The 72089-nt window shown below is 45.7% G+C and overlaps 1 protein-coding gene and 1 long non-coding RNA gene across 3 annotated transcripts; one reads left to right on the forward strand and one right to left on the reverse strand.

Annotated features, from left to right (window-relative positions):
* The first annotated feature begins 18103 nt into the window (after positions 1-18103).
* On the forward strand, positions 18104-20267 carry LOC120437047. Of its 2 annotated transcripts, XR_005610782.1 has the most exons (5): positions 18114-18233; positions 18548-18639; positions 19021-19214; positions 19303-19379; positions 19630-20267. It is a non-coding gene; the product is annotated as an uncharacterized LOC120437047 (long non-coding RNA). The 2 variants fall into 2 exon arrangements; XR_005610783.1 differs by lacking the exon at positions 18548-18639 and having other exon boundaries at positions 18104-18233.
* Positions 20268-50652: 30385 nt separating this feature from the next.
* Positions 50653-59638, reverse strand: LOC120437048 (adhesive plaque matrix protein-like). The gene is made up of 4 exons (XM_039607773.1): positions 58822-59638; positions 58220-58676; positions 51384-51542; positions 50653-51289 (listed from the first exon to the last, which is right to left on the reverse strand). The coding sequence occupies exons 1-4, from the start codon at positions 59636-59638 to the stop codon at positions 50653-50655; spliced, it is 2070 nt and encodes a 689-aa protein (XP_039463707.1).
* Positions 59639-72089: the final 12451 nt, after the last annotated feature.

A 72089-nucleotide genomic window follows, 5' to 3' on the forward strand; every position in this document is an offset into this window, starting at 1 on the left:
CACGCCGTGACATTGGCGATCGCTAATACGTCACATCACAGACACGCCCGGCGAGCGGGGATTGCTGATAACTCACGTTAGAGACGCCCTGTGATGGGGGATCACTCATACTTCACGTCAGTGAGTGGCGATTGCTGATAAGTTATGTCACAGACACGCCCAACTTTTGGCGATTGCTCATACGTCACATAACAAACACGGCCTGCGAGTGAAGATTGCTGATAAGTCACATCACAGTCACGCCCTGACATTGGCGATCGCTAATACGTCACGTCAGAGACACGCCCTGTGATCGGCGATCACTCATACTTCACGGCGAGGGAACCTCCAGGTTTCCACGCCTGTTGTGATGGATGCTTACACGCGGGTGAGATGGATATCAGAGTGCCGGAGCCCAGGAACAGGTCCAAGACCTGAAACACAAGGAGAGTGGAAAGAAAGCGTTGTGAAATCTGGAGGCAACCTACAGGTTTCCATGCCTGCTGTGATGGATGCTTACAAGCGGGTGAGATGGATATCACAGTGCAGGAGCCCAGGAACAGGTCCAAGACCTAAAACATAAGGAGAGTGGAAAGAAAGCGTTGTGAAATCTGGAGGCAACCTACAGGTTTCCATGCCTGCTGTGATGGATGCTTACAAGCGGGTGAGATGGATATCAGAGTGCAGGAGCCCAGGAACAGGTCCAAGACCTGAAACACAAGGAGATTGGAAAGAAAGCGTTGTGAAATCTGGAGGGAACCTCCACCTTTCCACGCCAGCTGTGATGGATGCTTACAAGCGCGTGAGATGGATATCAGAGTGCCGGAGCCCAGGAACAGGTCCAAGACCTGAAACACAAGGAGAGTGGAAAGAAAGTGTTGTGAAATCTGGAGGGAACCTACAGGTTTCCACGCCTGCTGTGATGCATGCTTACAAACGGGTGAGATGGATATCAGAGTGCAGGAGCCCAGGAACAGATCCAAGACCTGAAACACAAGGAGAGTGGAAAGAAAGCGTTGCGAAATCTGGAGGTAACCTACAGGTTTCCACGCCTGCTGTGATGGATGCTTACAAGCGGGTGAGATGGATATCAGAGTGCAGGAGCCCAGGAACAGGTCCAAGACCTGAAACACAAGGAGAGTGGAAAGAAAGTTGTGAAATCTGGAGGAACCTCCAGCTTTCCACGCCAGCTGTGATGGATGCTTACAAGCGGGTGAGATGGATATCAGAGTGCAGGAGCCCAGGAACAGATCCAAGACCTGAAACATAAGGAGAGTGGAAACAAAGCGCTGTGAAATCTGGAGGGAACCTACAGGTTTCCACGCCTGCTGTGATGGATGCTTACAAGCGGGTGAGATGGATATCAGAGTGCAGGAGCCCAGGAACAGGTCCAAGACCTGAAACACAAGGAGAGTGGAAAGAAAGCGTTGTGAAATCTGGAGGGAACCTCCAGCTTTCCACGCCAGCTGTGATGGATGCTTACAAGCGCGTGAGATGGATATCAGAGTGCAGGAGCCCAGGAACAGATCCAAGACCTGAAACATAAGGAGAGTGGAAAGAAAGCGTTGTGAAATCTGGAGGTAACCTACAGGTTTCCACGCCTGCTGTGATGGATGCTTACAAGCGGGTGAGATGGATATCAGAGTGCAGGAGCCCAGGAACAGATCCAAGACCTGAAACATAAGGAGAGTGGAAAGAAAGCGTTGTGAAATCTGGAGGGAACCTCCAGGTTTCCACGCCTGCTGTGATGGATGCTTACAAGCGGGTGAGATGGATATCCGAGTGCAGGACCCCAGGAACAGATCGAAGACCTGAAACACAAGGAGAGTGGAAACAAAGCGCTGTGAAATCTGGAGGGAACATCCAGGTTTCCACGCCAGCTGTGATGGATGCTTACAAGCGGGTGAGATGGATATCAGAGTGCAGGAGCCCAGGAACAGATCGAAGACTTGAAACACAAGGAGAGTGGAAAGAAAGAGTTGTGAAATCTGGAGGCAACCTACAGGTTTCCACGCCTGCTGTGGTGGATGCTTACAAGCGGGTGAGATGGATATCAGAGTGCAGGAGCCCAGGAACAGATCCAAGACCTGAAACACAAGGAGAGTGGAAAAGAAAGCGTTGCTAGAAATCTGGAGGCAACCTACAGGTTTCCACGCCTGCTGTGGTGGATGCTTACAAGCGGGTGAGATGGATATCAGAGTGCAGGAGCCCAGGAACAGATCGAAGACTTGAAACACAAGGAGAGTGGAAAGAAAGAGTTGTGAAATCTGGAGGGAACCTACAGGTTTCCACGCCTGCTGTGATGCATGCTTACAAACGGGTGAGATGGATATCAGAGTGCAGGACCCCAGGAACAGATCGAAGACTTGAAACACAAGGAGAGTGGAAAGAAAGAGTTGTGAAATCTGGAGGGAACCTACAGGTTTCCACACCTGCTGTGATGGATGCTTACAAGCGGGTGAGATGGATATCAGAGTGCAGGAGCCCAGGAACAGGTCCAAGACCTGAAACACAAGGAGATTGGAAAGAAAGCGTTGTGAAATCAGGAGGCAACCTACAGATTTCCATGCCTGCTGTGATGGATGCTTACAAGCGGGTGAGATGGATATCAGAGTGCAGGAGCCCAGGAACAGATCGAAGACCTGAAACACAAGGAGAGTGGAAAGAAAGAGTTGTGAAATCTGGAGGGAACCTACAGGTTTCCACGCCTGCTGTGATGCATGCTTACAAACGGGTGAGATGGATATCAGAGTGCAGGACCCCAGGAACAGATCGAAGACTTGAAACACAAGGAGAGTGGAAAGAAAGATTTGTGAAATCTGGAGGGAACCTACAGGTTTCCACACCTGCTGTGATGGATGCTTACAAGCAGGTGAGATGGATATCAGAGTGCAGGACCCCAGGAACAGATCGAAGACCTGAAACACAAGGAGAGTGGAAAGAAAGAGTTGTGAAATCTGGAGGGAACCTACAGGTTTCCACGCCTGCTGTGATGGATGCTTACAAGCGGGTGAGATGGATATCAGAGTGCAGGAGCCCAGGAACAGGTCCAAGACCTGAAACACAAGGAGATTGGAAAGAAAGCGTTGTGAAATCTGGAGAGAACCTCCAGGTTTCCACGCCTGCTGTGATGGATGCTTACAAGCGGGTGAGATGGATATCAGAGTGCAGGAGCCCAGGAACAGGTCCAAGACCTGAAACATAAGGAGAGTGGAAAGAAAGTGCTGTGAAATCTGGAGGGAACCTCCAGGTTTCCACGCCTGCTGTGATGGATGCTTACAAGCGGGTGAGATGGATATCAGAGTGCAGGAGCCCAGGAACACATCCAAAACCTGAAACACAAGGAGAGTGGAAAGACAGTGTTGTGAAATCTGGAGACAACCTACAGGTTTCCACGCCTTCTGTGATGGATGCTTACAAGCGGGTGAGATTGATATCAGTGTGCAGGAGCCCAGGAACAGGTCCAAGACCTGAAACACAAGGAGAGTGGAAAGAAAGAGTTGTGAAATCTGGAGGGAACCTACAGGTTTCCACGCCTGCTGTGATGCATGCTTACAAACGGGTGAGATGGATATCAGAGTGCAGGAGCCCAGGAACAGATCCAAGACCTGAAACACAAGGAGATTGGAAAGAAAGCGTTGTGAAATCTGGAGGGAACCTACAGGTTTCCACGCCTGCTGTGATGCATGCTTACAAACGGGTGAGATGGATATCAGAGTGCAGGAGCCCAGGAACAGGTCCAAGACCTGAAACATAAGGAGAGTGGAAAGAAAGCGTTGTGAAATCTGGAGGGAACCTCCAGGTTTCCACGCCTGCTGTGATGGATGCTTACAAGCGGGTGAGATGGATATCAGAGTGCAGGACCCCAGGAACAGATCAAGACTTGAAACACAAGGAGAGTGGAAAGAAAGAGTTGTGAAATCTGGAGGAACCTACAGGTTTCCACGCCTGCTGTGATGCATGCTTACAAACGGGTGAGATGGATATCAGAGTGCAGGAGCCCAGGAACAGTTCCAAGACCTGAAACACAAGGAGATTGGAAAGAAAGCGTTGTGAAATCTGGAGGGAACCTCCAGGTTTCCACGCCTGCTGTGATGGATGCTTACAAGCGGGTGAGATGGATATCAGAGTGCAGGACCCCAGGAACAGATCGAAGACTTGCAACACAAGGAGAGTGGAAAGAAAGAGTTGTGAAATCTGGAGGGAACCTACAGGTTTCCACGCCTGCTGTGATGCATGCTTACAAACGGGTGAGATGGATATCAGAGTGCAGGAGCCCAGGAACAGGTCCAAGACCTGAAACACAAGGAGAGTGGAAAGAAAGATTGTGAAATCTGGAGGAACCTCCAGGTTTCCACGCCTGCTGTGTTGGATGCTTAAAAGCGGGTGAGATGGATATCAGAGTGCAGGAGCCCAGGAACAGGTCCAAGACCTGAAACACAAGGAGAGTGGAAAGAAAATGTTGTGAAATCTGGAGGGAACCTCCAGGTTTCCACGCCTGCTCTGATGGATGCTTACAAGCGGGTGAGATGGATATCCGAGTGCAGGAGCCCAGGAACAGATCCAAGACCTGAAACACAAGGAGAGTGGAAAGAAAGCGTTGTGAAATCTGGAGGAACCTCCAGGTTTCCACGCCAGCTGTGTTGGATGCTTAAAAGCGGGTGAGATGGATATCAGAGTGCAGGAGCCAAGGAATAGGTCCAAGACCTGAAACACAAGGAGATTGGAAAGAAAGTGTTGTGAAATCTGGAGGCAACCTACAGGTTTCCACGCCAGCTGTGTTGGATGCTTAAAAGCGGGTGAGATGGATATCAGAGTGCAGGAGCCAAGGAATAGGTCCAAGACCTGAACCACAAGGAGAGTGGAAAGAAAGTGTTGTGAAATCTGGAGGGAACCTACAGGTTTCCACGCCTGCTGTGATGCATGCTTACAAATGGGTGAGATGGATATCAGAGTGCAGGAGCCCAGGAACAGATCCAAGACCTGAAACACAAGGAGAGTGGAAAGAAAGTGTTGTGAAATCTGGAGGGAACCTACAGGTTTCCACGCCTGCTGTGATGCATGCTTACAAACGGGTGAGATGGATATCAGAGTGCAGGAGCCCAGGAACAGATCCAAGACCTGAAACACAAGGAGAGTGGAAAGAAAGTGTTGTGAAATCTGGAGGGAACCTCCAGGTTTCCACGCCTGCTGTGATGGATGCTTACAAGCGAGTGAGATGGATATCAGAGTGCAGGAGCCCAGGAACAGTTCCAAGACCTGAAACACAAGGAGATTGGAAAGAAAGCGTTGTGAAATCTGGAGGGAACCTCCAGGTTTCCACGCCAGCTGTGTTGGATGCTTAAAAGCGGGTGAGATGGATATCAGAGTGCAGGAGCCCAGGAACAGGTCCAAGACCTGAAACACAAGGAGAGTGGAAGCAAAGCGTTGTGAAATCTGGAGGCAACCTCCAGGTTTCCACGCCTTCTGTGATGGATGCTTACAAGCGGGTGAGATGGATATCAGAGTGCAGGAGCCCAGGAACAGGTCCAAGACCTGAAACACAAGGAGAGTGGAAAGAAAGCGTTGTGAAATCTGGAGGGAACCTACAGGTTTCCACGCCTGCTGTGATGGATGCTTACAAGCGGGTGAGATGGATATCAGAGTGCAGGAGCCCAGGAACAGATCCAAGACCTGAAACACAAGGAGAGTGGAAGGAAAGCGTTGTGAAATCTGGAGGAACCTCCAGCTTTCCACACCGGCTGTGATGGATGCTTACAAGCGGGTGAGATGGATATCAGAGTGCAGGAGCCCACGAACAGGTCCAACACTTGAAACATAAGCAGTTTGGAAAGAAAGCCTCCTGAATTCTTGAAATTTTTTAAAGATGCTTCATCTCCCAATCCAGAAGCTCTTTTAGCCCCCTGCGAATGCCCGCCATTTTTTTTTTTTTAGTTTAACTGATGAAGATTCATAAAAACGGAAAAAAAAATGCTGAGCAGGAGCTGAATAAAACTGGTCATACACTGTGCGATCTTTTCAGTCACGTTATTCAGCTTCTGCTCAAACTGCAGGATTGATTCGCAGGGGTTAGATGGCGATCACTCATACTTCACGTCGGACACACCTCGTGTGAGCAGCCATTGTTGATAAGTCACATCACAGTCACGCCCTGACATTGGCGATCTCTAATAAGTCACGTCAGAGACACACCCGGCGAGCGGCGATTGCTGAGAAGTCACGTCAGAGACACGGACTGTGATCGGCGATCACTCATACTTCACGTCGGACACACCTCGTGTGAGCAGCCATTGCTGATAAGTTATGTCACAGACACGGCTAACTACTGGCGATTGCTCATACGTCACATAACAAGCACGGCCTGCGAGTGGCGATTGCTGATAGGTCATAAAACAGTCACGCCCTGACATTGGCGATCGTTAATACGTCACGTTACAGACACGCCCGGCGAGCGGCGATTGCTGATAAGTCACGTCAGAGACACGCCCTGTGATCGGCGATCACTAATACTTCACGTCAGACACACCCCGTGTGAGCAGCCATTGTTGATAAGTTATGTCACAGACACGCCCGGTGAGCGCTGATTGCTGATAAGTCACATCACAGTCACGCCCTGACATTGGCGATCTCTAATAAGTCACGCCACAGACACGCCCGGCGAGCGGCGATTGCTGAGAAGTCACGTCAGAGACACGGCCTGTGATCGGCGATCACTCATACTTCACGTCGGACACACCTCGTGTGAGCAGCCATTGCTGATAAGTTATGTCACAGACACGCCCAACTACTGACGATTGCTCATACGTCACATAACAAGCATGGGCTGCGAGTGGCGATTGGTGATAAGTCACAAAACAGTCACGCCGTGACATTGGCGATCGCTAATACGTCACGTCACAGACACGCCCGGCGAGCGGCAATTGCTGATAAGTCACAAAACAGTCACGCCCTGACATTGGCGATCGCTAATATGTCACGTCAGAGACACACCCTGTGATCGGCGATCACTCATACTTCACGTCAGACACACCCCGTGTGAGTGGCGATTGCTGATAAGTTATGTCACAGACACGCCCAACTATTGGCGATTGCTCAGACATCACATAACAAACAATTCCTGCGAGTGGCGATTGCTGATAAGTCACAAAACAGTCACGCCCTGACACTGGCGATTGCTAATACGTCACGTCACAGACACGCCCGGTGAGCGCTGATTGCTGATAAGTCACAAAACAGTCACGCCCTGACATTGGCGATCGCTAATACGTCACGTCACAGATACCCCCGGCGAGCGGCAATTGCTGATAAGTCACGTCAGAGACACGCCCTGTGATGGGCGATCCCTCATACTTCACGTCAGACACACCCCGTGTGAGCAGCCATTGCTGATAAGTTATGTCACAGACACGCCCAACTACTGGCGATTGCTCATACGTCACATAACAAACACGGCCTGCGAGTGGCAATTGCTGATAAGTCACATCACAGTCACGCCGTGACATTGGCGATCGCTAATACGTCACGTCACAGACACGCCCGGCGAGCGGCAATTGCTGATAAGACACGTCACAGACACGCCCGGTGAGCGCTGATTGCTGATAAGTCACAAAACAGTCACGCCTGACACTGGCGATACCTAATACCTCACGTTACAGAAACGCCCGGCGAGCAGCGATTGCTGATAAGTCACGTCAGAGACACGCCCTGTGATCGGCGATCACTCATACTTCACGTCAGACACACCCCGTGTGAGCTATTTGACATCACAGCAGAGAGACGGGTTTGGTATTGATATTTGATGTCACAGCCGAGAATCTACTCTGGCATTGATATGTGACATCACAGTAGAGAGTCGAGTCTGGAATTGCTATTTGAAATCACAGGAGAATCATGATTCTGGTTTTGATATTTGACATCACAGCAGAGAGGTGAGTCTGGTATTGATATTTGACATCACGTCAGAGACACGCCCTGTGCTCGGCGATAGCTCATACTTCACGTCAGACAAACCCCGTGTGAGTGGCGATTGCTGATAAGTTATGTCACATCACAGTCACGCCCTGACATTAGCGATCTCTAATACGTCACGTCACAGACGCGCCCGGCGAGTGGCGATTGCTGATAAGTCACAAAACAGTCAACCCCTTACATTGGCGATCGCTAATACGTCACGTCACAGACACGCCCGGTGAGTGGGGATTGCTGATAAGTCACGTCAGAGACACGCCCTGTGCTCGGCGATAGCTCATACTTCACGTCGGACACACCTCGTGTGAGCAGCCATTGTTGATAAGTTATGTCACAGACACGCCCGGTGAGCGCTGATTGCTGATAAGTCACATCACAGTCACGCCCTGACATTGGCGATCTCTAATAAGTCACGTCACAGACACGCCCGTCGAGCGGCGATTGCTGAGAAGTCACGTCAGAGACACGGCCTGTGATCCGCGATCACTCATACTTCACGTCAGACACACCCCGTGTGAGCAGCCATTGCTGATAAGTTATGTCACAGACACCCCCAACTACTGGCGATTGCTCATACGTCACATAACAAGCACGCCCTGACATTGGCGATCGCTAATACGTCACGTCACACACACGCCCGGCGAGCGGGGATTGCTGATAAGTCACGCCAGAGACACGCCCTGTGATCGGCGATCACTCATACTTCACGCCGGACACACCTCGTGTGTAAGGAGATTGGAAAGAAAGCGTGAAATCTCGAGGGAACCTCCAGGTTTCCACGCCAGCTGTGTTGGATGCTTACAAGCGGGTGAGATGGATATCAGAGTGCAGGAGCCCAACAACAGATCCAAGACCTGAAACACAAGGAGATTGGAAAGAAAGCGTTGTGAAATCTGGAGGGAACCTACAGGTTTCCACGCCTGCTGTGATGCATGCTTACAAACAGGTGAGATGGATATCAGAGTGCAGGAGCCCAGGAACAGGTCCAAGACCTGAAACATAAGGAGAGTGGAAAGAAAGCGTTGGCAGAAATCTGGAGGGAACCTCCAGGTTTCCACGCCTGCTGTGATGGATGCTTACAAGCGGGTGAGATGGATATCAGAGTGCAGGACCCCAGGAACAGATCGAAGACTTGAAACACAAAGTGAGTGGAAAGAAAGAGTTGTGAAATCTGGAGGGAACCTACAGGTTTCCACGCCTGCTGTGATGCATGCTTACAAACGGGTGAGATGGATATCAGAGTGCAGGAGCCCAGGAACAGTTCCAATACCTGAAACACAAGGAGAGTGGAAAGAAAGTGTTGTGAAATCTGGAGGGAACCTCCAGGTTTCCACGCCTGCTGTGATGGATGCTTACAAGCGGGTGAGATGGATATCAGAGTGCAGGAGCCCAGGAACAGTTCCAAGACCAGAAACATAAGGAGAGTGGAAAGAAAGCGTTGTGAAATCTGGAGGTAACCTACAGGTTTCCACGCCTGCTGTGATGGATGCTTACAAGCGGGTGAGATTGATATCAGTGTGCAGGAGCCCAGGAACAGGTCCAAGACCTGAAACATAAGGAGATTGGAAAGAAAGCGTTGTGAAATCTGGAGGGAACCTCCAGGTTTCCACGCCAGCTGTGTTGGATGCTTAAAAGCGGGTGAGATGGATATCAGAGTGCAGGAGCCCAGGAACAGGTCCAAGACCAGAAACATAAGGAGAGTGGAAAGAAAGCGTTGTGAAATCTGGAGGCAACCTACAGGTTTCCACGCCTGCTGTGATGCATGCTTACAAACGGGTGAGATGGATATCAGAGTGCAGGAGCCCAGGAACAGATCCAAGACCTGAAACACAAGGAGATTGGAAAGAAAGCGCCAGTGAAATCTGGAGGGAACCTACAGGTTTCCACGCCTGCTGTGATGCATGCTTACAAGCGGGTGAGATGGATATCAGAGTGCAGGAGCCCAGGAACAGATCGAAGACTTGAAACACAAGGAGAGTGGAAAGAAAGAGTTGTGAAATCTGGAGGGAACCTACAGGTTTCCACGCCTGCTGTGATGGATGCTTACAAGCGGGTGAGATGGATATCAGAGTGCAGGACCCCAGGAACAGATCGAAGACTTGAAACACAAGGAGAGTGGAAAGAAAGAGTTGTGAAATCTGGAGGGAACCTACAGGTTTCCACGCCTGCTGTGATGCATGCTTACAAACGGGTGAGATGGATATCAGAGTGCAGGAGCCCAGGAACAGATCCAAGACCTGAAACACAAGGAGAGTGGAAAGAAAGCGTTGTGAAATCTGGAGGGAACCTCCAGGTTTCCACGCCAGCTGTGTTGGATGCTTAAAAGCGGGTGAGATGGTTATCAGAGTGCAGGAGCCAGGAACAGGTCCAAGACCTGAAACACAAGGAGAGTGGAAAGAAAGCGTTGTGAAATCTGGAGGGAACCTCCAGGTTTCCACGCCAGCTGTGTTGGATGCTTAAAAGCGGGTGAGATGGATATCAGAGTGCAGGAGCCCAGGAACAGGTCCAAGACCTGAAACACAAGGAGAGTGGAAAGAAAGCATTGACAGAAATCTGGAGGAACCTCCAGGTTTCCACGCCTGCTGTGTTGGATGCTTAAAAGCGGGTGAGATGGATATCAGAGTGCAGGAGCCCAGGAACAGGTCCAAGACCTGAAACACAAGGAGAGTGGAAAGAAAGTTGTTGTGAAATCTGGAGGAACCTCCAGGTTTCCTCGCCAGCTGTGTTGGATGCTTAAAAGCGGGTGAGATGGATATCAGAGTGCAGGAGCCAAGGAATAGGTCCAAGACCTGAAACACAAGGAGAGTGGAAAGAAAGTGTTGTGAAATCTGGAGGCAACCTACAGGTTTCCACGCCAGCTGTGTTGGATGCTTAAAAGCGGGTGAGATGGATATCAGAGTGCAGGAGCCCAGGAACAGGTCCAAGACCTGAAACACAAGGAGAGTGGAAAGAAAGTGTTGTGAAATCTGGAGGGAACCTACAGGTTTCCACGCCTGCTGTGATGGATGCTTACAAGCGGGTGAGATGGATATCCGAGTGCAGGAGCCCAGGAACAGATCCAAGACCTGAAACACAAGGAGAGTGGAAAGAAAGCGTTGTGAAATCTGGAGGGAACCTCCAGGTTTCCACGCCAGCTGTGTTGGATGCTTAAAAGCGGGTGAGATGGATATCAGAGTGCAGGAGCCAAGGAATAGGTCCAAGACCTGAAACACAAGGAGATTGGAAAGAAAGTGTTGTGAAATCTGGAGGCAACCTACAGGTTTCCACGCCAGCTGTGTTGGATGCTTAAAAGCGGGTGAGATGGATATCAGAGTGCAGGAGCCAAGGAATACGTCCAAGACCTGAAACACAAGGAGAGTGGAAAGAAAGTGTTGTGAAATCTGGAGGCAACCTACAGGTTTCAAAGCCAGCTGTGTTGGATGCTTAAAAGCGGGTGAGATGGATATCAGAGTGCAGGAGCCCAGGAACAGGTCCAAGACCTGAAACACAAGGAGAGTGGAAAGAAAGTGTTGTGAAATCTGGAGGAACCTCCAGGTTTTCACGCCAGCTGTGTTGGATGCTTAAAAGCGGGTGAGATGGATATCAGAGTGCAGGAGCCCAGGAACAGTTCCAAGACCTGAAACACAAGGAGATTGAAAGAAAGCGTTGTGAAATCTGGAGGAACCTCCAGGTTTCCACGCCAGCTGTGTTGGATGCTTAAAAGCGGGTGAGATGGATATCAGAGTGCAGGAGCCCAGGAACAGGTCCAAGACCTGAAACGCAAGGAGAGTGGAAAGAAAGTGTTAGAAATCTGGAGGAACCTCCAGGTTTCCACGCCTGCTGTGATGGATGCTTACAAGCGGGTGAGATGGATATCAGAGTGCAGGAGCCAAGGAACAGGTCCAATACCTGAAACACAAGGAGAGTGGAAGCAAAGTTGTGAAATCTGGAGGCAACCTCCAGGTTTCCACGCCTTCTGTGATGGATGCTTACAAGCGGGTGAGATGGATATCAGAGTGCAGGAGCCCAGGAACAGGTCCAAGACCTGAAACACAAGGAGAGTGGAAAGAAAGTGTTGTGAAATCTGGAGGGAACCTCCAGGCTTCCATGCCTGCTGTGATGGATGCTTACAAGCGGGTGAGATGGATATCAGAGTGCAGGAGCCAAGGAACAGGTCCAATACCTGAAACACAAGGAGAGTGGAAGCAAAGCGTTGTGAAATCTGGAGGCAACCTACAGGTTTCCACGCCTTCTGTGATGGATGCTTACAAGCGGGTGAGATGGATATCAGAGTGCAGGAGCCCAGGAACACATCCAAGACCAGAAACACAAGGAGAGTGGAAAGAAAGCGTTGTGAAATCTGGAGGCAACCTACAGGTTTCCACGCCTTCTGTGATGGATGCTTACAAGCGGGTGAGATTGATATCAGTGTGCAGGAGCCCAGGAACAGATCCAAGACCTGAAACACAAGGAGAGTGGAAAGAAAGCGTTGTGAAATCTGGAGGGAACCTCCAGCTTTCCACGCCAGCTGTGATGGATGCTTACAAGCGGGTGAGATGGATATCAGAGTGCAGGAGCCCAGGAACACATCCAAGACCTGAAACACAAGGAGAGTGGAAAGACAGTGTTGTTAAATCTGGAGGCAACCTACAGGTTTCCACGCCTGCTGTGATGGATGCTTACAAGCGGGTGAGATGGATATCAGAGTGCAGGAGCCCAGGAACAGGTCCAAGACCTGAAACATAAGGAGAGTGGAAAGAAAGCGTTGTGAAATCTGGAGGTAACCTACAGGTTTCCACGCCTGCTGTGATGGATGCTTGGCGGGTGAGATGGATATCAGAGTGCAGGAGCCCAGGAACAGGTCCAAGACCTGAAACATAAGGAGAGTGGAAAAAAAAGAGTTGTGAAATCTGGAGGGAACCTACAGGTTTCCACGCCTGCTGTGATGCATGCTTACAAGCGGGTGAGATGGATATCAGAGTGCAGGAGCCCAGGAACACATCCAAGACCTGAAACACAAGGAGAGTGGAAAGAAAGCGTTGTGAAATCTGGAGGGAACCTCCAGCTTTCCACGCCAGCTGTGATGGATGCTTACAAGCGGGTGAGATGGATATCAGAGTGCAGGAGCCCAGGAACACATCCAAGACCTGAAACACAAGGAGAGTGGAAAGACAGTGTTGTGAAATCTGGAGGCAACCTACAGGTTTCCACGCCTGCTGTGATGGATGCTTACAAGCGGGTGAGATGGATATCAGAGTGCAGGAGCCCAGGAACAGGTCCAAGACCTGAAACATAAGGAGAGTGGAAAGAAAGCGTTGTGAAATCTGGAGGTAACCTACAGGTTTCCACGCCTGCTGTGATGGATGCTTACAAGCGGGTGAGATGGATATCAGAGTGCAGGAGCCCAGGAACAGGTCCAAGACCTGAAACATAAGGAGAGTGGAAAAAAAGAGTTGTGAAATCTGGAGGGAACCTACAGGTTTCCACGCCTGCTGTGATGCATGCTACAAGCGGGTGAGATGGATATCAGAGTGCAGGAGCCCAGGAACACATCCAAGACCTGAAACACAAGGAGAGTGGAAGGAAAGCGTTGTGAAATCTGGAGGAACCTCCAGCTTTCCACACCGGCTGTGATGGATGCTTACAAGCGGGTGAGATGGATATCAGAGTGCAGGAGCCCACGAACAGGTCCAACACTTGAAACATAAGCAGTTTGGAAAGAAAGCCTCCTGAATTCTTGAAATTTTTTAAAGATGCTTCATCTCCCAACCCAGAAGCTCCTTTAGCCCCCAAGCGAATGCCCGCCATTTTTTTTTTTAGTTTAACTGATGAAGATTCATAGCCGAAAAAAATGCTGAGCAGGAGCTGAATAAAACTGGTCATACACTGTGCGATTTTTCAGTCACGTTATTCAGCTTCTGCTCAAACAGGATTGATGCAGGGGTTAGATGGATTCATACAAACGTCGGAAACACCTCGGTGTGGCAATTGCTGATAAGTTATGTGACAGCAGGATACGCTGAATAACAAACCGGTGAGCCTGGAGTGGTCATACATCACTGAAACATAAGGCGATGGAAAGAAACACGTTCTGGAGACACCTCCAGTCACAATTGCTGATTCAGACTGCGTCACAGAGTGCAGGAGCCCAGGAACATTCGCAGGTGGAACAATAAGAGCTTCACAAAACATTCACGCCCTGACACTGGGGATGGGTTAATACGTCACGTTACAGACACGCCCAGCGGCGATTGCTGATAAGTCACGCCAGAGACACGCCCTGTGATCGGCGATCACTCATACTTCACGTCAGACACACCCCGTGTGAGCTATCTGACATCACAGCAGAGAGACGGGTTTGGTATTGATATGTGACATCACAGTAGAGAGTTGAGTCTGGAATTAATTGTTGACATCACAGCAGAGAGACAAGTCTAGAATTGCTATTTGAAATCACAGCAGAATCATGATTCTGGTTTTGATATTTGACATCACAGCAGAGAGTCAAGTCTGGTAGTGACATTTGAAATAACAGTAGAAACGCGAGTCTGGCATTGATATTTGACATCACAGGAGAGAGACGAGTCTGGAATTGCTATTTGAAATCACAGCAGAGTGACGAGTCTGGTATTGATATTTGACAGCACGTCAGAGACACGCCCTGTGCTCGGCGATAGCTCATACTTCACGTCGGACACACCTCGTGTGAGCAGCCGTTGTTGATAAGTTATGTCACAGACACGCCCGGCGAGCGGCGATTGCTGAGAAGTCACGTCAGAGACACGCCCTATGATCGGCGATCACTCATACTTCACGTCGGACACACCTCGTGTGAGCAGCCGTTGTTGATAAGTTATGTCATAAACACGCCTGGTGAGCGCTGGTGGCTGATAAGTGACATCACAGTCACGCACTGACATTGGCGATCTCTAATAAGTCACGTCACAGACACGCCCGGCGAGCGGCGATTGCTGAGAAATCACGTCAGAGACACGCCCTGTGATCGGCAATCACTCATACTTCACGTCGGACACACCTCGTGTGAGCAGCGATTGCTGATAAGTTATGTCACAGACACGCCCAACTACTGGCGATTGCTCATACGTCACATGACAAGCACGGCCTGCGAGTGGCGATTGCTGATAAGTCACAAAACAGTCAAGCCCTGACATTGGCGATCGTTAATACGTCACGTCACAGACACGCCCGGCGAGCGGCGATTGCTGATAACTCAGAAAACACTCACGTCCTGACATTGGCGATACCTAATACGTCACGTCACAGACACGCCCGGCGAGCGGCAATTGCTGATAAGTCATGTCAGAGACACGCCCTGTGATGGGCGATCACTCATACTTCACGTCAGACACACCCCTTGTGAGTGGCGATTGCTGATAAGTTATGTCACAGACACGCCCAACTATTGGCGACTGCTCATACGTCATATAACAAACAATGCTTGCGAGTGGCGATTGCTGATAAGTCACAAAACAGTCACGCCCTGACACTGGCGATCGCTAATGACGATCACGTCATAGACATGCCGGCGAGACACGATTGCTTATAAGTGACAAAACAGTCACGCCCTGACATTGGCGATCGCTAATATGTCACGTCAGAGACACGCCCTGTGCTCGGCGATAGCTCATACGTCACGTCAGACACACCTCGTGTCAGCAGCCATTGCTGATAAGTTATGTCACAGACACGCCTAACTACTGGCGATTACTCATACGTCACATAACAAGCACGGCCTGCGAGTGGCGATTGCTGATAAGTCATAAAACAGTCACGCCCTGACATTGGCGATCGTTAATACTTCACGTCAGACACACCCCGTGTGAGCTATTTGACATCACAGCAGAGAGACGGGTTTGGTATTGATATGTGACATCAGAGCAGAGAGACATGTCTAGAATTGCTATTTGACATCACAGGAGAGTGACGAGTCTGGTATTGATATTTGACATCACGTCAGAGACACGCCCTGTGCTCGGCGATAGCTCATACTTCACGTCGGACACACCTCGTGTGAGCAGCCATTGTTGATAAGTTATGTCACAGACACGCCCGGTGAGCGCTGATTGCTGATAAGTCACAAAACACTCACGTCCTGATATTGGCGATACCTAATACATCACGTCAGAGACACGCCCTGTGATCGGCGATCACTCATACTTCACGTCAGACACACCCCGTGTGAGCAGCCATTGCTGATAAGTTATGTCACAGACACGCCCAACTACTGGCGATTGCTCATACGTCACATAACAAGCACGCCCTGACATTGGCGATCGCCAATACGTCACGTCACAGACACGCCCGGCGAGCGGGGATTGCTGATAAGTCACGTCAGAGACACGCCCTGTGATCGGCGATCACTCATACTTCACGTCGGACACACCCCGTGTGTAAGGAGATTGGAAAGAAAGCGTGAAATCTCGAGGGAACCTCCAACTTTCCACGCCAGCTGTGATGGATGCTTACAAGCGGGTGAGATGGATATCAGAGTGCAGGAGCCCAGGAACAGGTCCAAGACCTGAAACACAAGGAGATTGGAAAGAAAGCGCTGTGAAATCTGGAGGGAAACTCCAGGTTTCCACGCCAGCTGTGATGGATGCTTACAAGCGGGTGAGATGGATATCAGAGTGCAGGAGCCCAGGAACAGATCCAAGACCTGAAACACAAGGAGAGTGGAAAGAAAGCGCTGTGAAATCTGGAGGGAACCTACAGGTTTCCATGCCAGCTGAGATGGATGCTTACAAGCGGGTGAGATGGATATCAGAGTGCAGGAGCCCAGGAACACATCCAAGACCTGAAACACAAGGAGAGTGGAAAGAAAGCGTTGTGAAATCTGGAGGGAACCTCCAGCTTTCCACACCGGCTGTGATGGATGCTTACAAGCGGGTGAGATGGATATCAGAGTGCAGGAGCCCACGAACAGGTCCAACACTTGAAACATAAGCAGTTTGGAAAATAAGCCTCCTGAATTCTTGAAATTTTTTAAAGATGCTTCATCTCCCAACCCAGAAGCTCCTTTAGCCCCCTGCGAATGCCCGCCATTGTTTTTTTTTTTTTAGTTTAACTGATGAAGATTCATAAAAACGTAAAAAAAATGCTGAGCAGGAGCTGAATAAAACTGGTCATACACTGTGCGATCTTTTCAGTCACGTTATTCAGCTTCTGCTCAAACTGCACGATTGATTCGTAGGGGTTAGATGTTCCTAGGTAATGCTGGGCATACACTGTGCGATTTTTGGCTAATTTTTAGCCGAGTCTGTCAGTCATGCGACCGTTTTGGTGATCGGCCCGAGTTTCGCCTTCATCGTGCATCGTGTTGTATACATGGGGTAACAAGAAGCGATTAACACCTCGACCAGCTCCCGAACATCAATCGTTTGGTCATAAGAAAATCAAGCCTGTTTGAAATCCTGTCGGCCATCGTGAGGGTCACTGCAGCCTCTCACACTGCGCACGCGCAAACACAGAAATGAAGGCGAAAAGACAGAGCAGCACAGTAGTGCAGCATGTGATCTGGACACAAGCGATGAAAGCACAACTTGTAGAACTTTTGCAAGCTCTTCCGAGCCTTTTCGATGTCTCCTCACAAAATTATCACGACCACAACAACCGTGAAAATATTTGAATGGACATTGCTGCTCAATCACAGCTGCCTGATCAATATTTTTCATTAGCAATTTAGCACAGTTGATGATGGTGGTGTGTGTGTCTGTGTGAGTGAAAGACAGAGAGGGAGAGAGAGGACAGATTGATGCTTAGTGTGAGCACTCAGGTCGCATCAGAGCATCGGGCCGTATAGTGTGAGACCCTGCATCGTGACCTACGAACTTCTAACCCCTGCGAGTCAATCGTACAGTTTGAGCAGGCGCTGAATAACGCCACTGAAAAAAATCGCACAGCGTATGCCCAAGGCTCCGCCGATGCTGATGGAAATGGAGAAAACGTTAAGAAACGCAAAGCGAGAGGAACAGACTAACACAAACTAATGCTGTTTTTGACTTCTATTTATGCCCTCAGTAGGCGTGACCTAACGGCCGCACTTCAAAGCACGACCGAACTTCAAAGCACTCAGCCTTTTGACGCGTCATGTAATCTTCGTTCTAATGGTGCAACTCCTCCCACTCATTCATAATCCGACCTCCGCGTTTGCACTCGCTGCCTACAAGAGCTCCCAAATTTGAACATCACTGATGTTCATCGGATTTACAGAGTGACGACAACCCCCGTCAGCATGTTAGATAAAGGATTTAAGTTATATGCTGCATCATATATACACAACTACGAAGGTAAGAAAACGTAAATTAACCGACAAAGAAATGTTAGCTAACGTGAAATGCAAACACTACGTTACTCCGCTATGTGTTTCATTTGATGTCAATTCTCTACATTACATGTTTCCTTAAACGGTGTTTATAGTTGAGGTTTAACTAATGTCACTTTTGTTGTTAGACACTTTTATAATAGCGTTAGGTAGTTGGCTAACTAAGCAGGTAGTTAACTACCCAATGCTACTCTTGCTACGTGTAAAGTATATATGTTTAAGACGTGTTGACATGAGTAGTACAGAAATAATGCTAATGGTTCTTGTATCTTTATTCAGTGTCCAAAAAACACAGGTTGACAGGGGAGGTCGGTGTGAGAGCCCTGTGCTACAGGTCAATGAGGAAGAGTGAGGCACCACACAGACTAAGTGTAGGCAGGAAGCTGTGTAAAGTTATTAATCCCTGTTCAGTGGGGTTCAGTTCATTTAAGCATTAGTTAAGTTCATTCCTGAAGGCCCATCAACTTGAATGTTTTCCTTGTCCCCTGCTTTATCACACCTAATTTGACTAGTCAGATGTGTTTGGGTGATCAGAAACAAATTTACACCAAGTTAATACTGCAAATATACACAATCTAAGTTATTACAGTTATCAAGGATGGTTAAATTGTTTTAATAGGGAGAGAAGGAAACACTAAGCATTCAAGAGGGTAAGCCTGTAGGGGTCAGTAACCATAACACTGAACTATGTTCCTGTTCGGCTCTTCCATGAAGATGATGTTACATTTTTAATTTTAGTTCTTTCTTCTTAGATTAAGCTTCTGGATTCATCGCCGGTGGTACTGACACATAGCCAGTGCTCCTGTGTGGCAGGTGCTGTTATGTGCAATCACACAGTGGCACGGCTCTTCCAAACAGCACACTACTCACAACTCAGAGTGCCGGTTGTCCCCCTGTGCATAGCTGCACCGAATCTGAACAGCAATGGCACAAGCCACGGACAGTGGTAATTTAAATAACGTTAAAGTTTTTGAATTACACCATGTTTACATATGAACAGCAACACCATCCATAGTAAATGTGTCTTCTGTTAGGGTGTGAAGCCAGGACCTATCAACTCTATGATCTTCACTAAGCCGGTACCAAATAGGATGGCCCAGACTGGAGTACGGTAATTAGATTTGTAAAATTTGGTTTCCTGTGTTACAAATGCATGTTGCTATTTGTTCATACATGCATGTGTCAGAATAGGTATTAATTTACATACAACATTACACTTTCTGAAGACGGCTAACTCAGTCATGTACATATATACATCCCAGTCTCTAACTTATGCACCACTGTTTCACACTTTTTAGTTTAGTTGTTGTTCAGTATAATAACCTTCTTCCTTACATTATTGTCATTGATGTTTTCTGTAGGAGTGGATTCTACAGAGGCATTGTGGGTCCATTACCAGATCCCTGACCTGACAAGCCCCTTGTGGAAAGTGCCTTTGGGCTGGTGCAGGAGGGCAGTGTTCTGTCATGTCAGCAGCCGGTTTTGACAACCCGGTACATCAAACTACACCGTGATGCACCACCAACACCGCACTTGCCTCTGGAGTATGGGTATGACATCAAGGAAACCCTGCTCGCTCAGACAGCCTGTGATATTTTCTCAAACCGCTGCGCTGAACAAGTTTCCAAAGAACATGCTGTGTGACACAATAAATATCCTTTAACCTGTTAACCTGTGGCTTCTGGAAGAAACTCGGGTGAGTCAGTCACTGCAAAGACATTTGTATCATCAAGTGTTTGTCAAATGAAAATGATATGTTTTTCTACACTTAGGATAATTTTCTATGTTGCAGTGCAGTAAAGTGCACGTTTCTTCTGTGTTCAATCATACATGTTCTAATTGTTATAAACTGAAAAAATCTTTTCTTACTTAACTGCTTGATTCTTAACTTGTTTAACTGAAACATGATGAAATGTCATAGTATTATTATTTTTTTTTTAATGTCCTTGGCAGTGCATGTGTCCGCATTGTAACTTACTAATAAAAAGTCCTGTGTGTACTTTGGTGTGTGTTTTATGTTATTTTATTGCAAATAAATAATAGTCATTTTATTTTACAGTTACACACAATCTTATATCTCTGGCATGGCATGGCAAGGCAATATCGGGTACATGCAATTCGAAACTTGACATTCCAGAGCAAAGCATGAAGCACACAGCACATGGTCAACGTGACTCATATGGAGACTGACAACATTACAAGGAATAAAGGAAAATTGAGGACTTAGCCACAGAAAAGACTTTTTTCCTTTTTTTGTTACAATAATTCGAAAAGGTCAACTATGATTTTTAAATTAATATCATAGGTGTGAGTTTAGAGTTCAGATTTTTTCTGCACATTCTTTCTTTTTGTATTTAATTATGATGGTAAATACATTTTGCAACATATCTGCCTGCACTTGCTCTTAAAGTAGGAACAGTTCCTCTTTCCAGCTGTATTTTTAATACTGATGAGTTTACTTTAATTGTTAGCCTATTGGTCAAAATGTATTGTTCTTCTGATTCATGTGTAATGCTTTACTCAAATAATACATCCACATTTCAGCACGTAAGCAGCTGTTTGTCTCAGTATTACCTGATAACATACTGAGGCCTGCTGATCACAAAGTATGTGGGAAATAAAAGCATGTTAGGAAGAGACTAGGGCCATTTTCAGTTCGCGCCTGCTTTTCTCCAACGCCTTGGCTCAAAGAATGTGCTGATGCTGAAGTTGACCTCGACCTTGTGAGCCAATTTTTGTTTCATGTCCCACTTCACATGCTGCAGATGCTCCTGCAGCTCAGTCTTCTCATTGTTTGCAGGGATAACCATTTCATTTGAGGAAGAGGAGCAGGAATGTAGTCCAAAGACAAATGGATGTGGAGAGGAACACTGGGACTTTCTCCTTCTATCTCTGTTTTTTCAGTTGCTAGTTTCCTCAAGAGGAATGAGCGCATGTTTGTGGGCTCTGTTGCCACATGTTGTGGTTCACTTTCTAGAATAAGGATGAGTTAGTTTCTGGTCAGACCACAGAGAAGCAGCCAGAAAGAAAACGTGCTTCCTTGTCAAGAACAAACACAAAACATTTGCATGACTTAGTGTAATTACTTGAGTACAGAGATTAGACTTAAAGTAGGATCATAATAATTTGTGACAAAATATTGTCAAAGGGAACTTATTATGCTCATTTCCCTTTTTTAAAACAATTCCTGCATTTTACCAGAGCGGTTTTGCATGATTCACAGTTTTAAAAAAAATCCTTAGCTTTTTGGCTGAGATGAGCATTTAGAGACATTCCATTCACCTGAAGTAATTTACAGCCAATAGTATAGCAAAACTGCCTGAACGAGGCATGACGGAGACACACTGTGTTTTTATGCAAAATTCTGACCCTACCCTCTGAATGTTGCTCATATTGTTTTTCCAGTCTTCTAATTTCCAATTTTGGTGAGCCTGTGCTGTCTTAGTTGACAGGAGTGGGACCTGATGTAGTCTGCTGTTGTAGACCATCTGCTACAGGATTCAATGTGTTATTCAGAGATGTCTTTCACACACCTTGGTTGATATGAGTGGTTATTTGAGTTATTTCTGCTTTCCTATTATCTTGAAGCAGTCTCGCCATTCTCCTCTGACCTCTGACATCAACAAGGCATTTTTACTCAAAGGACTGCTGCTCACTGCATATGTTCCTCTTTTTAATCCCCAGAGATGGTTGTGTGGGAAAATCCTAGCAGATCAACAGTTTCTGAAATACTCAGACCAGTCTGTCTTACACCAACAAATATGCAAAGTTTAAAGTTACCTAACTCACTTTTCTTCCCCAAAAAGTATGTGGATCCTTTAATATAACTGGAAGAATTTCTATCCTGCTTGTTCAGAATCATTATTGTTTAGGAAAAGAAATGCACAGAGAATACTTTTGCTAAATGTAGTCTTTTCGGTGAGGTTAGGATAGCACTTCAAGTGCAGCATCATCCTGGATTTAGGTGTCAAGACTGATATGCATCTTTCTCTCCCTGTGGCTTTTTACATCTGGACTCAAACAGAATTGCAACTCATGAAAGAATTGTTTCCATACAAACATGCAGACTGCCTTCCAGTTTAACTCCACTCCTCAGCTTGTATAAAACCCTTTATAGTTCACTCTGTCTCCCTGCCCCAAAAAGCCACAGTACAACCAGAGATTATATATGCCAAGTAATGAGATGAAGAATAGGGACGATGGCATGTGGAGTTGATGCTGAGGAGAATTTACAACATCTGCCTTCTTTGTTGTGGCAAATGCATGAGTTGGACCAATGTTTTGGTTAATTTCATGTCTGAACCAGACATGAAGAACCCTTGGTTTCTTGTTATGAAACTGAGCGCTCTTATGGGATGAACAAGAAAATAATCTCATATATTGTAATTCAGAAAAAAATGAGAAATGAGAAAAATATATATAAAAAAAGCCAAAACAAAACACCGGTCATATCTTTAGAAAGCAACATTATGCCACAGACTGTCACTGTTGTGAGTCCATCCATTAGTTTGCAAAACTTGTTATGAAGCCTCAAGCTGTGCACTTTTTGCCGTGACAGTCTAGACATGTTGAATCTGGGATATGACAAGTGAGTGTGGATTTCACTGTTTAATTGAGGCACACGCTCAAAGGCTTGCAAGTTGTCAGTTACACAAAGGAGAACATAATTTATACAATGAAAGTCACATTGTATTAAATAAGACTTGAAACTAGTGACTCTGGCCACGAATTCATCAGGAAAGTGTTTCCTGAGGTTGTGGATCAAAGTCTGTTTTCCAGACTTCCATAGAAGAAGAATTATTTTCGAAACCAAATGAGTTCCCTCCTCATGGCCATCAGGAATACTGAAAGCTGAATTACTGGCTTCACTTTCCAAACGCCAAAGCTACATTCATGTTTTATATGCAGTCTATGGTTCTGGCATTTATTGTTACTGTGACTGTGAAGTGTCCCTTGTGTTAACGGCACAAACTGCTGACAACAATCCATGAACGCCCAACCTCCTGAAAGAATTCACTGTCAAAGTCTTGTGTTCATCTATGGTAGGTCAGCTACACAGTATTACACAGGTGGTTCTAATGTTAAAATCTTTCTCCTGAGATACAAAGTTTTGAATTATCATGTGCCATGATAACTTACAGATCTCACTGTGCCATATTATCCCAGTAGAGCACTTTGATCAACGACTACAGGCTTGCTTGTCGTTCCTAGAGCCTCTAAAAGTAGAATGCGAGGCAGAGCCTTCAAGTCTCAGGTTCCTTTGTAGAACCATTTACACTTTGGATTCAGGAGACAGTCCCCTGTATTTTTAAGGTTAGCCTTAAAGTGTTCCTTTTGAAACATCACTTAGTTATGCATCTTACATCAGTCTGTTGGAGGCCTTCCCATGATGGACACAGCATTTCTTCTCCACGTGTCTATGTGCCACTGCTGCACGTCATTAACAATGCCCTCTCTCTCCTGTAGTCTGTGTTTTGTTGATCGTTCTTCCTCTTTTATGTTTTTTCTTTAACCTAAGAGCTTGGTTCTGCTGAATGGTTCTTCCTATTAAATGGGAGTGATTTTTGGACTTCTCTCTGGTATTGTATGGCCTAGCTGATGATATAAAGCACTTTGAGGTGGGTGGTGTTATGCATTGGCTCTGTAACTGAACTAGCTAATTATTCTGTATGTAAAAATAAAAATAATATAAGAGAACCAATTATTTATCTTGTATTTTTAAAGTTTTTTTTTTTTCAGAATCATTTACAAAATGACTGCATCCATACTCAATAGTTTTTCGGGTACAAAATGTTAGTTTTCATCCTTTGATTAAACTCATTGGCACAATGGGGGTGTGATATCACACCAGAAAGAGATTTGAACAGGCAAAGGTCTCCCCATGATTTTCCAGCCTATTCTATGGACTAAAATTGACTAAAATTATTATTTTAGTTTCATCAGACCTCTCCATTGTGAACTAAAATGGCTCAGAATGATCAATATATTAAAAACATTTGCTCTCTCTGGAAAAAAACCCCTCACTCACTATCAGAAAACATCTGATCTTGTGGTTAGAGACAAAAAATATACTTGAAACATCAGTACAATAGTCTACATGTGTGTAAAAGTAGTCCTCTTGCATACCTTCACGCTTTGATGTATCAAAAAAAAGTTAAAGTCTTACTTTCCTGCAGGATAACTGAAACCATGTTGACACGACTTCACAGCCTTTATTCAGACTGCCGGCCACGGGGGGATTACCTTTCATTTTGTCACAGCAGAAAGTGGACAGTGCAAAGTTATATAGCAAAATTAGAATACAATAAGAATAATATACTGTACACAACTGTAAAGAATAGAATAAAATAGAATAAAATATACATTAGGATAAAAATAGAATACAAATGTTATATACACCTGAGTAAAAATACAACTTACAACGTCTTATGTGTGTTTGATCAGCTGCAAAAGTCTTTGTTGTGGAGTCTGACAGCAGTGGGGAGGAAAGACCAAGTAAATCGCTCCATCCCACATTTAAGTCCTTAAAGTCATATTCTTTTATTGTCTTGACTGTATTTGAAGCTATTTTTTATTTTTGTATGATACCTGATTTATGTGGAATATGGCTGAAGTAAACTAAAGTCTAAAATACTTAGTCAGTCATTTGTTTAATAGTAATTTAACATTATATAATTCACATATAAAACTATGAATTGTAATTTTACATGTTTTAATAGCATGTAGAATAGCATATGTAGGCAAGTATATTTGTCCTTTTTTATCAAGAAGCAAAGACGCAAAAAAGGAAAAAAGAAAGAAAAAGGGCGGGGTTCGGTGGTTGAAACACCTTTTTAGGTATTGTCATCTAGAAGCATTATGGTCTGTGGATCCCTCTCTTCCGTCCCCACCAATGCCAAAACCAAATCTACGCCCTTGATACTGACGTACTGATCTACTTACCTGGATGATTGAGCATGCATCAAGATGTTATACTTAGAAAGTGTTAGTACATTTGTGAACGCTACTCTTCAGTAGCGCTGGATGCTAAAAGAAGCAGTTGCCATCTTTCTGATGGTAAATGGCCTGCATTTGTATAGCGCTTTACTCAGTCCCTAAGGACCCCAAAGCGCTTTACACTACATTCAGTCATTCACCCATTCACACACACATTCACACACTGGCAATGGCAAGCTACATTGTAGCCACAGCTGCCCTGGGGCGCACTGACAGAGGCGAGGCTGCCGGACACTGGCGCCACCGGGCCCTCTGACCACCACCAGTGAAGGTGAACCATATTGAAGTTCACCTGTTTAAACAAATCTACATTTTATTATTTCAGCAGTACATATGCAGCATTTTAGTGGCACATATAAACAGTACACAAAGTAAAAAGCTCTGTGTTAATGTACTGATTAGCTGAAAAACTATTTGACCTCTAATGTGTTTTATATCATTAAATAGAATGAGCAACAATACAGATGTTTAATCGTTGTTGCATATATTAAAGTGATTATGAAAAAAAGCCCAGCAGCCCAGAGTTTTCATTGCCTTTCACTATTATGCAGACACGATGGAGGTATGTAATGTAATGCAGATGTCACACGTGATGATTTAATGTGATCAGCTAGCCAAAGAACACTGATACTGTATGCAGATGTAATCGATGACAGAAGGTATTATGTGGTGCATTCACAAGATTATGAGAAAACTTGACCTCTGACCTTGATCTTGAAGTCAAAGTAACTGTGATTTGAATTTGTGGAAAAATTTTAGTAGACACACCCACAGCATCAAGTTCGACACCATACATCAACTCATTCACAAGTTATCACATTCACAATCTCGGCACTCAAGTTTGTGAATGTGATAACTCAGAATGTGTTGATACACACAGCATCAGTTTGAAAATTAAAGTAACTTTTAAAGTGGCTGCATGACAAAGGATGATGTGTGCCGTTCTTTTCTGGTACAATGACAGGTTTTGAGTGGCAGGAAGGATGAAGACTCCCCAGTTTGTAATTTCCCTTGTTTCCACCCACTCATTGCCAAATCTTTATTTTCTCCTGCTTTCATCCATGTCATTAAAATTTGTCATCTTTAATTTTCTTGGTGTTTAAATGTTGTTTTGTCTCATTTGTTCACCTTTTTCTTATTTTCTGCCTTGTCCAATCCCTGTGTTCTCATGTTATTCTCTTTGTTAATTTGTTTTCGTTTGGGTCTTTTTAAATGTTGCTTTTGTTTTGTTATAATTTTTTTCCACATGCATCTAGTTCTTGTTTCCTCTTCGTATTTCTCATGTTTTGAGATTTTCTTGTTGTATTTTGTTTTTTTTGTTTCATGCTGTTCTTTTGTGCATTTTTTCCTCATTGTGTTTCCCCTCACAGAACCAAAACTGATTTCTAAAGAAATACAATTTAAGTATCAGCTTGAACACGAGCCTTTCATCATTTTAAGAAAACTTAACCTGTTACATTGACCTTGAGGTCGTTTGAGATTACTGAAATTTAAAATCACCTGAGATTGTTAATAGATAAACACGGTATCAGTTACTACATCACCTCATTCACAAACTTGTCTATGCCACCATTATCAGCCTTTTAGGACTGAGGGGTAAAAACTTGTTGGTTATATTAAATTTAGTATGAGCAGCTTTCATATTTAACATTTAATAAGTTGAGTTTGTATTATCATCACAATAATGAGTAGGGCATAAATGTTTTATAAACAATGTGTCCTGTTTCATTTACATTTCACTCTGTTTGCCACTTTATATGGATTAACATGGAATAACCTAATGGAAAAGGTATATTGTTTTATTTCATGTTTATTTATTTCAAAATGAAAGCAAAAAAAACATGCAGAGGTCTTCGTCCAGCGAGGTCCAAGTCAAGGCGAAAAAGTTAAGTCCACTGGTGATGAAAGCGTTGTGAAATCTGGAGGGAACCTCCAGGTTTCCACGCCGGACTGTGACGGACACTTACAAGCGGGTGAGATGGATATCAGAGTGCAGGAGCCCAGGAACAGATCCAAGACCTGAAACACAAGGAGAGTGGAACGAAAGTGTTGTGAAATCTGGAGGGAACCTCCAGCTTTCCACGCCAGCTGTGATGGATGCTTACAAGCGGGTGAGATGGATATCAGAGTGCAGGAGCCCAGGAACAGGTCCAAGACCTGAAACACAAGGAGATTGGAAAGAAAGCGTTGTGAAATTTCGAGGTTCCCTCCAGGTTTCCACGCCAGCTGTGATGGATGCTTACAAGCGGGTGAGATGGATATCAGAGTGCAGGAGCCCAGGAAGAGATCCAAGACCTGAAACACAAGGAGATTGGAAAGAAAGTGTTGTGAAATCTGGAGGGAACCTACAGGTTTCCATGCCTGCTGTGATGGATGCTTACAAGCGGGTGAGATGGATATCAGAGTGCAGGAGCCCCGGAAGAGATCCAAGACCTGAAACACAAGGAGATTGGAAAGAAAGTGTTGTGAAATCTGGAGGGAACCTTCACCTTTCCACGCCAGCTGTGATGGATGCTTACAAGGGGGTGAGATGGATATCAGAGTGCAGGAGCCCAGGAACAGGTCCAAGACCTAAAACACAAGGAGATTGGAAAGAAAGTGTTGTGAAATTTCGAGGTTCCCTCCAGGTTTCCACGCCTGCTGTGATGGATGCTTACAAGCGGGTGAGATGGATATCAGAGTGCAGGAGCCCAGGAACAGATCCAAGACTTGAAACACAAGGAGAGTGGAAAGAAAGTGTTGTGAAATCTGGAGAGAACCTCCAGGTTTCCACGCCTGCAATGATGGATACTTACAAGCGGGTGAGATGGATATCAGAGTGCAGGAGCCCAGGAACAGATCCAAGACCTGAAACACAAGGAGATTGAAAGAAAGCGTTGTGAAATCTGGAGGAACCTCCAGGTTTCCACGCCTCCTGTGATGGATGCCTACAAGCGGGTGAGATGGATATCAGAGTTCAGGAGCCCAGGAACAGATCCAAGACCTGAAACATATGGAGTTTGGATAGAAAGCGTTGTGAAATCTGGAGGGAACCTCCAGGTTTCCACGCCTGCAATGATGGATACTACAAGCGGGTGAGATGGATATCAGAGTGCAGGAGCCCAGGAACAGATCCAAGACCTGAAACACAAGGAGATTGGAAAGAAAGCGTTGTGAAATCTGGAGAGAACCTCCAGGTTTCCACGCCTGCAATGATGGATACTTACAAGCGGGTGAGATGGATATCAGAGTGCAGGAGCCCAGGAACAGATCCAAGACCTGAAACACAAGGAGAGTGGAAAGAAAGTGTTGTGAAATCTGGAGAGAACCTCCAGGTTTCCACGCCTGCAATGATGGATGCTTACAAGCGGGTGAGATGGATATCAGAGTGCAGGAGCCCAGGAACAGATCCAAGACCTGAAACACAAGGAGATTGGAAAGAAAGCGTTGTGAAATCTGGAGGGAACCTCCAGGTTTCCACGCCTGCTGTGATGGATGCTTACAAGCGGGTGAGATGGATATCAGAGTTCAGGAGCCCAGGAACAGATCCAAGACCTGAAACATATGGAGTTTGGAAAGAAAGCGTTGTGAAATCTGGAGGGAACCTCCAGGTTTCCACGCCTGCTGTGATGGATGCTTACAAGCGGGTGAGATGGATATCAGAGTGCAGGAGCCCAGGAACAGATCCAAGACCTGAAACACAAGGAGATTGGAAAGAAAGTGTTGTGAAATCTGGAGGAAACCTCCAGGTTTCCACGCCTGCTGTGATGGATGCTTACAAGCGGGTGAGATGGATATCAGAGTGCAGGAGCCCAGGAACAGATCCAAGACCAGAAACATAAGGAGATTGGAAAAAAAGTTGTCTGGAGGAAATCTGGATACTTAGAAGCGGGTGAGATGGAACCTCCAGGTTTCAGACGCCTGCTGTGATGGATGCTTACGCCTGCTGTGATGGATGCTTACAAGCGGGTGAGATGGATATCAGAGTGCAGGAGCCCAGGAACAGATCCAAGACCTGAAACATAAGGAGATTGGAAAGAAAGCGTTGTGAAATCTGGAGGAACCTCCAGGTTTCCACGCCTGCTGTGATGGATGCTTACAAGCGGGTGAGATGGATATCAGAGTGCAGGAGCCCAGGAACAGATCCAAGACCTGAAACACAAGGAGATTGGAAAGAAAGCGTTGTGAAATCTGGAGGGAACCTCCAGGTTTCCACGCCTGCTGTGATGGATGCTTACAAGCGGGTGAGATGGATATCAGAGTGCAGGAGCCCAGGAACAGATCCAAGACCTGAAACACAAGGAGATTGGAAAGAAAGCGTTGTGAAATCTGGAGGAACCTCCAGGTTTCCACGCCTGCTGTGATGGATGCTTACAAGCGGGTGAGATGGATATCAGAGTGCAGGAGCCCAGGAACAGATCCAAGACCTGAAACACAAGGAGATTGGAAAGAAAGCGTTGTGAAATCTGGAGGGAACCTCCAGGTTTCCACGCCTGCTGTGATGGATGCTTACAAGCGGGTGAGATGGATATCAGAGTGCAGGAGCCCAGGAACAGATCCAAGACCTGAAACACAAGGAGAGTGGAAAGAAAGCGTTGTGAAATCTGGAGGAACCTCCAGGTTTCCACGCCTGCTGTGATGGATGCTTACAAGCGGGTGAGATGGATATCAGAGTGCAGGAGCCCAGGAACAGATCCAAGACCAGAAACATAAGGAGATTGGAAAGAAAGTTGTTGTGAAATCTGGAGGGAACCTCCAGGTTTCCACGCCTGCTGTGATGGATGCTTACAAGCGGGTGAGATGGATATCAGAGTGCAGGAGCCCAGGAACAGATCCAAGACCTGAAACACAAGGAGAGTGGAAAGAAAGCGTTGTGAAATCTGGAGGGAACCTCCAGGTTTCCACGCCTGCTGTGATGGATACTTACAAGCGGGTGAGATGGATATCAGAGTGCAGGAGCCCAGGAACAGATCCAAGACCTGAAACACAAGGAGATTGGAAAGAAAGTGTTGTGAAATCTGGAGGGAACCTCCAGGTTTCCACGCCTGCTGTGATGGATGCTTACAAGCGGGTGAGCTGGATATCAGAGTGCAGGAGCCCAGGAACAGGTCCAAGACCTGAAACACAAGGAGATTGGAAAGAAAGTGTCAGGAGTTTTCATGTATTGCAACTCAGTTCAGAATAAAAACGCTCAGACAGGTTTATCGTGTACACGGGTGAGACTCAGGGAGACTCGCACCCTGCAGTAAAAAGAAACAGTCTTTATTCATAGAGCACATACAGGAAGAGATAAAATAGATCTGTGCTGCGTGCAGGCTTCCTGTGGAGCACAGAGTGTAACTTCCCCTTTTAGGAGTCTACACAGAGTGTGACTTCCCCATTTAAGCTGAATACTGAAAGAGCAAACACATTTAGATAATGAAACGTACCTTTAAGCATAACATAATAAAAATCCCAAAATCCTAAAAAATCTCTTAACATTCCCTCCTGTTGTACATATGTATATGTACATAGCAACCACTAACAGTGTATCAGCCTACGGCCACTTGTAAACATTATTAGCCAAGACATCATAAAATAATGGGTTTCGTGAGTATGTTATATCCAAGTGTCTATCTCATTATCACCTTCTTCATTCTGTGACAGGGTGATGCAAGCATGAATTGAAGCAGTTACCATTTTTGATACCATGTTCTTCAAACATGGTATGACACATGAAGTGAAAAGACACAATAACAGTATTATAACACCAACAAAAACAAGTCCTTTAATCAGCAGGGACTTCCAAGAGCCGCTTAAAAGCCACGTAAGCCAGTCTTCTGTGTTTGTGGCATAGTCTCGTTGTTGTGCATCCCAAAGTTGTCTGAGTGTTTTCAGAGCATCAGTCATGTTCGGTGAGTGCACATTATCTGGAATGTATGTGCAACATGTGTTGTTAAAGAGGACACCTTTCTCCTTTCTCGGCGAGAATCATGTCCAATGCTACCCTGTGTTGCATTACTGCAATGCGCAGAGCGTCAAACTCCTGATCCCGTTCGTCGTTGAATTTACATGAAGCATTCAGAACCTTTTGTCTTTCAGTCCAAAGTTTAAATTCCTCTGGGACATCGGAACCCCATATGGAATCATGCTGCTTGAGGTCTGGGGTGCTTCGTCTTTTCCTTGTTGTTGATGTTGATGTTGACGTGGCGTCCATGGTTATCTTGAAAGTGTGGTCAGATATGAAATGGGAGCGCACTGAGCGCAGATGTTGCTGCTCTTCTTCGGGCCAAGAGCGTGTGTCTGTACTGCTTTGCAGTTGGTGGTGTTTCCATTGGCGTGGATCCGTTCTCTTGGCGGTAGCATAGGCTGTGGCTTAAATTCCATTGTTTTCAAGAAAGACTGGGAATGATTTAGCCTTACTTCTGTGCTTCACTTTCAGGTCAACCCAGAACCATTCGTCACATGTGCCATTTCGTAGTCCTATCTGGAGAGGTTCCTCATGGTTGACCACGATTCCTGGAATTATACCAAGGCTGGCATAGCTTGTGGCACACTTTGCTTGAATTATGTCCATTGCCTTCGGCGTACAAGGTGGCGTACTGCGTCGTTGGGGACATATAGGAGCAAACATAGTAGTCTTTTCTGGGTGTGCTGTCATGTATATATCGATACCATGCGTTGTTCATCCATGGGTGAATGTGGTCTTGTGTCATGTCATGAAGATGTGAGTTGTCATGTGTCCATCTTGTCTGCAGGTGGTGTTGTTCATCTTCTTTCTTTCGGGTGAGTGTTAATAAACTCACCAGGAGTGCAACATTAGCCACTAGGAGGACGAGTGTCTTCACAATGACCAGACACACCTGTGACCTCTGATGAGTAGACTACTGGCAAGAAGAAGAGGGCGGGGTGTACCCGATCAGCCCTCCCTCCACCAATAGATCACCAGGAGTTAGGGGTGTCGGCGTCTAAACGCTTAGGTTGTCACTCACTTTTTTGCAGTGGCTTTGATGGATCCAAGACGGTCTTTCTGCTATTTTGCAGGCAGTAGGTGGACCTTCCCACCTTGGTGAACTCCAATTTTTCCTTTGGAGTACTTTGATCAGGATCCAATCACCTGGTTTCAACCTGCAAGACACTGGAGCGATGTCACTCGGCAGTTGGTTGTTTAGAACAATCTCTTTATTTTCAAGTAATTTAGTCATCCATTCGGCTAGTGTAGTTTCTCTTATTGACTTATGTATGGGCTCACTTGTAATTGGTAGTGGAAATGGTCTACCGTGAATGATTTCAAAAGGTGTGAGTTTCTGAGAACTTTGTGTCAGTCTCATCCACATTTTTACCAGGCCTATACACTCAGGCCATGGTCTCCCTGTTTCTTCCATGCATTTTCTCAGTCTCTGTTTTATTGCCGTTAGTTCTTTCCACTAGTCCGGCACTTTGCACTTCCAACAGTGCACAGTGATGTTTGATGCTAAATCCTAGTGCTTCAGAGACCTTACTGATTACTTCATTAACAAAATGTGTCCCATTGTCTGATCTTATCAGAGTGGGGATGCCATATGTTGGAATGAAATGGTTGCACAAACATTTTGCTACTGAGATGGCGTCTGCTTTTTTTACTGGATAGATTTCTGGCCATTTTGAGATCACGTCTATGATCACTAGAGCGTATTCTGAGCCTTGGCATTCATTTAGCTCAATAAAACCCATGTGGATCGTATGAAAAGGATGAGGTGGTGTGCATTATGTGCATTATGTGCATTATGTTTTTGGCAAATCATGCATGTTCCGACAAATTTCCGAAATTTTATCTACCACTCCTATCCCCCCTCCTGTTGACAATAATGCTGCTGATTTGTGTAGGGATTTTGGTAGTATTGGTTTGCCATTACAAGTCATCAAACCACTTTCTAGCTGTGCTTCACAGTTTAACCATTTCCTTTGTTCTGTAGTTGGTGCGGCTTTTCGTTCATTCATAAGCACATCAAGTGGTATTTGCATTGAGGAGTCAGACATTAATGTGTCTATAGTTTGTTGTGCTGCTGCTTTTGCGGCTTTGATCTGCAAAGTTATTGCCTTCAGTGACCTCTGAGCAGCCTTTCTGGTGTGCAGCACATTTACAAAATGCTAACTGTTTTGGCAATATAAACGCTTCCAACAGTGCCTTCAAAAGATTTCCATGTTGCAGTTGGGTTAGGGGAACAGGCACGTATGACAGCTGTGAGTTCTGCACTCTGTGCAGAGTGTGAGGAAGTTAGTGCTTTTGCTTCTAAAATTGTGTCTACTGTGGTTACCGCATAACCTACACAGTTCGCCCAAGGCTACTTTTGGACGCTGAACCGTCTACAAAATATCAACGAAACCAGCCTGTGGGGTGCTGTGAAGGTCAGCGATGATACAGCATACAGCAATTCTGATGTGTGACAGTGTAAGCAAAATGCCTACATAGGAAAGTTGTCTGGCATGTGTCAAACTTCTGAGTTAGGAAAAACCTTGCATTGCTTACAGTTCATAGCTCACAGCTCTAAAACTAGGCATCAGCAAATCATATGCCCAAATCATTATGTGTTACTGTGATCCACAAGTATGATCAGAAATTTGTTTTCCAAACTTACTAAGCAAACAAACAAAAACAAAACAAATTGCCTATGGCATCAAGGCTTTGCGTTCATATTAATTGAGTGTAAGCTGCTTTCTTCATTGCAAGTGTTTATTGCAATAAGGTTTAATTCATGCATCATATCACCGAGTTCTAAATTCAAACTATCTCTTCTGACCCTTTCCAAAAATAATTTCACATATAACAATTTGAGTATGTGTTGTCTGTTCATTAATATAGTTGTCAATCATTTCTGTCATTATTTTGCCTTCTTTTGTTTATGACATGGCGGACATCTCTAAACAATCATGAGTTCAGCCTTCAATTTCAACCCAATTATACCCTGTATCCTCTTTTCGCACTTCCCCAATTAATCTATGCTTTTGACGCTGTACTCAAGGTTCCAGGTTGAGAGAAATCCACCTGTACTGACACACTGAAGCATACAATTAATATCATTATCTGTAGGAACCATTTTGGGTTAATACCTTATGTGGCCGCTAGAGGTCACCTTTTTCTGTTTTGTTGATGTAAAGGTATTTAAGGTAGATGCACGTAATCGGCGTCAGGTGTGTCGTTAATTGTACGAAGGCAAACAGTTTGTGACCGCTGCGCTGTTATGTCAAGATGATATTGGAATAAAGAACAAAAAGGACAAGATAAGTACTGCTGGAGTTATTGGACTGTTTACTTAATTCATACATACCAGTGACATCGCGTCACCCCCCGTTAACGACCACCTCAGTGGCTTCAAGCATAGGCTTAGCCTCTACAATTAGAGTCACAAACTCGCTTTTCTATGGGGAAAAGTTTACGCCAACTGCGCCGCGGTGTTTTGGGGGCTCGGCGCAAACAGGACAATTAACGTCTGAGTGATCGATCGCCGTGGAGAGCTGAATGCCGTTTGGAAACGTTAGCATGGAGGGTTCACGAGCAGCGGATAGCTGGAGTATCGGTCTGTCAGCTGACGACGTGGGATTTCTGGCAATTGTTCAGTGGATGTTGGAGAGGACTCAGAATTCTTCATCGGAATCAGCACGGCGCCTAACGCAAGGTATGAGTAGCGCTACTAATAAATGGCCATTTATAAAAAGTGTGCACACTTATTTAAGAAGACGTAATTCCAATGCATTGGTGGTCAAACATAATAAATCTGATTTATAAACAAACTTTTGCATGTGCGCATAAACCCTCAATACTTGAGTATTGAGTTTTGGGACATTTGAACTATGGACACAAATAAAGCTGCTGACAGGCTCCCTGAGCCTGCTGCAGAGTCAGCTGTGCAAAGTAGCAACGCCAGCAAGGCTGGGGCGCATCCAGAAAAGGAAAAACGAGTGGTGAAATTGACTGCTAAGGCACTTGCAGAAAAACTGGACAGACTACAACGTGATAGAAAAGCTAAAGTAAATAAAGCTAATAATTTAAAAGAGAGTATAAGGGTCTCAATGGAAAAAAATGAAACTTCTATGGTTCAAGCATCATTCAATGATTTTGTCGGTTTGTGTAATGCAGCAAAAACAGTTCATGGTTCATTGATGTGTTTGTTACCAGATGATGAAAAAGAAAAGCATGAAACATGGTTTAAAGCGAAAACAATGCATTATGATGAGTTCACTCATGAAGTGAAAGAATGGTTATCAGGTTGCGAACATTTACATTTAAAGGGTGATCATGGTGTTGATGATGGTGTTAAGCCAGAGGACAGTGTTTCAAATGTTGTTGGTAAATCTTCAGTCACTAAAAGCTCATCTAGTGATAAAGTGAGCACCACTTCTTCTGCCAGAATAAAAGCAAAAGCAGAAAAGGCAGCATTACTCGCTCGTATGGCAGTGCTAAAAGAGAAGCATGCTTTGGAGGAGCAAGAACTAAAGCTAAGGAGGAAACGTGAACAGCTTGAGCTCGAAGCTTTGCTTTCTGCCTCTTCTGCAAAGTTAGCTGTTCTCCAAGCTGCTGAAGTTCAAAGTATATCTAACATATCATCCAATGCTATGAATTCATATTATGAAAGGGAAATCAGGAAAACGGCTGCTTCAGCCGCAGTCAAGCTCAGTACACCAGTCAATGAAGATAAACCTGCAATGCAAATGGTACAGACTGAAAGCAACACATCTGCAAGGATCCTGCCAGAAACAGAAATGAGTGAGCCACAAGCTCAAACGGTCATCACAACACAATTTCACAATGTGGATCCTCCACCGCCCCGGCCGATTCCTACAGCGGGAGAAAGACAGTCGGAGGACATTTGTACCATTTTACAAAGACAAAATGAAATAACTGCAACCCTTGTTCAGCATCAGCGTTCATCATCATTACCATCCAGGAAAATACCTGTATTCGATGGGGATCCTCTTCAATACATGTCTTTCATTAATGCGTTTGAACAAGGAGTGGAAGAAAAGGCCAATATGAAGGACTGCTTGTATTATTTGGAGCAGTTTACAACAGGACAGCCGAGAGAGCTGGTACGCAGTTGTCAACATATGGCTGCAGGACAAGGCTATACACAAGCAAAGCAACTGCTCAAAGAACACTTCGGAAATGAATATAAAATTGCAACTGCTTACATTGAAAAGGGATTATCTTGGCCTGCAATTAAAAATGAAGACGTGAAATCATTGCAAGCATATTCTCTTTTCTTACGTGGGAGTTGTAATGTCATGAAAACATTGCAGTATATGCACGAACTGGACATGCCAGTGAACATGAAAATCATTTTGTGCAAGTTGCCATATAAAATGAGAGCGAAATGGAGAGCCTTTGCATATGATATATTGGAAACTTCTAAGCACAGAGCTCGGTTTCAAGATTTGGTTGCATTTATTGAAAAGCAGGTGAAAATTCTTTCGGATCCTTTATTTGGGGACATTCAGAATGTAACGTCAACAATCCCTGTCTCAAAGGCTGACAACAGACTGAAGTCACAACCAATCAAACAAACTCAAGGGAACAGCTTTGCTGCTACAGTCACACCCATGAACCCGAATAAAACCTACAGCACGGAAAGGCTGATTACCACAACAAACCATGACTTTACAGTAAAGCCATCTTGTGTCTGCTGTACTCAACGACACACATTGGAGGAGTGTCAACAGTTTCAGCGGAAGAAGCACAGAGACAAAATGCTTTTTCTAAAGGAGAAAGGGCTGTGTTTTGGTTGCTTAGGTGCTGGGCACGTAAGCAAGGACTGTGCTAAGCGTTTGACATGTAGGACGTGTGTTAAAGGTCATCCCACTGTCCTCCATATTGATAACAATAATGGTTTAAGTCCAGAATCTTGTGGAGAGCCCTCCTCTTTAAAGAATGTAACTCCTGTGAAAACTTGTGGTCATACAGGGGCCGGAAGAGACAGTGGTTTGCTTTCCATTCTGCCAGTTCAAATAAAGTCTGTTAAAGGTAGTCATGTCATACAGACATATGCTTTTTTAGATCCTGGCAGTTCAGCTAGCTTCTGTTCAGAGCACCTCATGCAAAAGCTAAATCTTGTGGGCAAAAGAACGCACTTCCTGTTACAAACGATGGGTCAAGAAAAGGTCGTCTCTGCCCACTCACTTACTGGTCTTGAAGTTTCTGGTTTAGGCAGCAATGCCTTCTATGAACTTCCAGAAATCCTAACACAGGAAAGGATGCCTGTCACCACAGATAACCTTGTAAAGGAAGAAGATCTGGTCAGGTGGCCATATCTGTCAAAGGTTCAAATTCCCCACATAATGGCTAACGTGGACCTGTTGATTGGATGCAACGCTCCCAAGTTATTGGAACCATGGGAGGTCATTCATAGCCAGGGGAATGGCCCATATGCTGTAAGAACGGCATTGGGTTGGGTCATAAATGGGCCCATGGAGGATGAGAAAAACAACTTGGACAGCGAGCACCCACCAACAGTTGTAAATAGGATATCTGTTTGTAAGCTGGAGGAAATGTTGAAAAGTCAATATAACTATGACTTTAATGAAAAGGTTACAGAGGGAAAGGGTTTGTCAAGGGAAGACCTTAAGTTCATGAAGATCATGGAAAAATCTGCAACAATGGAAGATGGACACTACTGTTTGAAGTTACCTTTTAAAAACGATAACATAAAGATGCCAAACAATTTCTCCATAGTTAAACAAAGATTGCAAAGTCTAAAACGAAAACTCCTCAACAATGAACGGTTGCATAAAGAATATAAAAGCTTTATGGACGAGATGATAAGTAATGGATATGCAGAGCAAATACCTTCACAGCAGCTGTCTTGCGAAAATGGTCAGAAGTGGTACATTCCTCATCACGCAGTCTACCATCCCAGAAAACGATCTATAAGAATTGTATTTGACTGTGGGGCATCATTCCAGGGGACATCATTAAACAAGCAGCTCTTACAGGGTCCTAATCTCACAAGTACATTGCTTAGGGTTTTGCTTAGATTTCGACAGGATCGAGTCGCATTTATGGGTGACATAAAGGCAATGTTTTATCAAGTTAAAGTTGCCAAAGAGGACAGAGACTTTCTGCGTTTTTTGTGGTGGCCAGATGGAGATCTGAGCAAGGACATAATTGAGTTTCGCATGACTGTTCATCTGTTCGGTGCAGTATCTTCCCCGAGCTGTGCCAGTTTCACTTTGAGAAAAACGGCTGAGGACAACCAAACTGAATTCCTAGACAAGGTATGTGAAACAATAAAAGAGAACTTCTATGTGGACGACTGTTTAAAGAGTGTGGCCTCCACCTCAGATGCTGTTGATTTGGTCAAAGATCTTTCATCACTTTGTCAGAGGGGAGGATTTACACCGACCAAGTGGGTTAGTAACAATCGCACCCTGTTGCAAAGTATCTCAGAGGAGCAAAGGGCTAAAGACTTGAAAGAATTAAATCTTGACAGAGACAAACTTCCGGTGGAAAGAGCTCTGGATATGTATCTGAAGAGAAGATGGGAACAGGCTCAGTACAGCTCAGATCTTTTTTGGAAACGATGGATACTCGAATACCTGCCTTTGTTACAGGAGAGACAAAAATGGAACCAAAAGAAGAAGAATCTAAAACCTGGAGATATAGTCATTATAATGGATTCCTCTGCACCGCGTGGTTCCTGGCTACTTGGAAGAGTTCAGAAAACCATTCATGACAAAAATGGACTTGTAAGATCTGTGCGTTTAAAAACAAAGACTAATATTCTAGAAAGACCTGTAACTAAACTTTGCTTGTTACATGAGACTGTAATCTAAAAGTGTTTAAGTGCTCTATTACTTATGTTTATTCATGTGAATGTATACGTCTAAAGTAGACTGTATTAGTGGCTCCTTATTTTCTTTGTGATTAGAATTGCCATGTCTGATAGCCATTGGAATTAGGGGCCGGGGTGTAGGAGCCATTTTGGGTTAATACCTTATGTGGCCGCTAGAGGTCACCTTTTTCTGTTTTGTTGATGTAAAGGTATTTAAGGTAGACGCACGTAATCGGCGTCAGGTGTGTCGTTAATTGTACGAAGGCAAACAGTTTGTGACCGCTGCGCTGTTATGTCAAGATGATATTGGAATAAAGAACAAAAAGGACAAGATAAGTACTGCTGGAGTTATTGGACTGTTTACTTAATTCATACATACCAGTGACATCGCGTCACCCCCCGGTTAACGACCACCTCAGTGGCTTCAAGCGTAGGCTTAGCCTCTACATTATCATTACTTTTCCTAAAACACTCATTCGCTTCCTCTTCTTAGAGTTTAACTCGTCTGTTTCTCTCTGTGAGCTGTCTTGACACACCACAGGCACACATATTTCCTGTTTCTGCAGACTAATCGAACTCTTTTGTTTATCTTTGTATTTATAGTCTATAAACCCTCTTTAATTCTACTAAATCTTGATCTAAAACCAACACCTTTATGTCACGCTCACACTTCTAAATAGAGCCCTTTCAGACATCAGGAATCATCACACACACTTCCTTTCCTCTCAAACTTCCACTTGTTCCCTCACTCTACTATGAACCTTTGTAGTGTTATTATTACTTATTTTTTTATTTTTGTGCAGATCACACCCAATCACTCAAAACCTACTACTCACAGCATTCACTCAGTCAAAATCACTCAAAATATGCTTCCATACGAGTATTTCAGACATGCTTTTCAAGATATATAGAGGTCACTCACTGTACATCCACAGTAATGAATTCAAACTCTATTTATACAATTGTAGTGAGCAAAACCAGCATCTCCATGCCCGTCACCGCTCCTCATTAGCTTGGTAGTGTCCACATATTTATTTAATTCAGCTTCTCAATCTTGTAGCTTTAGCTGTTGTATACAGGGTGTGGCTCATTAGTTGTTAGTATAGGTTTGCTCTTCACCTTAACAAAGTCTCATCTAAGATGACAGGTTTACAAGCCGGTCAAGTGTCTCTATGCACCTGATTAGTGTAGTTATTTTCCTTATTTTCTTCATCTCATATATCATTGTACTGAGTTTGAGCAAACCTTAAGCTTGATTTAGACTACTTTTAACAATCATTCACCTCATATCATACCTGACTGAGGTGCCTCTTCTTATTAATAGTATGTCATTATTAATGTTATCATTGTATTGTTTTTCCTTTTTTATAACAGCAAGAGTATATTACAATACACTACTTTACTACTAATATACAATAGTATATTAGTTTATATTTTATTATGTATCCATCACGGGTCTGTGTGAATCTGCAGCTTCACACCTTCCCAAGCTGGAGACATTTTCCTTGGCTGAACAATGACACAGCCGTAATATACCTTATGCATTTCTCTTTTTATTTGATATATTTTCGTGTGAATCATCCGGTTTCATGCATGGTTGTCTTCCCCATTTTGTTTCATTTGTACCAATTTACAGGTTGTTATCCTTCCTATTATCTCCTATTATCATGCTTATCACTAGATAAGCTCTGCTTTAATTTAAGTTAACCTTAATTTAACCTTGTGTTTATTCCACTTCATTCCACTTTCCATGCTTTAAAATATTACAACTCTTGTGTACGCTTTGTTTTCTTTTTAGCTTCCTTTTCAGTATTTATTTCTGCTTGGAGGGTTTCTTATAATTTAGTCAATGCATTTTCCCTCCCACGTGGGACATTTAGGTTTTCTTTGGATTTCTCCATCTATATGCACTAATTTGTCCGGCACCTGGACATTTCTTTTCTAACCACTGCTCGTCAGCAGTGAGTTACCCATTTTAATCCTCTTAATTTTAATACTTTACAACTACACAACTGCGGCACCTTCTCTGCACGAGAATCGAGAGAGGTAGTTGACACGACCTTCTACTTTCAAGCTATTCTTGAAAGTGGTGTCAGCTTTACGTGATGAAACACGACCTTTTTCTCTCTTTTCACCAGTACTTGGGTGGCCAACAGTAAACAAAATAGTGGAATAGTTCAGCCTCCTTATTGTGCTGTAAAATCAACTTATTCCACCAACAAAAATAAAACAACAACAATACCTTTTCAACGCATTACTACGTCTTACGGACCAGGTTTATCTAAAAAGCTTCCAGCCCCTTTCCGGGCGGCGTTTACTTCTAGAAACCCTTCTAAAATAGCTTCCAGGCCCTTTTTCAGGCGGCGTTTACTTTTAGAAATCCCCTAAAATAGCTTCCAGCCCCTTTTTCAGGCGGCGTTTACTTTTAGGAATGCTACCAACCCCTCTGGGCGAGCCCTAGGCGTTTTACGCGAGGTGTCTGAGTGTTAATATTCACCTGGTTGCTGATTCACTGCCGGTCTCTCAGGTTTACCTCATCAACCCCCCCGCCGTGGACCACTTTTAAAAACGCTGGCCAGAACCCGAATTCACGTCTCTGGACTTTATCCTGTACCTGGACAGGAGCTGTCGACAGACTTCAGCACGGGCTTCTCATGACGTCAGGACTCGATGAGGTTTTCCTGTGGGGTCACACAAAAGTGCTGTGTCCCATCCGGCTCGAAGGACCAAGAAATGTTGGTGGAATAAGTTGATTTTACAGCACAATAAGGAGGCTGAACTATTCCACTGTTTTGTTTGCTGTTGGCCACCCAAGTACTGGTGAAAAGAGAGAAACAGGTCGTGTTTCATCACGTAAAGCTGACACCGCTTTCAAGAATAGCTTGAAAGTAGAAGGCCGGGTCAACTACCTCTCTCGATTCTCGTGCCAGAGAAGGTGCCGCAGTTGTGTAGTTGTAAAGTATTAAAATTAAAAGGATTAAAATGGGTAACGAAGCTTCAAAACTCACTGCTGACGAGCAGTGGTTAGAGAAAAAATGTCCAGGCGCCGAACAAATTAGTGCATGTAGATGGAGAAATCCTAAGAAAACAAAATGTCCCACTTGGGAAGGTAAATGTAGCCCATCAGCATTAACACAACTGAGGGAAGCTCTTTTGAAAGAAATAGCAGAAACAAAAACCTAAAAAGAAAGGAAAATTTCATAAGAATTACAATATTTCAAGGCCTGGAAGGTAGAAGCAGCTAGGCGAGAGGAAAACAAAAAGAAAAGACGAGAAAAAAGATAAAGTCAGAAAAACAGAACATAACCGCCAGTTTAGTAAAACCAGAAGACGAGACACCGTGCGGTGCTCGCAATATGTGTATTAATCCACCACCATATGCGCCGCCACCTCCCACATCTGCAGCCACAGCTGCAGCACCTCCCACATCTGCAGCCACAGCTGCAGCACCTCCCACATCTGCAGCCACAGCCGCAGCATCTCCCACATCTGCAGCCACAGCTGCAGCACCACCCATTAAACACTCACCCATATCAGGAAAAACTAGGTCACATACACATCAACATCCTTATGTGAAAGCACAGACAATGCTAAACAAACTTTCACTCAAAAATAGCCCACAAGAAGAAATAGGAGACACAGTCGATCCGCCAGCCACTGGTATCTACCCATTGGTAGCAGTGGCTAACCCTAGATTTGGCCTAATAATAGGGCCAGAAGGACAGGAAGAGCAAGATGACCGCCCAAACATACATGTTTTTCGTCCGTGGTCACAAACGGACAGACAAAATGTCCTGAAAGACGTTCCTCCACTGAATGAAGGTTTTATACCATGGAGGGATGCTGTAGAACTGATCAGGAGGCAATGGTATTTAAACGGTCATGAAATGCTTCAAGTAATGCAAGATTTATTAGGTTTAAAGATGGGAACAGTTAGAGGAGATTATATCGGCTCAAGCGCTGGGGTGTAACATATGCACCAGGAAGCACCGACCTAATCAATGACCTAACAAATTTATATGAGAGAATTAGAGTACGGTTGGCCCCAAGGGCTGACTATGGAAAAATAGGAGAGGTAAAGCAAAAAGAAGCCAAAACAGCTTCTGATTTTCTGGACTGGCTACGCCCGGTTTTTAGACAGCATTCAGGCCTAGATTATGAAGAAGCCCCAGAGAGACCATACCAACAGCAACTAAAGAACGCATTCTTAAACGGTCTCCTTCCCCCAGTTAGAGCCCATGTTGAAAAACACTGGGTAACAATGAACACCGGTAACCTAGCAGATGCTCTGCAGTATGCAGAACATGCAACCCGAGTGGTAAAAAAGAAAGAGAAAGGAGGTGTTTTCACTGTGGATCCCGACACAGGATTCATAGCATTTGCTGGTGGATACAGAGGACAGAGACAGGGACGGCAGAAAGGGAAGGGAAAGAAATGTGGTGGTTATAAGGGTTATAGGGGAGACAGGGCACAAAGGGGTGAGAGAGACAATCGCTGTTATATTTGCGGAAAAGACGGTCATTTTGCAAGGGACTGTAGGTACAAAAAGGAGGATGACTCAGGAGAGGGTCAGAGTAAGTGACTAGAACAGGAAACAAAAGAAGAAACGGAAATTTTCAACATAGAACAGTTGCTCCTAGGTTCTGAACACAGACCTACAGTAACAATCCATGTGAATGGCCAACTCATGACCATGTTATGTGACACTGGAAAATGTAAAACCGTGCTAAATCAAAAGCCCCAAAATTTAAAATACTCAAGTGACACCCTGATAGTTAAATCTGCGTCAGGCCACACCAGTGTTAAATCACTAACAGAAGAACTGTTACTAGTACACAATGAAAGCGGCAGAAGTTGTAAAAATCAATGTATATATGACCCATCCTGCCCAGTCAACCTTCTGGGGAGAGATGCTTTAGAGAAACTAAAGATTGGTGTAGTGCCAGGGCTAGAAGGCATGTACGCTAAACTAATGTTACATGAAGAGCAAAGTCCTGAGGCCCGTCAGCTTAATGTGTGTAAGGGACAGGGAGAACCCTACTATTATTGGACACTAGACCGGCCTCCATTAGAACCCTTGCAGCGTATAGCAAATCGCTACTTGCCAACCCATTCAAGAAAGCTAGACTTTGCTGAGTACCACAACACCTTAAGGTTCAAACAAAGCCCAGGTCATGACCCCATATATGACCAACATGTGCACAGACTAGGACCACAGAAACTCACACTGCAACACCTCTATGTTACCCAAAGCGGTAACGCAGTGTGCTCTGTAATACAGCCAGGAAAGGTACAAGAGCTAAACAGGATGCCAAAACCACGTGTCAGTAGCGCGCAATGACAACACGGACTGGAAAGACTTAGGCCACATCCTCACTCAGGTGGAAAGGGACAGATATGAGAAAACTGAAGAAACACATGAAGGGTGGCTTCAGGGCCGTAGAACAGGATGTATGAGGTACACATTAGGGTGGGTACGCACAACACAGCCAGCAACCCATATGACTGACTGCGCAGATGCACACATGTATGAAGTTAGTGAGGGTTGATACACACTCTTTTCCTCTAGTTCTCATCCAGAACTAGAGGAACTACCTACTAAGCTGTGATCTACAGGACCAACAGGACGTGGGACTAATTAAAGGAGCAGATCCTGTCGTAGTAAAAACCACCACAACTTACAGGCCAGTAAAGCCACAGTATCCCTCTGGCGGAAGCCAAAGCAGGAATAAAACCAGTAATTGCAGACATGGAAAAGGCAGGCATCTTGATAAAAACAACTGAAGTAACCTGTAACACGCCCATTTTCCCAGTGAAAAAAAGCAAATGGGAAAGTACCGTCTAGTACATGACCTCAGGGCAATAAATGAAGTAACAGCACAAATCCCACCTGTGGTAGCAAATCCACATACAATTCTGAATCAAGTGACCCCCAAGGAACAGTGGTTTTCAGTTATAGATCTGTCTAATGCATTCTTTTCTGTACCACTACACCCTGACTCGCAGCATCTGTTCGGGTTCACTTTTGAGGGTCAAAAGTACACATATACGAGGTTACCTCAGGGCTTCCAGAACAGCCCCACTCTGTGCAGAGGCTCTAAAGAGGTCCATGTCACTGTGCACACTCCCGCCCGGGACAGTTTCTCCTGTATGTAGATGATATACTCATCACAGGGAACACACTAGCAGACTGTAAAGCAAACACAATGATGGTGTTACACCATTTAGCTGAGCAGGGCCATAAAGTCTCACAGCACAAACTACAACTGTGGAGCCAAAAGGTCACATACCTCGGGCACGCACTCACTGGGGAAGGGAAAACACTGTTAGACAGCAGAAAACTAGCAGTACAAAACGCTCCAAAACCACTCACGAAACAACAGATGATGAGCTTCCTAGGTCTCTGCAATTTTTGTAGAAGCTGGATACCTGACTATGCTTTGTTAGCTCAGCCTTTGCAGAACCTAATTTATGGTAAAAAATCTGACACTGAAAGATAAAATAGAATGGACACCAGAAGCAGAAGAAGCGTTCAGTAATCTAAAACTTGCACTCCAAACTCATATAGTCTTAGCATTGCCAGACTATGATAAACCTTTCTGTTTGCATGTAGACGGAGGTGCAGGCTACATGAAGGCTGTTTTAACGCAGGCCTTCGGGGAAAAGCAACGTCCACTTGCGTTTTATTCATGCAAATTAGACTCAGTTGCATCAGGTTTGCCCATGTGCGTGCAGGCCTGTGCAGCTGCAGCAGAGGCAGTTAAGAAGTCTGCTGATATCATTCTCGGACACACATTAATTATCACCCATACTGTAACCTCCATCTTGTTGCAAGCAAATTTGTCTTATCTCACACATGCCAGACAACTTTCTTATGTAGGCATTCTGCTTTCACAGTCACACATCAGGATTGAGAAGTGTGGACGATTAAACCCCAGCACACTTCTCCCAACTTCGCAAGATGGTGACGCACACTGCTGTATAGAGACGCTAGATGAGGAAACAAAACTGCGCGCTGACCTTCACAGCACCCCACAGGCTGGTTTCATTAATGTCTTTGTAGACGGTTCAGCGTCCAAAAATAGCCTTGAGCGGAACTGTGTGGGTTATGCGTTAACCACAGTAGACACAGTTTTAGAAGCAAAAGCACTAACTTCCTCACACTCTGCACAGAGTGCAGAACTCACGGCAAATCATACGTGCCTGTCAACTGCATGGAGACCGAGACATAAACATATACACTGACAGCCAGTATGTCTTTGCTGCTGTGCATCATTTTGCAAAAATCTGGCAGAATAGGGGGATGGTTACCTCTACTGGCAACCCAGTGCAACATGGAAATCTTTTAAAGGCACTGTTGGAAGTGATAATATTGCCGAAACAGTTAGCATTATGTAAATGTGCTGCACACCAGAAAGACAACTCAGAGGTCACTAAAGGCAATAACTTTGCAGATCAAGCAGCAAAAGCAGCAGCACAGCAGCACAACAAACTATAGACACATTAATGTCTGACTCCTCAATGCAAATACCACTTGATGTGCTTATAAACGAACAGAAAGCCGCACCAACTAGAGAACAAAAGAAGTGGTTAAAATGTGGAGCACGGCTAGAAAATGATTTGATGACTTGTAATGGCAAACCAATACTACCAAAATCCCTACACAAAACAGCAGCATTAGTGGCACACGGTTCTACTCATGTGTCGACAGGAGGAATGGTAGCTATACTCTCTAAACACTTCTACACCCAAGATTTCGAAACCTCAGCCAAAGTATTTGTCAGAACATGCATGATCTGCCAAAAACATAATGCACAGGGAAACCTCAGACAGAGAAGAGGTAATTTTCCCACACCACCTCATCCTTTTCATACAATCCACATGGATATTATTGAGCTAAATGAATGCCAAGGCTCAAAATACGCTCTAGTGATCATAGACGTATTCTCAAAATGGCCAGAAATCTATCCAGTAAAAAAAGCAGACGCCATCTCAGTAGCAAAATGTTTATGCAACCATTTTATTCCAACATATAGCATCCCCACTCTGATAAGATCAGACAATGGGACACATTTTGTTAATGAAGTAATCAGTAAGGTCTCTGAAGCACTAGGATTCAGCATCAAACACCACTGTGCTTACCACCCCAAAGTGCGGACTCGTGGAAAGAACTAACGGCACAATAAAACAGAGACTGAGAAAATGCATGGAAGAAACAGGGAGACCATGGCCTGAGTGTATAGGCCTAGTAAAATGTGGATGAGACTGACACAAAGTTCTCAGAAACTCACACCTTTTGAAATCATTCACGGTAGACCATTTCCACTACCAATTACAAGTGAGCCTATAGATAAGTCAATAAGAGAAACTACACTAGCCGAATGGATGACTAAATTACTTGAAAATAAAGAGATTGTTCTAAACAACCAACTGCCAAGTGACATCTCTCCAGTGTCTTGCAGGTTGAAACCAGGTGATTGGATCCTGATCAAAGTACTCCAAAGGAAAAATTGGAGTTCACCAAGGTGGGAAGGTCCTTATCAAGTGCTACTCACCCCACCTACTGCCTGCAAAATAGCAGAAAGACCATCTTGGATCCATCAAAGCCACTGCAAAAAAGTGAGTGACAACCTAAACATTTAGACGCCGACACCCCTAACTCCTGGTGATCTATTGGTCGAGGGAGGGCTGATCGGGTACACCCCGCCTTCTTCTTCTTGCCAGTAGTCTACTCATCAGAGGTCACAGGTGTGTCTGGTCATCATGATGACACTCGTCCTCCTAGTGGCTAATATTGAACTCCTGGTGAGTTTATTAACACTCACCCGAGAGAAAAAGAATGAACAACACCACCTGCAGACAAGATGGACACATGACAACTCACATCTTCATGACATGACACAAGACCACATTCACCCATGGATGAACAACGCATGGTATCGATATATACATGACAGCACACCCAGAAAAAGACTGCTATGTTTGCTCCTATATGCCTAGCGACACAATCACGCCACCTTGTACCGAAGGGAATGGACATAATTCAAGCAAAGTGTGCCATAGCTACGCCAGCCTTGGGTATCAATTCCAGGGAATCGTGGTCAACCATGAGGAACCTCTCCAGATAGGACTACGAAATGGCACATGTGACGAATGGTTCTGGGTTGACCTGAAAGTGAAGCACAGAAGTAAGGCTAAATCATTCCCAGTCTTTCTTGAAAACAATGGGAATTTGAGCCACAGCCTATGCTACCGCCAAGAGAACGGATCCATGCCAATGGGAAACACCACCAACTGCAAAGCAGTAAAGACACACGCTCCTGGAGGGCCCGTGAAGAGCAACAACATCTCAAATGGCACCTTCTGGGTGCAAGGGATGGCCTGGATCTGTGGCCAACAGGCCCATTTTATCCTTCCTGGGAATTGGACAGGTCAGTGCACTCCCATTTTCATATCTGACCACACTTTCAAGATAACCATGGATGCCACGTCAACTTCAACGTCAACAACAAGGAAAAGACGAAGCACCCCGGACCTCAAGCAGCATGATTCTGTGTGGGGTTCCGATGTCCCAGAGGAATTCAAACTTTGGACTGACAGACAGAAAGTTACTCACGCACTCTTCCCATGGGAAGAGTGTGTGGGGGTAGGAAAACACGCTTTAAGGATAGAGACTCTGAACTACCGCTTTGGACTTTTTCTGAATGCTTCATGTAAATTCGACGACGAACAGGATCAGGAAATTGACGCCCTGCGCATTGCAGTCATGCAACACAGGTTAGCATTGGACATGATTCTCGCCGAGAAAGGAGGACTATGTGTCCTCTTTAACAACACATGTTGCACATACATTCCAGATAATGTGCACTCGCCGAACATGACTGATGCTCTGAAAACACTCAGACAACTTCGGGATGCACAACAACGAGACTATGCCACAAACACAGAAGACTGGCTTACGTGGCTTTTAAGCAGCTCTTGGAAGTCCCTGCTGATTAAAGGCCTTGTTTTTGTTGGTGTTCTTCTGCTGTTGTTGTCTTTTCACTTCATGTGTCATACCTTGTTTGAAGAACATGGTATCAAAAATGGTAACTGCTTCAATTCATGCTTACATCACCCTATCACAGAATGATGAAGATGATAATGCGATAGACACTTGGATATAACATACTCACAAAACCCACTATTTTATGATGTCTTGGCTAAAAATATCTACAACTGGCCATAGACTGATGCACTGTTAGTGGTTGCTATGTACATATATAGAAGGAAAGATCAAACAACAGGTGAGAATGTCAAAGGGTTTCAGGATTTTGGGATTTTTATTCTGTTATGCTTAAGAGTACGTTTCATTATCTAAATGTGTTTGCTCTTTCAGTATTCAGCTTAAATGGGGAAGTCACACTCTGTGCAGACTCCTAAATGGGGAAGTTACACTCTGTGCTCCACAGGAAGCCTGCACGCAGCACAGCTCTATTTTATCTCTTCCTGTATGTGCTCTATGAATAAAGACTGTTTTTTTACTGCAGGGTGTGAGTCTCCCTGAGTCTCACCCGTGTACACGATAAACCTGTCTGAGCGTTTTTATTCTGACCTGAGTTGCAATGCAGGAAAACTCTTGACACGTTGTGACTCCGGAATGTTGGGGGAACGTTGGTGGAACATTGGTGGAACATTTGGGAAACGTTCTGACTCCGGAACATTGGGGAACGTGGGGGAAATGTTGTGACTCCGGAACGTTGGGGGAACGTTGGTGGAACATTGGTGGAACGTTGGTGGAACATTGTGACTCCGGAATGTTGGGGGAAAGTTGGTGGAACAATGGGGAACGTGGGGGGAATGTTGTGACTCCTGAACGTTGGGGGAACGTTGGTGGAACATTTGTGGTATGTTGTGACTGCAGAACTTTGGTGGAACGTTGGTGGAACGTTGGGAGAATGTTGGTGGAACGCCGGTTGAATGTTGTGACTCCGGAATGTTGGTGGAACGTTGGTGGAACGTTGGTGGAACGTTGTTGGAAAATTGTGACTCCGGAATGTTGGGGGAACGTTGGGTGAACGTTGGGTGAACGTTGGGACTCCGGAACATTGGGGGAACATTGGGGGAATGTTGGTGGAACGTTGGTGGAACGTTGGTGGAACATTGTGACTCCGGAATGTTGGGGGAACGTTAGTGGAACATTGGGGAACGTGGGGGGAATGTTGTGACTCTGGAACGTTGGGGGAACGTTGGTGGAACATTTGTGGTATGTTGTGACTGCAGAACTTTGGTGGAACGTTGGTGGAACTTTGGGAGAATGTTGGTGGAACACCGGTGGAATGTTGTAACCCCGGAATGTTGAGGGCACTTTGTTGGAAAGTTGGGGGGACGTTGGTGGAATGTTGTGACTGCAGAATGTAGGGGGAACGTTGGTGGAACGTTGGTGGAACATTGTGACTCCGGAATGTTGGGGGAACGTTGGTGGAACGTTGGTGGAATATTGTGACTCCGGAATGTTCGGTGAACGTTGGGTGAACGTTGGGACTCCGGAACGTTGGCGAACGTTGGGGGAACATTGGGGAAATGTTGGGGGAACGTTGGTGGAACGTTGGTGGAACGTTGGTGGAACGTTGGGACTCCGGAACGTTAGGGAATGTTGGGGGAACGTTGGTGGAACGTTGGTGGAACATTGTGACTCCAGAATTTTGGTGGAATGTTGGTGGAATGTTGTGACTCCCGAATGTTGGTGGAACGTTGGGTGAACGTCGGTGAAACGTTGGGACTCCGGAACGTTGGGGAACGTTGGGGGAACATTCTCGGAATGTTGGGGGAAGTTTGTTGGAACGTTGGTGGAACGTTGGAGAGACGTTGGTGGAATGTTGTGACTCCAGAATGTTGGGGGAATGTTGGTAGAACACTGGTGGAACGTTGGTGGAACGTTAGGGGAGCGTTGGTGGAACGTTGGTGAAACACTGTGACTCCGGAATGTTGGGGAACGTTGGTGGAAAGTTGTGACTCCGGAATATTGGGGAACGTTGAGGGGAGTGTTTTGACCCCGGAATGTTGAGGGCACTTTGTTGGAACGTTGGGGGGACGTTGGTGGAACCTTGGTGGAACGTTGGGACTCCGGAACGTTGGGGAACGTTGGCGGAACATTGGGGCAATGTTGGTCGAACGTTGGTGGAACGTTGGTGGAACATTGTGACTGCGGAATGTTGGGGGAACGTTGGTGGAGCGTTGGTGGAACGTTGGGACTCCGGAACGTTGGGGAACGTTGGGGGAACTTTGGGGGAATGTTGGGGGAACGTTTTTGGAACGTTGGTGGAACATTGTGACTCCGGAATGTTGGTGGAACGTTGGTGGAACGTTGGTGGAACGTTGGTGGAATGTTGTGACCCCGGAACTTTGGGGAACGTTGGTGGAACGTTGGTGGAACGTTGGTGGAACGTTGAGACTCCGGAACGTTAGGGAACGTTGAGGGAACATTGGGGGTATATTTGGGGGAACGTTGGTGGAACGTTGATGGAACTTTGGGACTCCGGAACAATGGGGGAACGTTGGGGGAACATTCCGGGAATGTTGGGGGAATGTTGGTGGAACGTTGGTGGAACATTATGACTCCGGAATGTTGGGGGAACGTTGGTGGAATGTTGGTGGAACACTGTGACTCCGCAATGTTGGGGGAACGTTGGTGGAACGTTGTGACTCCGGAATGTTGGGGAACGTTGGGGGAACGTTGGTGGAACGTTGTGACTTTGGAACGTTGGGGGAACGTTGGTGGAACGTTGGTGGAACGTTGGTGGAAGGTTGGTGGAACACTGTGACTTTGGAATGTTGGGGGAACGTTGGTGGAACGTTGGTGGAATGTTGGTGGAACACTGTGACTCCGGAATGTTGGGGAACGTTGGTGGAACGTTGGTGGAACGTTGTGACTCCGGAATGTTGGGGGAACATTGGGGGAACGTTGGTGGAACGTTGGTGGAACATTGGTGGAACGTTGGTGGAACACTGTGACTCCGGAATGTTGGGGGAACGTTGGTGGAACGTTGGTGGAACATTGTGACTCCGGAATGTTGGGGAAACATTGGGGGAACGTTGGTGGAACGTTGGTGGAATATTGGTGGAACGTTGGGACTCCGGAACGTTGGGGAACATTGGGGGAACTTTGGGGGAATGTTGGGGAACGTTTTTGGAACGTTGGTGGAACATTGTGACTCCGGAATGTTGGTGGAACGTTGGTGGAACGTTGGTGGAACGTTGGTGGAACGTTGTGACTCCGGAATGTTGGGGAACGTTGGTGGAACGTTGGTGGAACGTTGGTGGAACGTTGGTGGAACGTTGAGACTCCGGAACGTTAGGGAACGTTGAGGAACATTGGGGGTATATTTGGGGGAACGTTTGGGGAACGTTGGTGGAACGTTGGGATTCCGGAACTTTGGGTGAACGTTGGGGGAACATTCCGGGAATGTTGGGGGAACGTTGGTGGAACGTTGGTGGAACATTATGACTCCGGAATGTTGGGGGAACATTGGGGGAACGTTGGTGGAACGTTGGTGGAACGTTGGTGGAATGTTGGTGGAACACTGTGACTCCGCAATGTTGGGGAACGTTGGTGGAACGTTGTGACTCGGAATGTTGGGGAACGTTGGGGGAACGTTGGTGGAACATTGTGACTCCGGAATGTTGGGGAACGTTGGTGGAACGTTGGTGGAACGTTGTGACTCCGGAATGTTGGGGGAACGTTGGTGGAACGTTGGTGGAACGTTGGTGGAACATTGTGACTCCGGAATGTTGGGGGAACGTTGGTGGAACATTGGTGGAACGTTGGTGGAACATTGTGACTCCGGAATGTTGGGGAACGTTGGTGGAACGTTGGTGGAACATTGTGACTCCGGAATGTTGGGGAAACATTGGGGAAAGTTGTGGGACCGTTGGTGGAACGTTGGTGGAATGTTGGTGGAACACTGTGACTCCGCAATGTTGGGGGAACGTTGGTGGAACGTTGTGACTCCGGAATGTTGGGGAACGTTGGTGGAACATTGGTGGAACGTTGTGACTCCGGAATGTTGGGGAACGTTGGTGGAACGTTGGTGGAACGTTGTGACTCCGGAACGTTGGGGAACGTTGGGGAACGTTGGGGAACGTTGGTGGAACGTTGGTGGAACATTGTGACTCCGGAAAATTGGGGAACGTTGGTGGAACGTTGTGACTCGAACATTGGGGAACGTTGGTGGAACGTTGGTGGAACGTTGGTGGAATGTTGGTGGAACACTGTGACTCCGGAATGTTGGGGGAACGTTGGTGGAACGTTGTGACTCCGGAATGTTGGGGAACGTTGGGGAACGTTGGTGGAACGTTGTGACTCCGGAATGTTGGGGGAACGTTGGTGGAACGTTGGTGGAACGTTGTGACTCCGGAATGTTGGTGGAACGTTGGTGGAACGTTGTGACTCCGGAACGTTGGTGGAACGTTGGTGGAACGTTGGTGGAACGTTGGTGGAACGTTGGTGGAACACTGTGACTCCGCAATGTTGGGGAACATTGGTGGAACGTTGTGACCGGAATGTTGGGGAACGTTGGGGAACGTTGGTGGAACGTTGTGACTGCGGAATGTTGGGGAACGTTGGTGGAACGTTGGTGGAACGTTGTGACTGCGGAAAATTGGGGAACGTTGGTGGAACGTTGTGACTCCGGAACATTGGGGAACGTTGGTGGAACGTTGGTGGAACGTTGGTGGAATGTTGGTGGAACACTGTGACTCCGCAATGTTGGGGAACGTTGGTGGGCGTTGTGACCGGAATGTTGGGGAACGTTGGGGAACGTTGGTGGAACGTTGTGACTGCGGAATGTTGGGGAACGTTGGTGGAACGTTGGTGGAACGTTGTGACTGCGGAATGTTGGGGGAACGTTGGTGGAACGTTGTGACTCCGGAACATTGGTGGAACGTTGGTGGAACGTTGGTGGAACGTTGGTGGAATGTTGGTGGAACACTGTGACTCCGCAATGTTGGGGGAACGTTGGTGGAACGTTGTGACTCCGGAATGTTGGGGGAACGTTGGGGGAACGTTGGTGGAACGTTGTGACTGCGGAATGTTGGGGGAACGTTGGTGGAACGTTGGTGGAACGTTGTGACTGCGGAATGTTGGGGGAACGTTGGTGGAACGTTGGTGGAATGTTGGTGGAACACTGTGACTGCGGAATGTTGGGGGAACGTTGGTGGAACATTGGTGGAACGTTGGTGGAACACTGTGACCGAATGTTGAAACGTTGGTGGAACGTTGGTGGAACATTGTGACTCGGAATGTTGGGGAAACATTGGGGGAAAGTTGTGGGACCGTTGGTGGAACGTTGGTGGAATGTTGGTGGAACACTGTGACTCCGCAATGTTGGGGGAACGTTGGTGGAACGTTGTGACTCGGAATGTTGGGGAACGTTGGGGAACGTTGGTGGAACGTTGTGACTGCGGAATGTTGGGGAACGTTGGTGGAACGTTGGTGGAACGTTGTGACTGCGGAATGTTGGGGGAACGTTGGTGGAACGTTGGTGGAATGTTGGTGGAACACTGTGACTGCGGAATGTTGGGGGAACGTTGGTGGAACATTGGTGGAACGTTGGTGGAACACTGTGACTCCGGAATGTTGGGGGAACGTTGGTGGAACGTTGGTGGAACATTGTGACTCCGGAATGTTGGGGAAACATTGGGGGAAAGTTGTGGGACCGTTGGTGGAACGTTGGTGGAACATTGTGACTCCGGAATGTTGGGGAACGTTGGTGAAACTTTGGGAGAGCTTTGGTGGAACGTTGTTGGAACACTGTGACTCCGGAATTTTGGGGAACGTTGGGGAAACGTTGTGACTCCGGAACTTTGGGGGAATGTTGGTGGAACGTTGGAAGAACGTTGTCACTCCGGAACATTGGGGGACGTCGGGGGGAATGTTGTGACCCCGGAATGTTGAGGGCACATTGTTGGAACGTTGGGGGGACGTTGGTGGAATGTTGTGAATCCGGAATGTTGGGGGAACGTTGGTGGAACGTTGGTGGAACGTTGTGACTCCGAATGTTGGGGAACGTTGGCGAACGTTGTTGGAACATTGGGGGAATGTTGGGGGAACGTTGGTGGAACATTGGTGGAACATTGTGACTCCGGAACGTTGGTTGAACATTGTGACTCCGGAATGTTGGGGGAACATTGGGTGAACGTTGGTGAAACGTTGGGACTCCGGAACGTTGTGGAACGTTGGGGGAACATTGGGATAATGTTGGGGGAACGTTTGTGGAACGTTGGTGGAACGTTGTGACTCCGGAACGTTGGTGGAACGTTGTGACTCCGGAACGTTGGTGGAACGTTGGGGAGCGTTGGTGGAACGTTGGTGGAACACTGTGACTCCGGAATGTTGGGGGAACGTTGGTGGAACGTTGGTGGAACGTTGGGACTCCGGAATGTTGGGGAACGTGGGGGACCGTTGGTGGAACGTTGGTGGAATGTTGGTGGAACGTTGGTGGAACACTGTGACTCCGGAATGTTGGGGGAACGTTGGTGGAACGTTGGTGGAATATTGTGACTCCGGAATGTTGGGGAACGTTGGTGAAACTTTGGGGGAGCATTGGTGGAGCGTTGTTGGAACACTGTGACTCCAGAATGTTGGGGAATGTTGGTAGAACACTGGTGGAACGTTGGTGGAACGTTGGTGGAACATTGTGACTCCGGAATGTTGGGGAACGTTGGTGAAACTTTGGGGGAGCTTTGGTGGAACGTTGTTGGAACACTGTGACTCCGGAATGTTGGGGAACGTTGGTGAAACGTTGTGACTCCGGAACATTGGGGGACGTCGGGGGGAATGTTGTGACCCCCGGAAGGTTGAGGGCACTTTGTTGGAACGTTGGGGGGATGTTGGTGGAATGTTGTGACTCCGGAATGTTGGGGGAACGTTGGTGGAACGTTGGTGGAACGTTGGTGGAACGTTGTGACTCCGGAATGTTGGGGGAACGTTGGTGGAACGTTTGTGGTACGTTGGTGGAACGTTGGGGAACGTTTTTGTAACGTTGGGGGAATGTTGGGGGAACGTTGGTAGAACGTTGGTGGAACATTGTGACTCCGGAACGTTGATGGAACGTTCGTGGAACGTTGTGACTCCGGAACGTTGGGGGATCTTTGGGTGAACGTTGGTGGAACGTTGGGACTCCGGAACGTTGGTGGAACGTTGGGGGAGCGTTGGTGGAACGTTGGTGGAACATTGTGACTCCGGAATGTTGGGGAACGTTGGTGAAACTTTGGGGGAGCATTGGTGGAACGTTGTTGGAACACTGTGAGTCCAGAATGTTGTGGGAATGTTGGTAGAACACTGGTGGAACGTTGGATGAACGTTGGTGGAACATTGGTGGAATGTTGTGACTTTGGAATGCTGGGGGAACGTTGGAGGATCGTTTTGACTCCGGGACTTGGGGGGAACATTGGGGGAATGTTTTCGGAACGTTGGTGGAACATTGGTGGACGCTATGACTCCGGAAAGTTGGGGAACGTTGGTGGAACGTTGGTGTAACATTGTGACTCCGGAACGTTCGGGGAACGTTGGGGGAACGTTGGGGGAACGTTGGTGGAACGTTGGTGGAACATTGTGACTCCGGAAAATTGGGGGAACGTTGGTGGAACGTTGTGACTCCGGAACATTGGGGGAACGTTGGTGGAACGTTGGTGGAACATTGTGACTCCGGAATGTTGGGGGAACGTTGGTGGAACATTGGGTGAACGTTGATGGAACGTTCGGACTCCAGAACGTTGGGGAAACGTTGGTGGAACGTTGGTGGAACGTTGGTGGAACGTTGGTGGAACATTGTGACTCCGGAATGTTGAGGGAACGTTGGTGGAACATTGTGAATCCGGAATGTTAGGGGAACATTGGTGGAACGTTGGTGGAACGTTGTGACTGCAGAATGTTGGGGGAACGGTGGTGGAACGTTGGTGGAACGTTGGTGGAATGTTGGTAGAACGTTGGTGGAACGTTGTGACTCCGGAACATTGGTGGAACGTTGGTGGAACGTAGGTGGAACGTTGTGACTCCGGAATGTTGGCGGAACGTTGGTGGAACATTGGGTGAACGTTGATGGAACGTTGGGACTCCGGAACGTTGGGGAACATTGGGGGAACTATTGGGGAACGTTGGTGGAACGTTGGTGGAACGTTGGTGGAACGTTGGTGGAACATTGTGACTGCGGAACATTGGGGCAATGTTGGGGGAACGTTGGTGGAACTTTGTGACTCCGGAATGTTGGGGGAACGTGCGGGGACCGTTGTTGGAACGTTGGTGGAACGTTGGTGGAACGTTGTGACTCCGGAACGTTGGTGGAACGTTGGTGGAACGTTGTGACTCCGGAACGTTGGGGAACGTTGGTGGAATGTTGGTGTAACATTGTGAGTCCGGAACGTTCGGGGAACGTTGGTGGAACGTTGTGACTCCGGAACGTTGGTGGAACGTTGGTGGAACGATGGGGCAATGTTGGGGGAACGTTGGTGGAACGTTCGTGGAACGTTGTGACTCCGGAACATTGGGGAACGTTGGTGGAATGTTGGTGTAACATTGTGAGTCCGGAACGTTCGGGGAACGTTGGTGGAACGTTGGTGGAACGTTGGTGGAACATTGTGACTGCGGAATGTTGGGGGAACACTGGTGGAATGTTGGGGGAACGTTGGTGGAACGTTGGGGAACGTTGGGGAACGTTGGTGGAACATTGGTGGAACGTTGGTGGAACGTTGTGACTCCGGAACGTTGGGGGAACGTTGTTGGAACAGTGTGACTCCGGAATGTTGGGGAACGTTGGGGAAACGTGACTCCGGAACTTTGGGGGAATGTTGGTGGAACGTTGGTGGAACACTGACACTCCGGAATGTTGGGGGAACATTGGTGGAACGTTGGTGGAACGTCGTGACTCCGGAATGTTGGGGAACGTTGGTGGAACGTTGGTGGAAAGTTGGTGGAACGTTGAGACTCCGGAATGTTGGGGAACGTTGGTGGAACGTTGGTGGAACGTTGGTGGAACGTTGGGACTCCGTAACGTTGGGGAACATTGGCGGAACTTTGGGGCAATGTTGGGGGAACGTTGGTGGAACTTTGTGACTCCGGAATGTTGGGGGAACGTGGGGGGAACGTGGGGGGACCGTTGTTGGAACGTTGGTGGGACGTTGGTGGAACGTTGTGACTCCGGAATGTTGGTGGAACGTTGGTGGAACGTTGTGACTGCGGAACGTTGGGGAACGTTGGCGGAACATTGGGGGAATGTTGGGGGAACGTTGGTGGAACGTGGGTGGAACGTTGGTGGAATGTTGTGACTCCGGAACGTTGGGGAACGTTGGTGGAATGTTGGTGGAATGTTGGTGTAAAATTGTGACTCCGGAACGTTCGGGGAACGTTGGGGGAACGTTGGTGGATCGTTGGTGGAACATTGTGACTGCGGAATGTTGGGGGAACATTGGTGGAATGTTGGTGGAACATTGGTGGAACGTTGGGGGAATGTTAGTGGAACGTTGGTGGAACGTTGGTGGAACGTTGTGACTCCGGAACGTTGGGGGAACGTTGTTGGAACAGTGTGACTCCGGAATGTTGGGGAACGTTGAGGAAACGTTGTGACTCCGGAACTTTGGGGGAATGTTGGTGGAACGTTGGTGGAACACTGTCACTCCGGAATGTTGGGGGAACGTTGGGTGAACGTCGGTGGAACGTTGGGGAACGTTGGGGGAACATTCGGGGAACGTTGGTGGAACGTTGGTGGAACGTTGTGACTCCGGAATGTTGGGGGAACGTTGGTGGAACGTTGGTGGAACGTTGGTGGAACGTTGGGACTCCGGAACGTTGGGGAACGTTGGCAGAACATTGGGGCAATGTTGGGGGATCGTTGGTGGAACTTTGTGACTCCGGAATGTTGGGGGAACGTGGGGGGACCGTTGTTTGGAACGTTGGTGGAACGTTGGTGGAACGTTGGGGAAATGTTGGGGGAACGTTGGTGGAACGTTGGTGGAACGTTCGTGGAACGTTGTGACTCCGGAACGTTGGGGAACGCTGGTGGAATGTTGGTGTAACATTGTGACACCGGAACGTTGGGGGAACGTTGGTGGAACATTGGTGGAACGTTGGTGGAACATTGTGACTGCGGAATGTTGGGGGAACGTTGGTGGAATGTTGGTGGAACGTTGGGACTCCGGAACGTTGGGGAACATTGGGGGAATGTTGGTGGAACGTTGGTGGAACGTTGGTATAACGTTGTGACTCCGGAACGTTGGGGGAACGTTGTTGGAACAGTGTGACTCCGGAATGTTGGGGAACATTGGGGAAACGTTGTGACTCCGGAACTTTGGGGGAATGTTGGTTGAACGTTGGAGGAACGTTGTGACTCCGGAACATTGGGGGACATTGGGGGGGAATGTTGTGACCCCGGAATGTTGAGGGCACTTTGTTGGAATGTTGGAGGGACGTTGGTGGAATGTTGTGACTCCGGAATGTTGGGGGAACGTTGGTGGAACGTTGGGGAACGTTGTTGGAACATTGGGGGAATGTGGGTGGAACGTTGGTGGAACGTTGGTGGAACATTGTGTCTCCGGAACGTTGGTGGAACGTTGGGACTCCGGAACGTTGGGGGAACATTGGGGGAATGTTGGTGGAACGTTTGTGGAACGTTGGTGGAAAGTTGGTGGAACGTTGTGACTCCGGAATGTTGGGGGCACGTTGGTGGAACGTTGGTGGAACGTTGGTGGAACGTTGGTGGAACACTGTGACTCCGGAATGTTGGGGTACGTTGGAGAAACGTTGTGACTCCGGAATATTGGGGAACGTTGGGGGGAATGTTGTGACTCCGGAGTGTTGGGGGAACGTTGGTGGAACGTTGGTGGAACGTTGGTGGAACACTGTGACTCCGGAACGTTGGTGGAACGTTGGTGGAACGTTGGTGGAACGTTGGGACTCCTGTTCATCTGGACGTAGCGTTTTGTGGGAGAAACGTTTCGTCACTCATCCAAGTGACTTCTTCAGTCTCAGCTGATTGCAGATTTCCCCAAACCCTATAAACAGTACATTTGCATAATGACTGAAACCAGCCCACTGAAGGAACAATGGGCTGTGAGGTCAGTTCCTCACAGCCCATTGTGGGAGAAACGCTACGTCCAGATGAACAGATTCAACTTTTGGATATTCTTAAACTTAGTTACAGCACTTTCAGAAAGACATCTACTGTGATAAAGTCTACTCTCCACTGCTGTGTAATCAATTATTGTAAATGTAAATGTTATCAGGAAATGATCAGACAGCAGAGGGTTTTCAGGAAACACTGTTAAATGTTCAGTTTCTATGCCATATGTTAAAACAAGATCTAGAGTGTGATTAAAGTGGTGGGTGGGTTCTTTTACATTTTGAGAGAAGCCAATTGAGTCTAATAACAGATTAAATGCGATGTTGAGGCTGTCATTTTAGCATCTACATGGATGTTAAAATCACCCACAATAATTATTTTATCTGAGCTGAGCACTAAATCAGATAAAAGTCTGAGAAATCAGAGAGAAACTCTGTGTAAGGCCCAGGTGGACGATAGATGATAACAAGTAAGACTGGTTTCTGAGTTTTACAGCTGGGGTGGACGAGGCTAAGCATCAGGCTTTCAAATGAATTAAAAGTCTGTCAGGGTCTTTCGTTAATTAATAGGCTGGTGTGAAAAATTGCTGCCACACCGCCCCCTCGGCCTGTGCTAACCCGAGGTTTCTGGTAGTTAGAATGACTCGGGGTGTTGATTCATTTAAACTAACATAATCACCCGGCTGCAACCAGGTTTCTGTAAGGCAGAGTAAATCGATTTGTTGATCAATTATTAAGTCATGTACTAACAGAGACTTGGAGGAGAGAGACCTAATATTTAATAATCCACATTTCACTGTTTTACTCTTTGGTTCAGATGTGGATACTGTATTGTTCTTTCTTTGTGATTTTTATGTTTAAGTTGTTTATTGCTGGTTTTAGTTTGTTTTTGTCTGTTTGGGAGCTGACACAGTCTCAATGGAGATGGGTTTTTGGGGGTAGCAGGAGGAGAGAAGGTGCAGAGAGGCGTGTAAGACTGCAACTCTGCTTCCTGGTCCCAACTCTGGATAGTCATATTTTTGGGGGTTTAATAAATTTGTCCATATTTCTAGAAATGAGAGCTGCTCCATCCAAAGTGGGATGGATGCCGTCTCTCCTAACCAGAGATGGGCAGTAACGCGTTACTTGTAACGCGTTACTGTAATCTGATTACTTTTTTCAAGTAACGAGTAAAGTAAGGGATTACTATTGCAAAAACGGTAATTAGATTACCGTTACTTTCCCGTAGGAACGCTGCATTACTGCGTTACTAAAACCGTGAGTTTTTTGCAAGAATGTCTCATGACAATGACGTAAGCGAGTGCGACGGCTGTGGTAGCACGTCTGTAAATCAACAATAGAAAACATGGAGCGAGGGATAGAGTACGATCATGCAGCATTTAATACTTGGAAATACCGACATTACTTTGAATTTGACTCTTTAAAAAGCGACAAAAACATAAAGCGCACGTTGTACACTCTGCATCGGAAGAAAACTTCTTTCTCGCCGAAAAATTCCACTTCCAACCTGAGGAAGCACCTAGCACACTGCCACAAGAATGTTAAATTGACAGAAAACCCCAGGATCCCCCACTGACATGACCGCTGTGGCTACCACATCTACTTCCACCAGGCAAACCTCAGATGGACCCACTCCTGCTAAACAGGTTAAACTAGACGTAAGAGCGACAGGACTTAGTTCGTTTCCACCACTGCTGACATCTGGACGGTAAATAATAAAAGTTTTATGGGTGTAACAGTTCACTGGATTAATTCCACATTACAACGCAACAAGGCCGCCCTAGCATGCAAGAGAATTAGAGGCAGCCATACCTATGATGTAATTGGAGCAGAGATTGAAGAAATCCATTCATCATATTGACTACAAGGCAAAGTTATTGCCACTGTAACGGATAATGCATCCAATTTTGCCAAAGCATTCAGAGTATGTCAGCCCTGTCATTTGGAGTCTGAATCTGAAAATGAAGAAGGTGATGACGAAGAACCGACCTTTACTGATGTCATAGAAGCTCTTTCAACCGCATCTGGTGATGCACAGTTTAGCCTCCCTCCACACTACAGATGTGCATCGCACACAATTAACTTGATTTCAACAAGCGATGTTGACAAACATCTAAATTCCTGTGGAGACACCAAGGCTGTATATAGGAGTAGCATTGCAAAATGTTCTGCTCTTTGGACTAAAGCAAGTCGATCAACATCAGCCTCTGAACAGGTGGAAGAAGTCAGCCGGAGGAAACTAATAGTACCGACATCCACAAGGTGGAATTCCCTGTATGAGGCCATTTCTAGAATCATCACAATTCCCTTGAATGAACTTAATCCCCTGTGTGTAAAACTGGGAATCAAGTGCCTTAATGAAAGGGAGTACCAGTTCTTGAAAGAGTACTGTACTGTGATGAAGCCCCTGACAGTGGCTCTGGACAGCTTACAAGGGGATGAGTGCACCTATGGGGCTTTAATTCAATTCAATTCAATTCAATTTTATTTATATAGCGCCAAATCACAACAAAAGTCGCCTCAAGGCGCTTTATACTGCCAACACTCACAAGCCTGATGTCAAAGACGCTTGCCCTGAAAGATGACCTCTCTAGAATGACAGCCAGCCTACCAGATGTCATTGTAAAGGTAAGATTATTATTAATTGCTTTGGCTGGATTTGTTAAATTTATTATACCATTCACAGCGGGTGGATGTTATACTTTGTTTTAAGCAGCGTGTACAATTATTAAAATGATAGAATAAAAGACCAAGTATTCACCCCTTGTTAAATATCAGGGATATTGATCATCATTAATCATGAATATCAATCATAATATCAACAAAAGCCTCAACCAAAATGAAATCTCATACAGTATTGATAATAGAAAATATATATGGTTTAGAGCTGTAAAGCCCACAAAATAATGACAATAGGTAATTATATAGTAAAATAATTTTATTCTTAGATGCATCATATTGTATGTTACAGGCCATCAAGACTCGTTTTGATGCTGTTTTGGATAGCCAAGAAGGACTTCTTGCAGCGCCACTTGTCCCAAGTTTAAACTTCGTTGGGTGAGAGATGAGCATAGAGAGAGTATGTGAAGGAGCTCCTGATAACAGAGTGTCGTAAAGCTGCTCCTGCAACTGAGAACACTAACGTGTCCCAAATTCCAGCCAGCCCAGCCGAAATGGACTTTTTTGAATTTCAGAATCAGCCCTCAGAAAGCTTCTCAGCAGAAAAGAAGTAACTGACTTTTAAGGTCAGGCTATGAGCTTGAGATTCTGAATCAGTTCCCAAATCTCAAAAAGATGTACATGAAATACAACAGTCCAACTCCATCCAGTGCACCAGTGGAACGGCTGTTCAGTTTAGGTGGATTGGTGCTTTCCCCAAAAAGGAACAGAATGTCTGATAGAAGGTTTGAGAAGCTTCTGCTGATGCGATATAACCACTGTTTCAGTCCAAAAGAAAACAATAAAACATAGGTCTTTTTCAGGGTTGCCACAAAATGAGACTGGATTAGCAGCCTAAATGTAGCATGCAATAGCATTTTCTGTTTTGGTTATCTCAATATTATGCCTCTCTGCACTTTACCAACTGTTAAAAGATGTTATTGTTAATTTTATTTATTTTATTTATTTATTTTTTGCTGTATTTATATGAAAGAATGTGTGTGTATACACAAAAATAATTTACGTTATGTGCTGGAGTATGCAGAAATACAGTTCAAGCCTTTATTTTCTTAAAATATGGTGTAATGTGCAGAAATATGTTTAAATGTTAAACAAATTTATTAAAGTCAAAGACTGTTGAATTTAATTTTTGTTTGATGCAGTGTTTATAAAGTTAAGATTAAAAGTAATAAACAATTTGTTAAACACTTTTCCATTTGATTCACTTTTATATGATGGATTATGCAGAAAAATAGAATTGGCCCACAAGGTCTATTGCTTTATCACGCATTCAGGTAGTTTATCATGTTTTTGAAAAGTAACTAAGTAACTAAGTAACTAATTACTTTTGAAAATAAGTAATCAGTAAAGTAACGGGATTACTTTTTTGGAGAAGTAATCAGTAATCAGTAACTAATTACTTTTTTCAAGTAACTTGACCAACACTGCTCCTAACAAGACCAGGTTTCCTCCAGAAGGTTTGCCAATTATCTATGAAGCCCACATCGTTTCTGGGACACCACTCAGACAGCCAGCAATTTAAGGAGAACATGCGGCTAAACATGTCACTCCTGGTCTGATTGGGGAGGGGATCAGAGAAAACTACAGAGTCCCACATTGTTTTGGCAAAGTTGCACACCGATTCAATATTGATTTTAGTGACCTCCAATTGGCGTAACCAGGTGTCATTACTGCCGATGTGAATTATGATCTTACTGTATTTACGTTTACCCTTAGCCAGCAGTTTTAAATTTCCTTCAATGTCGCCTGCTCTGGCCCCTGGAAGACAATTGACTATGGTTGCCGGTGTCTCTAGTTTCACGTGTCTGAGAACAGAATCACCAATTACCAGAGTTTGACCTCCGGCGGTGTGTCGCCAGTGGGGAAAAACGGTTAGACACATGAACAGGTTGGTGGTGTACCTGGGGCTTCTGTTTAAGACTATGCTTCCTCCTCACCGTCACCCAGCCGCCCTCTTTCCCCAGCTGCTTGGGGTCTGCTGGGGAACAGCTAGCCGGGCCTGCGCTATCTTTGGCTGCACCAGCTACAGGGGCCTGGCTAGCTACAGGTGAATGAAGGGTGCGAAGCTGAGTCTCCAATTCAGTAATCCTGGCCTCCAGAGCTGCAAATATGCTACATTTGTTACAGGTATCATTACTGCTAAAGGAGGCCAAGGAGTAACTAAACATCTGACACAATGAGCAGGAAAGTGCAGGAGGGACAGGTGAAGTAGCCATGGTGCTAACGAGTCGGCTACGAGCTAAGCTAAGCTAGCAAAACAGTAAAAAGACAGTGAGTGAATACTTTGGCTATAAATTAGGTAGTGAGTACACAGAAAGGGTGCTTCAGATGAAGCATGTGAAGATTATACTACGAAGAAGGAATGTATCTAAAAGTTTTTAATTAAATTGCTAAGAAGAAAAGCTACTCAGTTCATGAGCCCTTTCCTCTACTCCCTCTTCACCCACGACTGCAGACCTGCTGATGGTTCCAGCACCATAATTAAGTTTGCAGATGACACCACGGTGATTGGCCTCATCAGTGACAACGATGAGACCGCCTACAGGGAGGAGGTGGATCGTCTGGCTGAGTGGTGCAACACAAACAACCTGCTGCTTAACACCGAGAAGACTAAGGAGCTCATCGTGGACTACAGGAGGAATGCTGACCCACATCCACCCATCCACATTAAGGGGACGGCTGTGGAGCGTGTGAACAGCTTCAAGTTCCTGGGAGTCCACATCTCCGAGGATCTCATCTGGACGACCAACTGCTCCAAGCTGGTCAAGAAGGCTCACCAGCGCCTCTTCTTCTTGAGGACTCTGAGGAAGAACCACCTGTCCTCAGACATCCTGGTGAACTTCTATCGCTGCACCATCGAGAGCATCCTGACCAACTGTATAACAGTCTGGTACGGGGAACTGCTCTGCCTCGGACCGGAAGGCGTTGCAGAGGGTCGTGAAAACTGCCCAGCGCATCGCCGGAGCACCACTTCCTGCCATAAAGGACATCTACAGGAAGCGGTGTCTGAAAAAGGCTGGGAAAATCATCAAAGACCCCAGTCACCCATCACATTGACTCTTCACCCTCCTGCCCTCTGGGAGGCGCTACAGGAGCCTCCGGACTAAGACCACCAGGTACCGGAACAGCTTCTTCCCCACAGCTGTCAGACTCCTGAACTCTGCCTCCTGACATCTGACCCACGTTAAACTCATGGACTGAACATACACACACCCACAACCACCTACACACACACACACAATGGACAACCGTACCCTCAAACACACAATAATAACATGGACTGAACTACCACTCACACTTTATATAGCCTCTGTAGAAATTATCCACATATCTCACTTATCTTAACTGCACTACTGTATAGTTCTGTGTAAATAATCATTCTGTACATACAATAATTTTTAATCCTACAACTGTTTATAACTTGCATAGTTCACATTTCTGTATAACTGTATATCTCATATTTCTGTATAGTTTTTCATACTTATATCCTGTTCATAGCCTGTACATAGCTTGCACTCACTACAGCCTGTACATACTTATAGTTATAGCATATTCATAACATACTTCATACCGTGTACATTATAACATACCATAATAGACCCATTTCTGTAATATACTTACATATCTATATTATTGCTAATATATATTCTAATATATCTATATCACGGCTAAAGCACTTCTGGATGGATGCAAACTGCATTTCGTTGCCCTGTACCTGTGCATGTGCAATGACAATAAAGTTGAATTCTATTCTATTCTATTCTATAATTATAACATTTACAGCTGTAACCATTAGTACTCCCATCAACTTCAAATGATGTCCATTTCAAAGTAATTGCTGGAAAGGACATTGTCAAACTCGGTGCGAAATTCAGGATAAGAACTGTCAGTGCATGGTGCTTTAATGCTGAAACTTGAGCCCAGTTTCAGCATTAAAGCACATGAGAATTTTGTCACCACAGCACAGATGACAGAAGACCCAGTGCAGAAACGCAGGAGTTTTTCAGCTTTGGTTTCATCAGCATTTTTGACATAATGCTGAAGATGGTTAAAGGTTGTCTGTTCTCTCTGAGATAGCATCAATTGTGTTAATAGCTGATTTACTCTTTTTCCTGTGGCCTTCTATGTCACAAACAGAGACTTTTTCTTTCTTGTCTGACAGTTTAAGCTGCAGACATGCCATGGTTATGGAGAAGAAATCCATTATATACTTTGGCAGTGTTGGGAAGTAACAGAATACATGCACCGACGTTATGTATTTAAAATACAAAATATGAGTAACTTTTCAGTTACAGTTACCGTTTAAAAAGGTGGTATTCAGAATACAGTTACTTTGTTGAAATAAATGGATTACACGGCGGTCTTTCCTGTTTCATATGTTCGGCTATGCCCTCTCTATTTTTGGTAATTCCACGCCGGTGGAAACCCAAACAAAACACGCATTAAGAGGCTCTAATGCCCGTGTCTCAATCTCGCAGGCCTGTGTCACCTCTACTTGCATAAAACTCAATGAGAGTAACGTGAATGTACTATTGCTGTGTGATTTATTACTATTACTGAAGGTTACGCGCCATACCGATACCAACTAGATTTTTAAATCTTAATATGAGTAACAGTAGGGTGGACATGAGGTAAGGCTGCACTTTTTGCAGCGATCTCATATAGAAAACTATTCCGCGCATATATAAAACAGGTGCGCGGCTCCGAACCGTAGTAAAGGGAACTCTGGCTAATACGTCAGGTTCCGTGTCAGGCTCCGTTACTCCCCAACATTGGTCATCCAGGTCATCATACTCTAAGGAACTTGGAAAGAAAAGCGCCTGGACTTCTTTAAGTTTCTTTGAAGATGAGAAGCTTCTTCAGTTCTAAGAGGAATTGGTGGAGAGTCCCAGATTTTAAACCCTATGGGAATGTCCCCTAAAGGGTCAAAGACCCCCTATTGATCCTCTACCTAATCACACAAGCCAAGGTGTGAAAACGGATGTAGGTCACAATCAGCCAAGGTTTCGTGTGAACCCATTGTGAAACCTAACCCCACCCTATCATGTGATTTCCTGAGGTCAGAAGGCCCAGGATGTGAGTGGGCGTTAAGGCGTCTGGGAAGGAATCTCAACACTGGATTATAGATGGCAGAGTGGTGGTGTCATAAGCCACCGCCTCTGTTCAAAGATGGTCGCTCACAGTGGACATAGATGTTTCTTTCACTCCTCTTTCAAACCATCTGTCTTCTGTGTCCAATATGTGAACATTGGCATCCTCAAAAGAGTGAGCTTTGTCCTTTAGATGCAGATGGACTGCGGAGTCCAGCCCGTGGAGGTGGCTCTTCTATGTTGTGCCATGCGCTTGTGAAGTGGCTGTTTGGTCTCTCCAATGTAGAGGTCTGGGCATTCCTCGCTGCACTGTACAGCATACACCACGTTGTTAAGTCTGTGTTTTGGAGTTTTGTCTTTGGGATGGACCAGTTTGTGTCTGAGTGTGTGGCTGGGTCTGAAGTAAACTGGGATGTCGTGCTTGGAGAAAACTCTCCTGAGTTTCTATGATACACCGGCTACATAGGGGATGACGATTTTGTTCCACTTATTCTTCTTATCCTCCTTAGTTGGTGTCTGATCTTCTTTTCTGTGCATCTTTGCTGACTTGATAAATGCCCAATTAAGATCACCACATGTTTTAAAAGCTTTCTTTACATGTGTGTGTTCCTTCTTTTTCCCTTCAGGCTTAGAGGGAATATTTTTGCCTGGTGTTGTAGGGTCCGGATTACTCCACGTTTGTGTTCCAGAGGGTGATGGGAGTAAAAGAGGAGGTACTAGTCCGTATGTGTCTGTGAATGTGTGGGCTTCCGGTAAACTTTAATGTTGAGGTTTCCATTCCCTTCAATGTGCACAGCACAGTCCAGAATTGGCAAACAGTTATCCTTTGTGTCTTCCCTGGTGAACTTTGTTTTTATCCACAGCGTTGATGTTTGCAGTGAAGGATACTTCTTGAGTTTTGATTTTGACCCAGGGTTAGGGTCAAAATATACACACACACACACGTGTGTGTGTATACATATATATATATATATATATGTATATATATATATATATATATATATATATATATATATATATATATATATATATATATATATATATATATATAATATATATATGTATACATTGGTCATCAGTGCCACTAATAAAGGGGGCACACATGATTAAACTTCTGAGTGCCATGTCACACTTGGAGGGATTGCTCTGGCTTATTGTGAGCTGCCACTGTTTAATTAATTAACATTATAATTAAGATATAATTTCACAGTCCTGCCTTTGCTGGAAAAGGGCCTTTAATGATCTGTGTAAAATTTGGCTTTTGGGGTGAGTGAAATATTCTTTTTTGCATGGAGTATGGGTTCCTGACTGCTGTATCTTAGTGTCGTACTTGGAATAATGATATACTGTTCAAATAGTTTCAAAATGTCCAAAAGTTGAATCTGTTCATCTGGACGTAGCGTTTTGTGGGAGAAACGTTTCGTCACTCATCCAAGTGACTTCTTCAGTCTCAGCTGACTGCAGGTTTCCCCAAACCTTATAAACAGTACATTTGCATAATGACTGAAACCAGCCCACTGAAGGAACAATGGGCTGTGAGGTCAGTTCCTTAATCATAATTATGCAAATTCCCATCACCATTGATCAACAATCACTGACCAAAACCCACTGATCAAAGAACACTGATCAATGGCCATGAGTACCATTCACAGAGAGTTGGGGAATGGCTGCAATCACAGCATTGTAAGATGGCGAAAGATGTACCCTTAGGCCCCCTCCTCGATTCAGAGATGGTCTTTCCCTTTTCACGTAAATGGCCTCCTTGACTCTGCGCTCAAACCAGCGTTCTTCCCTGTCCAGGATGTGTACATCCTCATCATTGAAAGAGTGTCCACTGGCCTGTAGGTGTAAATAAAGTGCAGAGTCCTGGCCTGATGAGGTTGCTCTTCTGTGTTGTGCCATCCGCTTCGCTAGAGGTTGTTTGGTTTCCCCAATGTATAAATCCTGGCAATCCTCCTGGCACTTAACAGCGTACACTATGTTACTCTGTTTGTGTCGGGGGACCCGATCCTTGGGTGGACCAGGTTTTTGGCGCAGCGTATTTTGGGGTTTAAAAGCCACAGAGACCCGGTGTTTAGAAAAATGCGTCTCAACTGTTCCGATACTCCTGACACATATGGGATCACTACAGGTTTTCGCCTGGGCAGCGGTTGTCCTTCTCTCCTGGATCGGCTGGAGCTTTTTTTAGGTGCCTTCCAGCTTTGACAAAAGTCCAGCTGGGATAACCACATTTACTCAGGGCCTTCTTGATGTGCTGTTCTTCTGCCTCCCTGGCCGCTGTGTCAGTGGGGATGGTGTTTGCTCTGTGTTGTAGCGTCCTGATGACACCCAGTTTGTGCTCCAGTGGATGATGAGAGTCAAACCTTAGATACTGATCCGTATGCGAGGTTTATGGTACACGACAGCTTTTAGATGTCCCCCATTACTGATGGAAATCTCACAGTCTAAGAAGGCTAACCTGCCACTTTTCATATCCTCCCTGGTGAATTTGATGTGTCGGTCCACCGAGTTAATGTGATCCATGAAATGTAGTACGTCCTGAGATTTGATTTTCACCCAGGTGTCATCCACATATCTGAACCAATGGCTTGGTGGTGTTCCAGGGTAGGATAGCAACGCCCTCTTTTCCACTTCTTCCATGTACAAATTGGCCACGATGGGTGAAACTGGGGAGCCCATGGCAACCATGTTTCTGCCTGTAGAACTGACCCTTGTATGTGAAGTAGGTGGAATGAAGACACAGGTCCAAAAGCAAACACACTTGGTCGATGCTGAGAGTGGTCCTGCTGCTGAGGTTGGTGTCATCCTGTAATCTCTTACGGACTACCTCCAACGCCGTGACTGGGATGCAAGTGAAGAGAGATGTAACGTCGCACGAGACCATGGTTTCATCTGCCTCCATAATGACATCTCTCACCTTCTCAACAAAATCCAGGGGTGTTCTGGATGTGGTGTTCAGAGCTGCCCACCAGCGGGTTGAGGATCAAGCCAGAAACTTGGAGATGTTATAGGTGACCGAGTTGATCATACAGACAATTGGTCTTAAAGGTGCACCCTGCTTATGTATTTTCGGTAAACCATACAGACTTGGTGTAGACTCCCCTGGGTACAGCCTGTGGTATGAGGTCCGGTCGATAGCCTTGTCTTGTTCTAACTGCTTCAGACAGTCTATCACCCTCTTCCTGTAGCCACTTCCTGGGTCTCGTTTCAGGGGCTCATAAGTATTTTCATCACTGAGTAGTGACAAAATCTTCTCATGATAGTCTTTCTGGTTAAGCAATACTGTGCACCTACCCTTGTCTGCCGGAAGGATGATAAAGTTGTTGTCATCACTAAGTGATGTGAGTGCCTTCCTCTCCTCCATGGTGATGTTGGATGCTGGGGGCTTTGCGTTGCTGACACAGGCCGAAACTTTCGTCCGTAGTTGCTCTGCTTCCACTTCTGCAATATTGTTGTTACGAATTGCTCTTTCTGTGGCTGTGATCAGCTCCACTAGAGGGATTTGTCTCGGTGTGACAGCAAAATTCAACCCTTTAGCAAGGATGTTTTTCTCTGTTTGGGTGAGCTGTCTGTCAGACAAATTCTTCACCCACTTGTCCACATCCTCCATGTCGCATCCTTGTCTCTTCTGGCCACTGAGGACACACTCCGTATTTTGTGGTGGTTTCCGACGTACAAAAAAGTAAGTCAAACTTCCTATGTTGCCTGGTCTTAGACTTTCTTGTGCTGTGCTAGATGAGCCTTCTCAGTGAAGTCAAACACCTTTTAAGAGTATTCTCATCTAAAAGCATAGTCAGTCTCCGCCGGATCCGCCTCCTCTTGCGATTTTAGCATGTCGATGGTAAAATTTGTCTGCCTCACCCGCTCATTAAGCAACTGATGCTGTGCCTTCTGGAGGATTTTTGTTGCCGGAAGCCTTTAACTGAAGAGCTCATTTGCAGACTTTAGGAGTAATCCTGTTTTGTCGGCATCTGAGGCTGAATCTCAGGTGGTTCCTGTAGTCCGCCATCTACGTGTTGTTTGCTCATACTGACGCATGCTTTAGGCAGTCCTGCCAAAGTGGGTTAGGCTTGATGTATTTCATCCAGGAAATTAAAGTTGATTCTGTTCATCTGATCGTTGTTAGAGAACGCCACTCATCCGCGACTTTCAGTCTCAGCTGACTGCAGGTTTCCAAACCTTATAAACAGTACATTTGCATA

Source organism: Oreochromis aureus, unplaced genomic scaffold, assembly GCF_013358895.1.
Source record: "Oreochromis aureus strain Israel breed Guangdong unplaced genomic scaffold, ZZ_aureus HiC_scaffold_379, whole genome shotgun sequence".
In the NCBI taxonomy this organism is placed as follows: Eukaryota; Metazoa; Chordata; class Actinopteri; order Cichliformes; family Cichlidae; genus Oreochromis; species Oreochromis aureus.

Excerpts from the sequence above, each read along its gene's own strand:
- LOC120437048 (XM_039607773.1), bottom strand. The coding sequence starts at position 59,638 with ATGTTCCCCCAACGTTCCGGAGTCCCAACGTTCCACCAACGTTCCGGA. Across the intron at positions 58,677-58,821 it reads AGTCCCAACGTTCCACCAAC|TGACAGTGTTCCACCAACGT; the intron begins GTTCCACCAACG and ends AACATTCCGGAG. Across the intron at positions 51,290-51,383 it reads GGTCACAACATTCCACCAAC|TTCCCCCAACGTTCCCCAAC; the intron begins GTTCCACCAACG and ends ATTCCCCCAAAG.